The sequence below is a fragment of the Pyxicephalus adspersus genome, chromosome 5 (assembly GCF_032062135.1).
Source record: "Pyxicephalus adspersus chromosome 5, UCB_Pads_2.0, whole genome shotgun sequence".
In the NCBI taxonomy this organism is placed as follows: domain Eukaryota; kingdom Metazoa; phylum Chordata; class Amphibia; order Anura; family Pyxicephalidae; genus Pyxicephalus; species Pyxicephalus adspersus.
Genome location: NC_092862.1, coordinates 44,570,705 through 44,632,015, shown reverse-complemented (window position 1 = coordinate 44,632,015; position 61,311 = coordinate 44,570,705). Strand labels below are relative to the sequence as shown.

Genomic DNA, 61,311 nt, shown 5'->3' with positions numbered 1-61,311 from the left:
GGATGAGGAGAGAGAAGTGAAGAAGTTGGATGAGGAGAGATAAATTGTGGGATTAGGAGAAGTAAAGGAGCTAGGTGAATAAATATAATTGAATGAGCTGGTGAGAAGAGAGAAGTGAAGGAATTGTGTTAGGAGAGGGAAATGAAGGGGTTGGTTGAAGAGGGGGAAGTGAATGAGTGGGGCGATGAGAAATAAGTGAAGGGGTTTATTGAAGAGAGAGAAATGAAGGAGTTGAAAAAAAGAAAGTGAAGGAGTTGGAGGAGGAGAAGAAAGTGAAGGAGCAGGGTGAGGAGAGGGACATGAAGGAGTAGGGTGAAGAGAGGAAAGTGAATGAGTGGAGTGAGGAGAGAGAAGTGAATTAGTTGAATTAAGAAAATAAAGATGAATGAAGAATGAAGGAAAATAAAGAAGTTGGATGAAGAGAGGGAAGTGAATGAGTGGGGTGAGGAGGGAAAGTGAAGGAGTTGGGTGAGGAGAAAGAAGTGAAGGAGTCGGGTGAAGAGAGAGAAGTGAAGGAGTCGAGTGAAGAGAGAGAAGTGAAGGAGTTGGGTGAAGAGAGAGAAGTGAAGGAGTGGAGTGAAGAGAGAGAAGTGAGGGAGTTGGGTTAAGAGGGAGGAGTGAAGGTGTTGGATGAAAAAAGAGAAGTGAAATAGTTGGTTGTGGAGACAGAAGTGAAAGAGTTTGGTGAAGAAAGAGATAAGTGAAGAAGCTGGGTGAGGAGAGGGAGGTGAATGAGTGGGGTGAGAAAAGAGAAGTGAAGGAGTTTGTTGAAGAGAGGAAAGTGAAGGAGTTGGATAAGAAAAGGAAAGCAAAGGAGTTGGATGAGGAGAGGAAAGCAAAGGAGCTTGATGAGGAGAGAGAAGTGAAAGAGTTGGTTGAAGAGAGGAAAGTGAAGAAGTGGGACGAGGAAAGAAAAGTGAAGGAGTTGGATGAGGAGAGGAAACTAAAGGAGTTGGATGAGGAATGGGAAGTGAAGGAGTAAGGTGAGGAGAGAGAAGTGAAGGAGTGAGGGAAATAGGTGAGGAAACATATTTGAATGAGCTGGTGAGAAGGGAGCAGTGAAGAAGTTGGGTGAAGAGAGGGAAGTGAAGGAGTTGGGTGAGGAAAGGTAAGTGAAGTAGTTAGGTGAGGGGAGGAAGGTGAAGAAGTTGGATGAGGTGAGAGAAATGAAGGAGTTGGATGAAGAGAGATAAACTGTGGAATTAAGAGAAGTAAAGGAATTAGGTGAAGAAAGATCATTGAATGAGCTAGTGAGAAGAGAGAAGTGAAGGAATTGTGTTAGGAGAGGAAAATGAAGGAGTTGGGTGAAGAGGGGAAAGTGAATGTGTGAGGTAATGAAAGATAAGTGAAGGGGTTAGTTAAAGAGAGAGAAATGAAGGAGTTGAAAAGAGGAAAGTGAAGGAGTTGGATGAGGAGAGGAAAGTGAATGAGTGAGGTGAGGAGAGAGAAGTGAATGAGTTGGATAAGGAGAAATAAGTGAATGACTTGGATGAAGAGAGAGAAGTGAAGAACTTGGGTGAAGAGAGAGGAGTGAAGGACTTGAGTTAGGAAAGAGATGTGAACGAGTTGGGTAAGGAGAGAGAAGTGAAAGAGTTGGTTGAAGAGACGGACGTGAAGGAGTAAGGTGAGGAGAGGGAAGTGAAGGAATTGTGTGAGGAGAGGGAAATTAAAGAGTTGGATGAAGCGAGTTAAGTTATGGAATTTAGAGAAGTGAAGGAATTAGGTGAGGAAAGATAATTGAATGTGATGGCGAGAAAAGTGAAGGAGTAGGGTGGGGAGAGGAAAGTGAATGAGTTTGATGAAGACAGAGAAGTGAGAAGAGTTAGAAGAGAGAAGTGAAGGAGTTGGGTAAGGTGGGGGAAATGAAGGCGTTTGATGAAGAAAGACAAATTATGGAATTAGAAGTAAAGGAATAAGGTGAAGAAAGATAATTGAATGAGCTGGTGAGAAGAGAGAAGGGTGAGGAGAGGTAAGTGAGGGAGTGGGAAGTGAGGGAGTAGGGTGAGGGGAGGAAAGTGAATGAGTGGGGTGAGGAAAGATATGTGATGGGGTTGGTTTAAAACAGAGAAGTGAATAAGTGGGGTGAGGAGAGAGAAGTGAAGGAGTCGGGTGAAGAGAGACAAGTGAAGGAGTCGGATGAGGAGAGGAAAGTAAAGGAGTAGGGTAGGGAGAGGGAGAGGGAAGTAAATGAGTTTGATGAAGAGAGAGAAGTGAAGGAGTTGGGTGTAGATAAATTATGGAATTGAGATAGTGAGGGAATTAGGTGAGGAAAGATATTTGAATGAGCTGGTGAGAATAAAGCAGTAAAGGAGTTGGTTGAGGAAAGAGAAGTGAAGGAGTTGGATGAAGAGAGATAAATTGTTAATTAGGAGAAGTGAAGGAACTAAGTGAATAAATATAATTAAATGAGCTGGTGAGAAAAGATAAGTGAAGGAACTGTGTTAGGAGAGGGAAATGAGGGAGTTGGGTGAAGAGGGGGAAGTGAATGAGTGGGGCGAGGAGAGTGAAGTGAAGGAGTGTGATGAAGAGAGAGAAGTGAATGAGTGGGGTGAAGTGAGAGAAGTGAATGAGTGGGGTGAGGTGTGAGAGGTGAATGAGTGGGGTGAGGTGAGAGAAGTGAATGAGTGGGGTGGGGTGAGGTGAGAGAAGTGAATGAGTGGGGTGAGGTGAGAGAAGTGAATGAGTTGGATGAGGTGAGAGAAGTGAAGGAGTTGAAGAGAGATAAATTATGGAATTGAGGGAAGTGAGGGAATTAGGTAAAGAAAGATAACTAAATGAGCTGGTGAGAAGAGAGAAGTGAAGGAATTGTGTGAAGAGAAGGAAATGAAGGAGTTGTCCGTAATAAAAGATGGAAGTGGGTGAATTATAGAAGTGAAGGAGTTGGCTGAGGTGTTTCGGTAAGGAGAAATAAGCGGCACTGGAGGAAGTTGCAGCCCATTCTGCAGGGACACCCAGTCCATGGGAGGAAGGATCATGTCATAGTGATCCCGCCCCTCTCCCACCAATAACAAGCGCTGCCTCGCCGCTCGTACGGCTGTGTGTGCACTCGTGTGCTTATGGAGCCGTCCTGACACGCTCCTTACCGGGCACTATGGCCGCAGCAACAAGCAGTAAAAGCAGCGGCAATGGCATCCTGATGATGGCATGCTCCATGCAGTCTCCCGCCCATAGCCTGGACCATGTCAGGAGGCAGCAGCTCATGGACCCCCGCAGAAGACAGGCTGCCCTCTCCTTTCTCACCAATATCTCCCTGGACGGGCGCCCCCTGCCGGTTAGTGGTGAATGTGAGGACGGGAATGCAGGTGCAGCAGGCAGGAAGGTGCAGGCGGCACTGCAGTGTGAGGAGCCCGGCACTCCGGTATCTGCTACCCCAATACCTGGCACTCCGGTGCGCCAGCTGCACAGCAAACCGACCCGGGCCTCCCCACAACTCAGAGCCGGGGTCCTGCGTGTGGACGAGGAACACGAGCTGTATGTGGCCAGGAACCAGCTGGCTGAAGCTGAGGATGCCTTTAGCATGCCGTTCACCCCAGTCAGTGCCATCCCCAGGGGCCGCCTGAACTCCTTCACCTATGGCATCCTGCCAGCTGCTTTCAGCAGGACAAGTGCTGTCCCGAGCTTCTCCAGCCCTGACCCCATGCAGGGGGTGCTGAGCAGCATTGACAACCAGAGATCCAGGTAAGGCAGAAGACTTCCATACAGCCCGGGGAATCCTGGGAGAGCAGCGATGCATTATGTATGACCAAGATTTCTATTCTGAATGCACATACAGCACTGAGATTTACTCATTCTTGCTGGGGTTGGCCATAGACAGTCAGATAAGAGTACCTGTCTATTGTCACATCTGCACCTATGCAGCTTGTACAGTGGACAGATATGGCGTGGACCTTGCATGGTAAATGTGGACCTTGCCTGGTCAGCATATTTTGCAGCCCTTTGTATAGAAGCAATAAGTAGAAATCAGAATAATAAATATAGAAAATCCCTTTATTCCATGGCTTCCGGACACTTCTGTAGATGCTGGTGATGTCACTTTGCCTTGCCGTATTTTGCCGGGAATGCTCCCCATCCCAAATCCCGCAAGAAGATGTTTAAGCCCCAATCAGAAGTTTATACTTTGGGAACCACAGTTTTCCCAGGATAGATCAGGAGGGCTGGCGGATGTCATACTTGTCTAGGTGACCACACCAGAAGACAGGGGTAAGGAAATTATTTTACTTGATTGCTTTCACTTGGGGATTCAAACAGGAACTTTAAGGTAAGGATAAAGGGTCCATTTTAATAAGTTTGTCTTGGAAGTGACATAGATGTGCACTTCCAATGGATGATAATTTTAAGAGGCTTTGAGCACCTGAAAAGAGGAGGAGAGGGAAATCAACACATCATACTGGCATGGAGCTCCAAAGTCAGGCAGGGCTGCTTGCTCTAACCTGGTCACCCTAATCACAGCGTGGTCACCAAACAAAGAAAAAAAAAGTGCCAGAAACATTTTTTTTTTGTTTTTTGGAGACAGATACATTTTACAGGTTTAGATATGTAACCTGGAGTTAAAGGACCAATGAGCCACACTCCCTTAATCCTCTCTGTAGAATACAAATTTCTGATTAGAGGGCAGTTTCGGGCAAGAGGATGCTGTACTGCCTACATTCAGCTCTTTGATGAAATGCTTGTTCTTATTTTGGAGAAGGGAATTGGGGTCGGTGTTGAGGAGCCACAAGAACTGGTGGCCAGTATAGATCTCATCATCGGAAGCCAGCAATCATCTGATCTAAGCTGTGTGTTGTGGTGTACAGGGGTGATGGGGGTGGAAAATGTTAAGGACATTGGTGCATGAATAGGGCATCTGTCCTTAAAATCTCTGATAATACTGATAAAACTATTGTGCATTATTTCATTCTAGAAATGACACAACAGCAAACAAATGCTGTATAATATATTTTTATTATTTATTTACTCTTGCTAGTAGACCTGCGCAATTATCAAACCCATCAGATATAGTAAAAATTACTGAGTGACTTTTCCAGTAGACTAATTGCCTCTCAGGTCAGAGTTTAAAGGGGTGGAACACAGGACATTTCATTCATTGACCGCAGGAAATGAATGATGATCATCTCATTCACTGACAATCAATGCTTTCTTCCTGCTTTTCAGAGTAGTGACCACTTACAGATTTAATGCAGTCAGCACACAGCACTTTAATTTACAATGTGTGTTAGTTTTACATGACTGTGCTCAGGACATTGTTTGCTTCAACAGAGTCAAATGCAGATCATTTGTATAGTACTGCTTATAATGGAAATACATTAAACTTTAAACCCAAATATTTCACATGTGAATAAGCGGTGTTAAGTCACTGAGAACTACAGACTACAAACTGTAGCTTGTGATTGGGTAACTCAGAGCAAAGATTATTAAAAGAATAAATTGTAAACAAATATATATCATTAAGGTTAGATTCGGGTGTGTGGACCAAGGAGAAATATTATGACTTAAATACGCCTTTTCAAAGAAAGCTGTTCTGGACACTGCAACCAATAATGAGCATTGTCCAGAATGTAACCCTTTATTCACATACATAATAAAAGCATAAGAGTAGATTCTCATATCCCTAAAAACTGCAATAATATATAAGTAGTACCACAATTGTATGCCATTCATTGATGTGAGAGCATGTTTTGTAGTAAAATAGTGGACATGGGTTGACAGAGGTCCCGGTACCCAGCGGCTGGAGATTTTGCAGGAATAAGTAGCCTGTGTATGTTTCATCTCCTTCATATGTGCTAACAGATTAAACGCTGGATCTTGGAACATGCCTGCTTCTGATGCTGAAATAGGTACTGCAAGCTGCTTACTTCCATTTGCATACAGAAAGTTCTGTGTAAACATGCCAGTTCTAAAAAATATTTTCACCTCAGTAGATGCATTCTTAAAGTACGATAACCTTAATATTCATAGCAAGGGTTAATTCGCACCATATAGTATGTGCAGAAGATTGCAAAGCCTAATTCTAGGAAGAAAAACTTTCCCTTGCAGTGGCACCCTCCAACAATACAAGGTTTAAATGATTGTTTAGGTATAAGGGTAATAAAAGAAACACTTTTACTTACCTTAGGCTCCTGCTCCCACAGGCTGCTTCTCCATGCAACCCATCCCACATTCTTTGAATAGGCACCAATGTTCTCCCCTACAATGCAGGAGCAAAGGACCTGCACTAAAGATGCCAGAAAGTCTGCCCAAAACCCTGTGCATCAAGGGAATAAAGGATGAGGTACGTAAATCCCACTGCAAGGGAAGTTTTATGTGCATATCCGAGTTTCAGCTAAAAAGAGTCCAGCTGGTATGTCCCTAATATAGGATTCCCAGCAGTGTACAATGCAGGGATTGGTTTTATGTAATGTACGACGCTGCGTAATATGTTGACACTATATAAATCCTGTTTATTAATAATAATAATAATAATGTAATACCCATATTTTCCTCTTTTCCTAGTCAGAAAGACAATGTTCAAGGATTAACAGGAGGGTAAAAAGACAGAAAAAGGTAACATTTAAAAGTGTGGTTAAAGTAAATCTAAATCAAAAACATTTTTTTGTATTTTGGATAGAGTATTGGAGGAACATCTTTGTCCCATCAAGGGGATCTCCCTTTCTTTCTGTATGTGAGATGAAATCTATATGAAATGATCGAAATCCAACTTTTAGACAGTTGTTACCAGAACAGGTATCACCATTATATTATCCTCTCTTTCTGTACCTGTGGTGACTCAAAATTTAGAATTTTCGACCACTTTTTGTCCCGGGTAATAGTTACTGGAATAAATATAGAAGTGAACGACCCCAACAAAGTAAAAAGAGTAAAGTAGGGATCTGACATGGCCCAAACCTTTTGCCATATGCAATACAAAAAAAGATATACATGCTAAGATACAGAACATTTAAATACACAGATTTTTTTCAATCCTTGCATAATTTCTTTTCTAGCATTTCAAAGTGGGGATCCTAAAACAGTTTAGGGACCTAAAAAACAAAAATTGTAAAATGCTTACATATTGTTTGTAAAATATAAAACAGATAATCTATTTCTGAATGTAATTTCTGTACCACTCACCTCACTTCTTTTGCTTGATCATCTTTGCACTCCTAAAACCATTTTCCTTTCAATGTTGGCTTCTACATCCAAACCATAACATTTGATCACCTGCATCTCTCTTCAGCCCTCCCTTTACTGCCAATTACCCCCCCCAACCTTTTACTGATCACCACCTCTGCCCTCTCCCTTCCCCACGTACCACTTCTCACCCTCTTTACTCCATACCCCACCACCATTAATCACCTATGTTACAATGCTAATCACCTATGTCCTTTCCCAACCTATGTTCCTCCACCCACAGTGGTTGGTAAGTTGGCAGGGAGTGAGGAATGCATGGGGTGGAAGAGAGGTAGAAGTTCCTTATTGATTACTGGAATCAAGACATTTTGCCAGTAAGCAAGTTAAACTGGGAATGTGTTCCTATTGGCTGCATATGTGGCTTGGGTTGCTGAGTATCCCAGCATCCTCGGGGCTGCCGGGACTGAATAAACTCCGGCAGGCATTCTTGACTTCTGCCATCCTGGCCTTCTCTGGCCTTTTCTGTGGGTGGATAGAGTCAAATCCACTTTCCACTATGGCTATGTGCATGAATGTTACAAAGTGCAGCATTCAGCAGCCTATTCATTTGAGTGTTGCTGTGTGAGTGCTACTCAGTCCTCACACACAGAACAGCTCCAGGTTGTGCCACTTCCACCTTTGCAACATCTGCAAAATACATCCCTTACTGTCCCCAGGGACTACTAAACTCCTGGTTCATGCTCTTATCATCGCTCTCCTGGACTACTGGAACCATATCATTACCATTTGGACACCAAATGACCAAAAGTTTGAATTGTTTGTTGTAAATCTATCCACAGCTATGATACATGACATGATACACAAATACACCCCTAGCTCTCCCCTTTACTACTCTAATACCCAACTGATTACGTCCTCACTTATAACCTCATTACAGAATTGGCTCAAAGAATTCTCTAGAGCTGACCCTACTCTGTGGAACTTCCTTCCTCAACCTTTTAGCTTACCAGAATGTTAGTGTGGGGTAACGGAAGCCTCTGCATATAGCAACTTATAATATTATTATTATTATTATTAAACAGGATTTATATGGCGCCAACATATTACGCAGTGCTGTACATTAAATAGGGGTTGCAAATGACAAATACAGACAGTGATACAGGAGGAGAGGACCCTCCAAAAGATAGAAGGCTAGGCAAGTTTGAAAAAAATGGGTTTTGAGTGCTCTTTTAAATGAGCAGAAAGTAGGAGCAAGCTGAATAGGACAAGGAAGACCATTCCACAGAGTTGGGGCAGCGCCAGGGAAGTCTTGTATCTGTGCGTCTGATGAGGTTGAGTGAGGAAGTCATTAGTAGGTCATTGGAGGAGCAGAGAGAGCGGCTGGGGAGTATTTTTTTTACCAGGTCAGAAATGTAAGTGGGACAATAACTGTGGAGGGATTTGAAGGCAAAGCACAGGAGCTTGAATTTGATTCTAAGGTGAAATGGTAGCCAGCGTGGAGATGCAGCGGAAGAGGAGCGGTGGGAAGGATGGATGAGTCTGGCTGCAGCATTCATGATAGATTGTAGAGGAGAGAGTCGGGTTAGTGGAATACCACAGAGGAGAAGGTTAAAGTAGTCCAGACGAGAGATGATTAGAGCATGTACAAAGAGTTTGGTGGTCTCGGGGGACAGGTAGGGGCGGATTTTGGAGATGTTGCGTAGGTGAAAGTGACAAGACCTGGAAATGTTCTAAATATGGGGGGTAAATGAGAGGGCTGAGTCAAAGGTGACACCAAAACAACGTGCCTGAGGGGAGGGACGAATAACAGTGTTGTTAAGTTAGAAATATTTCAGAGGGAGATTTGGAATTTGAGGGGGGATGATGATGAGTTCCGTTTTATCCAGTTTGAGTTTCAAAAATCGGTCAGACATCCATGATAAATTGGCCGACAGGCAGCATGGGACCTTATCCAGGACTGAGGGAGACAGGTCAGGGGTGGACAGATAGATTTGAGTGTCATTAGGATACAGATGGTACTGTAAGCCAAAGGGGGATATGAGACTACCGAGAGAGGAGGTGTATAGAGAAAAGAGAACCGGTCCAAGGACTGACCCTTGGGGAACACCAACAGGGAGGGGAGTGGGCGAGAAGGAGTTACCATTGATTACAACTTGAAAGGAGCGGTCAGACAGATAGGAAGCAAACCAAGAGAAAGCAGTGTCACTGATACCAATGAAGCGCATGATTTGTATTAGAAGGGGGTCATCAACAGTGTCAAAAGCAGAGGAAAGATCAAGGAAAAGGAGCAGGGAAAAGTTGCCTTGGGACTTAGCCCTGAGGAGATTATTAGCCACTTTAGTAAGGTCTGTTTCAGTGAAATGGGCAGCTCTAAAACCAGACTGAAGAGGGTCAAGAAGAGAATTGGTACTTAGGTAATCGGTGAGTCTTTTGTAGACAAGGCGTTCAAGAAGTTTGGAGAGATATGGGAGAAGGGAGATAGGACGTTAGTTAGGGGGTAGGGATGGGGTCCAGTGAGGGTTTCTTTAAAATAGGGAGAATTATGGCATGTTTGAAAGTTGAGGGGTATTTACCAGTACAAAGGGAGAGGTTGAATAGTTCGGTTAGGGCAGGGGCCAGGGTGGAGGGATGAGCACGAAGTAGATCAGAGGGAATTGGGTCAAGCGGCCAGGTAGTAGATGGAGATGATGAGAGAAGAGACTTCGTCCACAGTAACAGGGCTGAAGGAGGCCAATGATGATTTACAGATGGAAGGGGTGGATATGGTTGGAGTGGCTCGTGGGCAAGACATCATGTCTGATTTTGTCTATTTTATCCTTAAAGTAGGTGGCAATGTCTTGGGCAGAGAAGGTTGTTGGGGGGGGGGGGGGGAGCAGGTGTGAGGTTTAGGAGGGAGTCAATTGTAGAGAAGAGGTTGCGTGGGTTGAAAGCTTGAGAGGAAATGACTGCAGAGAAATAATTTTGCTTGGTGACTGTGAGCTCACTGTTAAAGTTTTGTAGCTTGGTCTTGTAGTCCATGAAGTCACAACTGAGGCCAGATTTTCTCCACTTACACTCAGCTGCACGAACAGACTTTTGTAGGTGTTTGGCGTGATTGTTGTGCCAGGGTCGGGGGTTGGCAGGGCGGGGGTATCGGAAGGTGGCAGGGGCAACTTTATCTGAAAGCCAAGGAAAAAGAGTGGTTTAACAGGGCAGAGTGGCAGCTTCATGGGGGAAGGTGATTTTGGAGAGGGGGTTAGGGACACAAGGAACCTTTTGAGAAAAGGTTGTGGTCAAGGTTACGGATATCTCTCTGACATTGACCAGGTCTGGGATGTGGCAAGGGGGGCAAGAGTTCAATAGGTTGAAGGTGATGAGGTTGTGATCAGAAAGGAGAAATGGTGAGTTGTCAAGGAGGGTGAAGTTGCAGAGTTTGGAAAATACCGGGTCTAAAGTGTGTCCGGCTATGTGTGTGGGGCCATTGATGTTCTGTGTGAGTCCAAATGAGGAGGGAAGGTTGGGCTCATCCATTGCAACAATAACGTCACCAAGGATGAGGGTGGGCAGGTCATGGGAAAAGAGTGTGTGGGAGCCAGATGCAAAGTTATCTAAAAATTGTGATACTTGGCCAGGGGGGCAGTAGACAACAGCAACAATGAGGGGTAAGAGGCTAAAGAGACGGACAGAGTGGACTTCAAAAGAGGTGAAAATGAGAGAGTGTGGAGTAGGAAGGACTCTGTATTTACAGTTAGGTGAGAGAAGGAGACCCACACCACCCCCTACTTTGTTGCCAGGTCTAGGGGTATGTGTAAAGTGCAGGCCTCCATAGGAGAAAGCAGCAGCAGAGGAAAGCCAAGTTTCAGTTAAAGCCCGAAAGTTCAGAGATTTAGAAAGGAGAAGGTTGTGTATAGAGATGAATTTATTGCCAAAAGATCGGGCATTCCATAGACTGCCAGAGAGAGAGGGTAAGAACTTATGGGTAGGGTGACTGGGGATGAGTTTCGGAGAAGGGAGAGTCTTGCTGAGAGTATATGGAAGGGGGCAGCTGTGTAGGGGACCAGGGTTGGGTGAGATGTCACCAGAAAGTATCAGTAGAGAAAAAAGGTGCAGGAGCACAGACAGAGTAATCAGGAGAGTGAAGAAGCAGAGAGACAATGAGTTATCAGACTGGGGAGGACAGGGAGTAGTGCCAACAAAGAGAGTGCAGGGTGAATAATACATTTCTACCGATAATTGCGAACCATATGCGTACATTAAACAATGTGGCAAACTGAAGTCCTGATCTGTTCAAATTCATGTGTCACTTATATACTTATATAGCCGACAAGGAACCTTCAAATCCCAGGTATTCTATTATGAAAACAGTTCATTCATACATGTTTGTTTTTTAGTTCTATGCCCTCCACCTTCAGAATTGGCCACTTTTAGGCCAAGAGTGAACCACAAATATGGGCAATTATGTTTGCCTAACAGAACAACCTATGTTTTCGGGATCAGTAATCACCTGCAGTAACATATTTGTACAGTTTACTTCCACAAAGCCCAGACTTTAAACATAATCAGTTATGCATATGTAGGTTCTGTCTGTAGTTGGTGGTTTGCACACAACAGCAGAGCCAACTGATTCTCCGTACCACTATGGGGAAAGGAATTGATTGAACTGGATCCCGCTATACTGTAGCAGAACCTGCTTTGAATGCAACGATATAGTCACTTCAAATATAATTACTCATCTATGACAGTCTGTATTAAATAGATGGGCTCATAGATTATTATTATTATTAATATTATTATTATTATATTATTAAACAGGTTTTATATAGTGCCAACATATTACACAGCGCTGTACATTATATAGGGGTAGCAAATGAGTTACGAATAGAGACTGTGACACAGGAGGAGAGGACCCTGCCCAGGAGAGTGTACGATCTAGGAGGTGGGGGAAGTAACACAAAATAAGAGGGGATAGATCACCCTACAAATATTTGCGTGACTCGCCTATCTGCGTTCCATAGCAGGGCACTGTTATCTTGATTGTCCATGCTGGGATGACATAACTCCCGCACAGACCTGGCGGAGTTCATTCATCCCTGGCACATGCTAGAAAAACGGGATTGCTGGGTTTCCCTAGCAACCAAAGATGATGCTCTGCGCATGCACATCTCGGTTTTGGGGCCAGAAACCAAGGGCGATCAGGCAGGTGAGACACATTATTGCAGAAAGAACATCACCTGTCAATAATGATCTCCCTGATCAGGGATTTTTACCTTGTGTAATTCTAATGTGGATCTACAAGTGTTTAAAGCAACCCTTGTGTCCAAAGGCAGATAATAAACTCTGGCCAATATTTATTTTGTGTATTGTTTTCTGTAGCTATATATGATGACAATATGTATTTGCTCCCATGCCACCCCACTCTATGTAAAAATGAGGATATACTCACCTAAATCTGCTCTATTGACTTCACTTCTTTGTGTAGGGGACCGCTGTAGTGTTTACTCCAATTTTTCTGCATATTGTAAGCCTTGCATTGGACTCTGCGCCTACTAAGAGCCTGAGTCATCAAATATTATCTAGCCTTTCCTCCCCGGCCTTACTGTGACTGCCCCAACCCTTTCATTAATTGGATTTCATTTACTCATGGATGCTTAGTATCACATATGGGTATTACAACATTGTCCTGTTTACAGGAAGCTATGTTCAATACTCTGCTAGCCCATCACATAAGCTTTAATCTGTCAAAAGGTTTTATGTAAAATTTTCATTAGTATGTTGTTGAGGAGGGAAAGGTGGAAATAGAAAAAGGCAAAATATAAGCAGATTGCCATTTAAAGGTAACTCTGTTTATATTTGTTTCCAGGTGCATCATAATAAAAAGGTGTTCAGTGTATTACAACCTATAGAAAAGCCTGTGTCCTGCCAGCATCTTCTTCCTTGTGGAGAAAGAGCTCCTATTATTTATTAAAGGTCTGACAGCCCTTCTGATGAGTGAGACTTATAGCTATGCAGTCTTTTAAGCTTATGATATCTTCATTCAGAGCGCTCGGGCTCTAGTTTTATCAGATCTCAATAATCACTAATTCCCCAAAACAAGGAGGGGTTCTACAGTGCAGAATACTTTTGTCTTTATGCACATGAAATGCATTTAGTTTATTTCAGCCTCATACAGAAAAGACTACAATGGGGGAAAAAAGCAGAACACATAATCCAGATTTCTTGTTCTAATGGATCTGGTTAGGATGATGGAACCAAGTTTACTCAGTAAAACATGTATTTACTTTCTGTTAGAGCAAACAAAACAAATGTCAGCACTTCACAATGCTGAATAGAATGTTATTTTACATGTTGTATCTGATGTATCCACGCGGGGGAGCAGTTGGTCTTTGAATTGGCTGCTGTAAGTAAATTGGGGAGATCCATCCCATTATTGCACACGTGCAGCAGGCATAAACAGGGGAAGGGAAGAGAGGAAGCATGTCATCTTGATCCCGCCCAGCACACAGCAATAACAAGCAGTGCTTTGCTGCTACTGCTACTGCTGTGTATGAGCTGCTGTTTGGTGTGTACTCTGTGCTGCTATGAAGCTGTCCTACAGCCTCCACTGATATCTCTCTACTATATATTATGGCTGCTGTCACTAGCAGTAAAAGCAACATCAATGGGATGACAGTGGGATCCATACAGTCTCCAGGTTCTTATAGCCTGGATCATATTAGGAGGCAGCAGCGCATGGATCCTCGCAGGAGACAGGCTGCCCTCTCTTTCCTTACCAACATCTCCTTGGATGGGCGACCCCTGCAGGCTAATGGGGTATCAAGGGAGGGTACTGCCTGTGCAGTAAGCAGGACTCAGCAGACCACTCATCTTGCAGAAAAGGATGCAATGCACAATACACCACTTAATGCAACAATGCCTGCAACTCCTCTACACCATGCACCACTCAGCAAGACAGGACTGACCTCTCCATCAGGACCCTTGCCCATTTCTGTGGGTGGGAGACGGGAGCTGATGGAACAAGAAATGCAGTTAAGGAAACATCAGTTAATTGAGTATAATGAAGAAGAGGAGGAGGATGCTTTCATAAGCAGTGTTCCAGCATCATCAGGAAGTGGAGCTCCTATCCCAGCACCTTGCATAGGTAGCAGAGGTCGTCTTAACTCCCTCACCTCTGCTATTTTACCAGCTGCTTTTTGCAGGACTTCAGCCACCCCAATCTTCAGCTGTAGTGACCAAATACAGAGCGGGACCAGCAGTGCCTTTGAAATCCAGAGGTCACGGTAAGGAAAGAAATCATATCCAACAATCTGTTATCCAGAAAGATGTGCAGACCACAAAGAGGGTAAAATTGTTGCTGCTTTTGTGTAAAATAAAAAAAGAAACAAAACCTGCTCAGTCACAAAGCATCCCTTTCACAGGTGCTGGAAGCAACAGTTCATAAATAATTTTCAGGATGCTATACTAGCAAGTGATGTCCTTTTAGGTATAATGCTTCAAATGATAAAAAGGGACCTCTACAATTCCAGAATCTTCAATATTCCTTAAAATATAGCCTCCAGTGTTACCATAGCAATGCTTTACTGTTTCTATAGCTGATAAAAAGCAAAATCTAGATAAACTCATATTGGTGTGCTTGTTGTTAAACGAATTATTACAAAATATAACATTGTTCTGTGACCATAAAATAATCTGCGACAACTCCACTATAAATTTGGTAATTTATAGTAGGCCCTGTCATGATTTCCTTTTAGTTATAACCGTATTGATAAATATTAAAATATCTATTACAAAAATCTTTTTGGGTCTTCTAAATGCTGTAAAGCTGTTATTTTATGTTATATTGGAAAAAAAAAAGGATTTTGGTAATTGCAGTTTAGTCTGATGCTTTAGAAGCTATAGATTTGTTACTTGCATTCTCAGCCAAGAGCTGTCAGTATACGCTGGCAGTTTGACAGTAACCAGCAATGCCAATATATTTTGGTATACCAAAGTGTTTCTGATGTAACCTGCAATGTATTGCAGCAATCACACCCATGAATTGCTTGCATACATAATAAACGTTCTCTTTTGGAATGTTCTATATACAGGAAGTACACATGCTGCACAATAGCAATTCAACCTTGTACCTGTTCTAATGTGTAAGCATGCAGCCTGTAGCTGAATTGTTTGCTTAGTATTCATGTGACTCTCTGTGTTCTCTTATGAAGCCAGTAATATCCTTTTATGACAGTTCAGAAATGGAATAATCTGCACTTTCTGCATTTTCTAGCCTCATTCTTATGAAAACTATTATGTGTGTAACAATTGTATGTTCTAGAATTGGAGGGAAATAACTGTAAATGTTTACTAATGCAAATAAGGCATTAATGATAATTAAATAAAAACCTGTGGCCAGCTCTCTTTAAGCCAGGTACACAAATGTGATAATTTTTGTTAGAAAACAAACGACTAACAACAGATCAACAATTATGCACGATTATTTTGAATGATCATATTGTGCACAATTCTGTACAATCTGTAACGATACCATCGTTCAAATATAATCCACCAACAATGTACACACGCTACATTCGATCGTTTGAACGATGCAGGAAGTGACATGTAAAGGAGAAAGTGTACTGCAGAACAATCCACAATCACTAAATGACTGTACACACAATAGAATGCGAACAATCTTCGCCCAATCAGATCTGCCCGGGCGGTTGTTCGTTTCCAGTGACATTCTTCGTTCATCGGTGTCGTTGTGCACTTTTTTGTTAACGGTTATTGGACCAACGGTCGTTAGTCGTTCGTTTCCAACAATAATTATTGCATGTGTGTACGCAGCTTTAGAGTTGAACAGGATAAGAAATTCTTCCCATGACACTGACTCTTTGGGCTAAATCCCTAAAAAACTTAATTTTTTTTTTTTAATCATAGTACTGCACATTAAGAATCACAACAGAATAAACATAACCACTGTAATATAATCTTACAAGTTGCATACAGAGTTACTGGGTTAGACCTGGGTCATTTAGAGTTGTCCTTGTTCAGGAACTGTACCAAGTACAATGCTGAGGTGAGTTTTTATGTGTCAAATCAGATGTTCAGTTCCCATTAGGGCACTTAGTGATTTGTGTGTTTCATACTCAAGCCATGTGGATAATAATTGGCTTCTCTGTGCAGTGGTTTGGATTTTGCAATGCAACATTCTTACCACAATCACACAAACTCCAGTGGATGATGTAAATAGCTCTATTATGGGCAGGGTAATTCAGTATTGCTTCATTCCTAAGATGTGTGTTCCATGTAGTTTATCCTCATGCATCTAAAATACCACCCATTACTGTGAACAGTGGTGTACACACTACAATCCTGAGGCATGTTACCATATGTACAAACAACTCTTAAATTCAGTGTTTTTCATTGGCTCCTTGGAAATGATGTCTTGCTCTAAAGAAGTGCTGGTTTTCTGTGCCCTAATGTAAATGGAACATATTTTTAACCCCTCTGACTGTGGATGTTCCTTTTTACTGAGCACTTGTCATTTTACTGTGTGTTTCATGTATAAGGTTATGAGTCTGATCTTGTAAATTGGCTTGCAAATTATTTAGTAATTTGTCTGAATTGGCTGCCAGTTTACTCTTTATTCTTAGACATAGTTACAAATAAACAAAGTTTCTCTGAACAATCAACTTCCTTATTTCAGTGTTTTAAAAATCCAGCACAATCTTCTACAATAAAACTGTGTATTGTATTTATTTATTGTGGCTTGCAGGGCATGCAGATGTAATTTAAGGCAATATGCAGCGGCACATTTAAAATTTTTGAGCTGAACTTTGTGTTATTTTTTTTTCTTTTTTTTTCTAAAATTTAAAAGCCTTAATATAGACAAAGCTCATGAAGCTACAATGTTGCATATTGTTACACAATGCCAAATTTAAATTCTGTATTAAAACTTAAGAAATCTAATGAAAGTCATACAATGTATAAAACATTGTTTTGTTACACTGGTCAAGTCCTGGATCATACTTGCAGTTCTCCGGAAGTGTTGGCATAACTAGATGAACTCTGGCGCTGGCTGTTTGAACACTTTTCAGCCGTACTTCACCTGTCTAGATTGATGAAATGCTTGGACATAGAAGTGTCTAACAGAAGCCAGACCCGTCTGGTGAAGTCATTGTTTTCTGTGAACAAAAAATCTTGTTTTTAGACAAGTTTAATATAGAGGGGCCAAGATTATGCCCAGAGAACGCGTGTAATGGATCACTAAAGTGATCCAGCCAATTGGAAGCTTTATAATAAGTGGTGCAATGTCCAAATTTGTTTGCAACTTTCAGTACAGACTTAACTCCAGCACAAAAGAAAATCTGTTTTTGGGAAGTGTTTACTCCTAAGCTTTTCATGGAAGCCTATTGCAATTGTTTACAAGCCCAGTTTTCTCCCAGTGCCTCTATTTGTTTTCTTTATGTTCAGTTATTTACCGTTTTATTTATGTGACAAAATGGGTTCTTTTTCTGCCTTCTGGAAGTGGGCAGTCCTGAATTCTGCAGAGAAGGGCATTCCCATAGTGACATGAGCATTGTTCTCTGCACCATTCTCCTGTGCACCCTGGTCTGGTGTGGTCCTGGTCATGGTCCTCATTTAACCCCAAAGGAGGCAGTGACAGTTAACAAGGAAGGACGGGGACTTTGGAGGTGGTGAGTGACAGTGCTGGAACATGAGTAAGAACATGGATACTTAATAAGTAAGTATTGCTTGCCCACTTTGTTTTCTTTCTATATAAATACAGGAGGATAGTTAGTAAAAAAAAAAAATAAAATTGGACATAGGCTTTTAGCTTATCAAGAGATATAGGACACAATTCACAGACTTCCTGAGAAAGCTGCCTTCTCAAGGATTCATAGGACTCCCATCCACGGTTCATAGCTAAATTGCATGCCTACATGTACACTGTGTGTGATTGTTCAGCACATAGAAAACCTTTCTGTAATTTCCTGTACTTGTACTTGTGCAGGGTTTGCAGCATGGTCAATTTTTTTAATCTGGGTGGAAAGAAATTGTAGGTGGGTGGCAGCCCCTGTAATGTGACCACCCAAAAACAGTGAAAAGTGCTGGGTGGTATGCCCGGCTAAAAGGGGCTAGGGAGAACACTGATGGTAGACCACCTTCAGTCTCCCCTTCATTGGACAATGCTATCGATTTTAAAGCTAGCTGCTTGCTGAGAGAAATAGCAGTGAGTGTGCAGCCGGGTGGCCTTCTAAAACTTCTTTATTTTTCATTCAGTAGTCTCTTGATGGATTTATTGGTAAACTGTATTGTTAGATTGTTCTGGAGAAAAGTGGCTGTGCAACTTATGCACATATTCAAGCTGAGCTGGTCCTGAGGCTTCGGTTGTGTAACTTTTGTCACTTGAGTTGTTGTTGATTTTTTTTTTTTAATCTTTATTTTTTAAATATTTAAACATACAGAATACCAGTAACAGAAAATTGAGTTGTTGCTGATCTGGAATGTCACCCCGTTGGATCTTCTGTGGGGACCAATATCTCAGCAGTGGTTCCATGTCTTGACATTACCTGGAATTCGCCAGAATGGCCTTTTCTTTATGGAGATAGCATCTCCATCATGTTTTCTTATTTATTTTAGCTTTTTTTTCAACTTACACAGAGTGATCCATTAGATATATTTGTTACTGTGCAACCTAAAATGTAGTGAGCTGCACTTTGAAGTATTCTCTTCTGGTCTGGGTAAGGGATGTAATAGGGGTCTTGAAATAGCAGCAGTTATGTTTGTCAGCCTTTATGATATATATTGAAATGCTCATATTTGAAATGCCTCATGTCCATTTAAAGGGTCCTTGCTGTTACAAATAATTTTGCCCACAAAGTTGAGAAAAAAACACCCTGCTTGGGTATCCACAGTCTGGCTGCAGCCATATTGCAATGTAAGCACAACACCAGAACTGAATGCTGTCAAAATCCTCTCTCTGATGTAGAAAATTTTAAACTTATGTTTTATTTTTTTCCTTTATACATTCTGTGTTTTCCTAGATAAATGTATAATGACAAAGGATTTCCAGAGCACTGTGGGTTAGCTAACAAGACAGCCCAGAAGTAGTTATTTTTACTACTATAGTTATAGTATATAGTTTATTATAGAGTTATAATATTACTCCATAAATGTGACTGTGAAAAGCTCCACTTGGCAAGTTGTATAAAGACTACATAGCGATATAAAAAAAAAAAAAATTACCTAAATTTTTACTACTTGTGATTGTTGATACAAGAATAAGATGCCCCATAACACTTTTTGTGAGCACTCACTGATCCTGTCTTTAGCTGCCATAATTGTGCAAGCACCTCTAACAAGAAATAATTTTTCACTTAACAACTGTGCTCGAATCCCATTATGTTCCACCAATTAGACCTAATTGTGCTATTGCTGGTGCAGAAAACACTGCTTCCCCAGACACGTAGAGAGTGTGTGAAGAATTAACTAATAAGATATTTAGTATTAACCTCCCAACCGCTAACCCCATACTTTTCTGTGCAAAAAATATTTGCAACTATCGATAACCCCGTACTTTTTCGTCTATATTAAAATCTCACTTACCTGGTCCCGCTGTGCTCATCCAGCGCCGGGTCCGTGTTCCAGCGTCGGGTCCGTCCTCCAGCGTCGATCTCCCTCTTCAGCGTCGGATGCCGTCTCCTATACCAGCGGGACCGGTAAGATGCCGGCCAGCATCCTGTGTTCCGCCGGCCGGCTTCTTACCTGGTCCCACTGATCGTCCAGCGTCGGGTGCTTCTAACACAAGAAGCCGGCCGGCGGAGGAAAAAAAAAGCCGACCGGCTTCTTGTGCGTGTGTGATGACGTCGGCGCGTGTGCGGGAAATTCAAATTCAAACTCATTCATTCATTTTGTATTGGATTGAATACAAAGTCCTGTATCCAATCCAATACAAAATAATTAAAAATAAATACAAAGTATGTATTTTGTATTGGATTGGATACAGGAGTTTGTATTCAATCCAATACATAATGAGAGTTTGAATTTTGTTCTCATTTTGTATTGGATTGAATACAAAGTCCTGTATCCAATCCAATCCAAAATAATAGAAAATATATTTATGTGGTTTTGTCTATAGGATAGGTATGTGACGTTGGACGGTTAGACACTAGGGAGGTGATTTAGAAAAATATATTACTATACAGTATACCGAATTATCGCATTTTCAGTATTTTTCATTTATTTATGTATTCTTGTTTAAGCTGATTTTTGTGTTTTTCCTTTAATTTTTTTTTTTTTTTTTTACATGATTGTGTGTTTCAAACATTTTTTATATTCATTATATCTACTAGACCCCTATTCGGATATATTTCTGTAAGTTACAGGTCTACAATTTAAAAAAAAAACCTGTAACGCTTTTGGTACAGAAATCTAGACCTCAGTGTAACGCTCAGGTGGTTAAATATTCAAATAGGGTGGACTCTGAAAACAAATTATTTATGGTGGGAGCTAATTTTTCATATTTGCAGTCCTCCCATCTTTAGGAAGTTTAATTTATAATTAAAGACCTAGATACATCTGCTTACAGAAGCTATAGGAATGTTATGGTTAAATGTGCAATGTGTTCTGAAATAAACCTGGCCTGTCCAGCATTACATGATTCTGGGTGTAATCGTTTTCATACAAAGTGCTGACACTCCTGTTTTTATGCCACACTTGTCACCTTTATATAGATCCTTGAAAAACCAGTCTGCCTAGTTGAGGAAATTGTCAGTCTTTTTAGACTCCTAAAGCTGTCAAAATTTATCATGACTTTTCCTTCCAATATGAACTACGCCACTTGGTAGAAAATTATCTGCTACTGATTTTCTAACCACGTCTGTTTTTATTTTATTTGTATAGATAAATCATCTTGAATCATAGCCGGTATTACAAAAAAAGTTAGTCAGTTCTGTGGTAAGAATTGCAAAAGCAATAGTTAGTATCAAAGAAATGTTTGAACAGTTAGTGGACATATTTCAATGGAAGATATCTGGCCACAATGTTTCTTTATAGAATTAATAGGGAAGTGTTTGAGTTAAGGAAAGTGCAATAATTGGTGTTCAACTGAGATAAATGTCTGCAGTAAGTGATGCAGAAATATGAAAAGTGTTTTGCTGGAAGTACCTTTTTTTTTTTTTTTTGTTTTTTTTTTAATGCACTGTAATGCAATTACATTTTTTACAGATTTCTGATATTGCACCGGCTCCTGTTGGACTACTAGTGGTCATCTCTAAACCAATGCTGCTCACCGTAGGCATTTCTATTTTTATAGCTATTCTGTTCCCTCCCACCTACGCATCCACTTAGAAAGCGAGCACTGTTTACACAAACTGCTAGTATGGCTTAACATATAAAGGGAGATTTCAGGTAGTTACTCTAAGTGAAGTCTAATGTCATTTCAGAATTTTTTGAAGGCCCTCTGTTTCGTATACATGTTCTTTAATCACACAAATAACTTAATTACAGTATGCTTTTTTTTTTTTTTTTGCTTTGACCTGCTTTTTGTCTTAGTTAGACATGATCTTGTGTTACTTGGTCACAAATGTACACCATTTTTTAACCACATATTTCTTTAGCATAGTATAACATTTTGCAAGATCACACAGCTACATTCAAAAGCCAGAGCAAACCAACACAAACCAATTTCATTTTTTAGTGAAGGAAGAGGAAATTATGGTGATTTACCAACGTGTGTTTCACAGCACAAAAATAATCATTATGATGATTTTGATTATGATTAGTTTTCCATTCTTCCACTGACATAGATACTCTACACAAGTTTTGCATACCATATGGGGAGCCCAATACTTATCTTTGGTCCCCCAGTTTAATACCAAAATATGGAAGATATGCTTGTTTCACAAGTTCTGTAATGTTTCTTTTCTGTTTTTGTTGAGAATAATCACCACAAATGTAGCAAAATACATTAGGGTCATTTAAACAACTTCTTCTTGAAGAACTCAAATTTCTGTAAAAAAAAAAAAAAAGTATGAATAAAAAGAAGACAAATGAAAGTTTCATGAAAATAATGCTACATTTAATATATAAAATGCAAAACATCGGTGTAAATAAAGATTGATAATTATATGCTGTATCACAAGAGCTAGAGCCAATTTAATGAAACTGATGCCATTTCTGGATTTAGCAGACCTGAAATACACTAAATATATTAAATCCTTGGCAAGTGAAAATTTTTTTTTTTTTGTTGAGCTGTGTCATAATTCTTATGGTTTAACAAATCTCAAAACAGAGGTCAGTAAAAGTGGGATAGCTTGTTCCTAAACATGGCTCAATGTGTCCCCTGTGTTTTTTTCACAGTTAAAGGTGCCATATAATTATGCACATAGCAGCAAATAAAATGAGGGGGGGGGGGGGCTAAGTGTAGGGACCCCAGCTAAATCAGTAGTATGGGGGGGGGGGGGGGGGGTTATTTATGTATACTAAGAAAGCTTTGTACAAGCAAACACAATTACTGCGTGTGTATATTTTCCAAAAATTCTGCTGTAGATAATCAACCCACTTTACATTGGTAAAGGGAGACCAGTCCCTGCTCTGTGTAAGTGTCAGATTCACTCTGCTAAGAGCCATAGAGAAGGAAAAATGATAACATTCTACTGGTTTGCATTGAGAAATTCATCATTTTTAATAGAACATGGGACTTTATAATGAAAGCAGGATGTAAGCTCCCCTAATGTCTAGTACTGATACTGGTTTATTGTATATAGCTTTTCAGAAAATATCATAGAAATGCACACTGAAAATAAAGGCATTACCTTTACCAGATAGTAGCCCTTTCAGCCTTTGTAAGTAATCATGTAGTTAACTTCTAATGCGAGCAAAATGCAAGGGCCTGGCCAAACTATCTAAATATTTCTTTCATGCCATTTTAAAGTGTGTGTTTGTGAAAACTACAGTCATAACTGTACTTCTTCAGCCATGCTCCACGTTTTACAGTGACCCCTTCCATGTCTTCTTATGTCTCCGTTTCCTTCAGTAATAATGTCACTAGAGATCTTTTTAAAGTCACTGACATGCTTTGTTCTCCAATATTTTGTGCCATTTAGATTTGGCTGTACTTCATGAAACATGGACAAGCACTGGCTATTGGATAAATAAATGTCTTTGTCTAGTTTTGGAAAGGAGACTAAGAGGATGAAGGATGGAATTCAGGACGAAGAATAATACGCTGGTCTGAGGTCTTAATTTCCATTTTTTTCTCCCATAACTCATTTGTGTGTCCAGTAGGTTTCACAGTCAGTTTTAAAACCTTTTTAGCTCCCTAAGGATAAACTTCGCAAATAATTTGTAGCATACAGTTTGACAATACACAAAAATATATATTCTTATATAAACTTAAGTTTCTATTCATTTGTGATGTACTGGAAATGTAAAGCTATGAGGCCATCTATCAGAAGGGCCTTGGCTGGTGCCATATTTGCCCATCCTCCAAGGAACCATACCAGTGTCGGGAACAGCTGTGATTGATTGTTATTATCGTGTCATTCTATAGCGGTAGTAAATGTTTGGTCTGTAGTGTTTACATAGCCTAAATCTGAACCTGGTGAGTGCACTACATAAAATCCGTTCATGCAGCCAGATATTGAAACCGTACCATATCAACCAAACCATGTCAGAGTAAAAATTTGTCTTGACCTAAATTACATTGAGTAAAATAAACTATAGTATGTTTTTTTTTTTTCTGATCCCAAGTGGAAGCCAAGGCATTGGATGAAAGTGCTAAAATAAATTATTTAAAGTAGGTAACTGATCCTTTCTATTTCAAAAGTTGCAGTCTGGTTGGAAGGAGTGCTGGAGACTCAAGTTTGTAATGTGTGATGTAGTCGCATTAAACCAGACTGAGATTTGTACAGCAAAGACAATACCAAGACAAGTGGAGGTACATTTCGGTCAATCAGCTTGTATGAATAGATGAAAATGAGAAAAGGTGCTGATGATGTTGCTGGAGGGTTCCTCCTATTGTATTGTCCTTTTTTACAAAAGTTACAAGTGCTGCCTGTTTGTGATGGAGCATCCATTAGGGGACAACATGTTGGTCCATTAGAATAGATGGTGGATGAAATGAACGGATGTTTTTGTTTTATGATTGCTAGAAATATCCTATTTTAATCCCATATCCAGCTTTAGTATCCCAATTGTGGTATTTTACTTACTATACTACAGATACGTGTACGCGCTGCACTTGGTCCAATTGTGTGGATGTTGGGTAAACAAAAAAAAAACTTGGGGTGAGGATACAAGTGAGGAAATGAATAAAAAGTTAACAGGAGTAGGGTGATGTAAGTAAATATACCTAACTTTTATTCTATCCCTACTATTGGGTGTCAAAAAGGGCTCAATGTTGCTTGTGTTCTTCAGAGTGATCTCTCTTAATCCTGTTATGTATGAATGATCACAACAAGGAATTAGTCTGATTTAAACAATCCTAAATAGCATTTCTGAATTTGAAGAAATTTTTCATTCAATTTTTTCTTCTGTTGGCATTCATTTCATTAACCATCGTTTTTATTGGGGAATAATGGTAGGATTCTAAACTAGTAGAAAAGTTTTGGCAGCCATGACATTTTTACTGCCGCTATCCGGCCTAGCCAGGACAGTGGAAGAGAAGACCAGGCTCGAAACAGGGATTGCAGGGAGCTGAGCAAAGAATGGTAATTGGCGGCATAAAATGTATGGTAGTTGCTAGAAATTTTAATTTCCAAATACATGATTGGGAGGATGACCAGGCAAAGAAAAAAGCAGATCTCAGGTGGCATTATATGCCACTATTTTCTCCATGTTCACCTGCAAACCGGAGAACAAAGAGAAGTGATTTGGAATAAATTGTTATTCTTTTTAAAAATGATGGGTAAAATTTTTGTGAAACAAGTACCAAAAAAATCCCCATACCCTAAATAGTTTGCAAATAAATAGGGGATATGGTACTAGGTTTATTACAACACTCCTTAATCACTGTATTTGTGTGTGTATAAATATATGTATATGTTTGTATTGTTTTGTAAATGGTGCTATGGTTTATAATTTCATGCTTTTGTGAGTAACATCCTTACCAGATTTTTGCAAATAATCAAGTACATACATTTTAAATTGATTTGTTTTGTTCTACAACACAGACTGATGTAAAAGCATATAAAATGAAGCTAAATGTAAAAGTATCAGGAAAACTATTTGTGTTATGTATTACATGTTTCATCTCTCCAGTATTTGTTAAAAAATAAAATATTAAGGGACACAATATTATTGTACAATAATCGTGTGCTAACTTTGCAACTTTTTAAACTTTAAAGGTGTGCATAGGCCAGTAACAAATGTAAGACATCTGACCTATTCATAATCACACTAAACTTTTCTTGTCATGATTTTCAGATTTGCTGAATTTTTGATGAAGTTGATTTTCAGTTGTTCACAACAATTTGTTTAAAGAGGTCAGATGACTAGTATACCCGACACTGCTTACATCATGCAAGCAGATTTTTACTGGTGATGCTTTGATGATTTTTTTTCTGTAAAAAAAAAAGTTGTTGCCTTTACAGAGTTTCTGAAAGCAGAAATACCCTACTCTGTCAGTGCTATCTTCTAGCAGCAAGACTGGTTCACTTTTTTTTTTTTTTTAATGTTTTATTCTTCCATTCTGGAAAGGGAGAGTCTGGCAGGTTGTTGTAGGAAACATAAACTGCAGATAATTTTAGCTTCGGGTTAGTTTTAACTTATGAAAGTCTCTAGGTTTAAAGCTGCTATGTGACCCAGAAACTCACCTTATCTGGGTGTTGCTTGTTTACCATATATTCTGTCACCGCATTCATTTTTCTAGTTGAGTGAGCACTGACTTAATGCATTACAATATATTTAACACTTAGAGTATTTTACTATACACGGATAGACATCAGTAGATTTTTGGTATTGCTACTTCTTCAGGGCTAGCGGTAAACATTTATGTCTATATTATATTTATATTCTATGTTATACAAATATTTATATTAAATTAATATCTTAACTCAAACAATGTAAAAATATTTGCTGCCATTGAAAGTTTTTTGTAATTTCTGTTTGGAAAGGGCAAAAATAAACTGTTGATCTTGCCAGGAAATTCAACACTGTCCTCTGTTCTCTCTACACTTATTATCCTCCTAGGTATAATTCTTTACTACAGAATATGTGGCATTTGTAGAGATTTGGGAGTAATAGTGGTTAGGTAGCTTTAGCAAAAGTCACCAACGCCAACCAGTCTACACAAAAAGCTGTGTGTTCTCAATGAACTTAGGGGATACATTTCTGTTCTGAGCATCCAAAAGCCGTTCTTCTATGTGGTCTTTCACAGGGTTACAGAAACCATGGTTGTGGAGTTGGAAGCTATTCTTTGGTACCTGGAACCCTACCCTGTCAAATCTTAAAATCAACTTGACTTCAAAACTCCAAATACATTTTTCCATTCATGAAAATGCACATTTGTAGTAATTAATTTTTCTAATAGGACTGTTCCTTATTTTAATGTGAAACAATAACCTAAACACATGGTTAAAGTGCATTTATTGATACTTATAACTTGTGTTACTGTTGTTTTTACAAATGGTTTCTATACATGCCGTGTATTTCACATACCACTGTACAGCCTGGTAGTCCATTCTACTTCCTGATTACATCTCTGCTGAAGGTGGAGTAGTGACACAGAACGTTTCATTACTGAAGCAAGAAAAATATGTGGCCTGCTTGTCTGTTTATTGTGACATTTAGTGGTTTGTCTGAAATTCTGAGTATTTTTAATTCCTGAACTAGCATCAAAGCTGTTTGCAAATGATGAGCAAAGATAATGTTTGCAGTTACATATTTTTGGACGTACCTGTGCTTCTGAAACCTGTCTGACAAGAGGATAGGTTGTGTCACATGGCACTGATAGTGTTACTTGGAAAATTAAATAGGTGCTTTATTTAAATGACTCCTAAACTAGGATTCTGTCTCTGCCAGACAGAGGCCATTTCATTCACTACAGGAACCATGGCTGTAATACATGCCATTGTATTGGCACCTATGGACTCCTGCCACTGAGGCCCCATTTTATCTAACAGGGATGCACTGATATTTTGAGACCTGCAGGTATGTGCTGTGACTTTTTTGAGCACATATACCACCAGTAGAAACTGTTCCCTCTTTTTTCTTTATTATGGATTATGAACCTATACTGCAGCTTTATTGGGTCACTTACAACTTTTCAATTTTAAAATTCAGCTTTTAAACTATAAACATTTTTTTTTTTTTTTTGCATTTTCTAAACCATAATTGAGAAGATAGATTACATTATAAACTGAGAATTTAGATGTCAGTCTTACCCAAAAGTGTTCTTTACGGGAAACTCATAGCTTTTAGCTCCAAAACTTCCCCGTAATAGCAGCTATTGTCTTTCATAAGGCTTTGGCAATGTTCACAGCTAGAATTCCCAATTATTCACTCTTCAGTTAAAAGGCTTAAATATGATATTGTGAGGCAATTGTTGAGAGAAAATTGGAATATAATATCTGTGTCCCATACCATAGGTCAGAGAAATTGTAGTCTTTCCAGCTTGGTTTGTACATGCCTTAAGTGGATTGCTTAGGTTATTGCTTTCTCCTGAGATCTCTCATCTCCTAGGATCTATCCTTTAATTTGCATTTCCAGTAGATTTTGAAGGAGGTAGGAAGGGTCTGTTTGAGAGGAAAGGAGGATTTGTTAAGTATATGCCTTTGGCCATATTGTTACTTATTGTCCTTATAACCTTAAACCATTAATGAACACATTGTTCTTTTGACAGAAATTCTATTGACAGAAATCAAACACAAATTGTGCCTGACTTCACAATACAGGTAGTCCCCAGGTTACACGAGATAGGGATTGTAGGTTTGTTCTTAAGTTGAAGTTGTATGAAAGTCTGAACAGCTACATTTTATTAATAAGTGCAATTAGGGCAGATGTTTGTCTACACATATTATTAGGCAGTGTGGTGTCAGTTACTGTAAAAAAAATCCTCACTGTGAGTTAATCACAAACAAAGCAAAAAAAAAGATTTATGGAGTCTAGACATTCATTAACTTCTGGAGCAAGCTGTGCTTTGATATGCAAAAAGAAACAGCTGCAGAGTTTGTCTTGGTCATTAAAGAGTTAGAAGATGCTACAGATCAGCTCAGTTCTTAAGATCACCCACAACCTCAGCTGTGTTTAGCAAAAGATGTTGGATGTTCTTAACCCGGGAACTGCCTGTACTATACCTTGTTAGGATGAATTTTTTTGCTTCTGTATTTCCTCACACCCAGAACTAGAAAACTTGACATGCAGACCTGGCAGGAGATTGTAAATGTTAAGTGCTTTTTTTGATGCAACATCTCTCATTTTGTTATGTAGAAATCTTTGATTAAAGCCTAACCATACCCAAAATTGAAAGGCAAACTCTGCTTTTATAATTGTTTGTATTCACTTATCAACCTGATTGCAATCAAAGTGGTGGGTAGAATAACTGTTTTATGGGCAAAATATGCTTGTACACTCTACTATGATTAATTCCTCTCATCTCTAAAGTCATCCTGTGGGAGGGCATGTGATGTCCAAAATAGGAAAAACATATTGCTAGACTGCATTTCCCACAATTGCAATGTAAGCTTATAGTTACGGGAAGTAGCTGGTGAACAATTGTATGACCTCCATGTTTTACCAAAACCCCAAAAGGCATTAGAGATTTACATGATTGGGCTTTGAAAATAAAACTGATATTATTGTTTAAGTAGTGAAAACAAAAAACATTTGCATACTGGACTTAAGTAGTGATGGTGATAATAGCCCTTTGTATGCTGCTTTCACCTTGATTCTTGTCTATAAGTCCGCCTGCAGGAGCCCTGTATAAAAGCTGTTAGTGGGAGTATTTTGACAATGAAAACTAATCTACTGAATTCTTGCATATTTGTTTTGGGCACTTTGTTTTAGGAGATTTTGTTTGCCGTTTAAAACAAAACACTTTTTATAGCCCCTATATGTATGTAATTACCAGCTTGCAGGTTTGTACCAAGTGAAAATGACTGTTTTCGTGTTAACCTGAAAGTATTTTATATGAAACAGGAAAAAAAAATAATTGGACATTGGTACATGAGGCAGTTTTCAGGTTCAGAAGAGCTTCTTTATTATGCTTTGGAAAACTCTTGTCCAAGACCATAAAGGCCCTCAGATAAATTCTAATCTAGTATGTCTTATGTTTTGGACAGTCCCACCACATTTGCATAGAAGGTGCCTAAGACCTTGCATGACCTCTTGCAGAGAATAGTCTACAAATCGTCACAATGTTGTCTCAACTGCTTCAATTCTTCTCCATCTTCTTCAGTTTGGGATAGTGTGTTTTTTTTTGTAGTATGTCATCAAACCATAGAATGTTCTTCCAATAAATGTCAGAGTCCCCCATGTTCATCCTGGTGAATATGGAAAACATGCCATGTGATGAGTACTGCATTATGTGAAACCTGACCTTTTAAATATCAAGAGGGCCAGTAGAGGACACAATACATCTACAGCTAAAGTAGATAGATGACCTCTAGAGATCCAGCATTCTAAACCTTCTGTCCTGACATCAGATATTGAAACCTACCACACCTGTTACCTGTTTACATATGTTAATCTCTTTGTAGTGTATAATTAGGGGAAATTAGACTTCAGGGATTTTCTTCTTAGGTAAGGACGTATATTTTTCTGTTTTCTGAGCAAATAGTGCAGACTCTTGTGTTTTCTTGGCTGCACTGCTGTTGTACCAGATGCTCAAAACTGTCTAAACAGGTGATACACAATGCTAGTTTACAGAAGGTTTAAGAGAAAAAGAAACAGAATTGGGGCCAAATATTCAGTTGCTTTTTCTGATGTTTTCCTTCTTTTGTCTATTGGTTTAGCCATAATGGTTGCATTTTAAAAAAAAAAACACGTATGTAAGGAGTTTATGGTTAAATAAAAATAATTACTGGTGATATGTGTAATGAATCCCCTCAAATCTTATCTTATTAGACCAGAATTAGAAGTTTGTTACTGCCAGCTGTACTTTTTGATCTTCCTCCCTACAGACAATCCGCAGGGATGAGCTCTAGTTCCCAGTTAAAAGCTTGATTGATTCCTGTAGTTTAGTGGTCCCCAACCATTGCGACAGCAGGGCCTGGTAACACAGAATAAAATTTTGCCATGGCCCGGCAATGTACAGTTTACACTATTCTGCTATTCTCAGCTGGTGTGCTGTCAGGTGGCAGAGCTGCTGGGAATGGCAGAGAAGTGGAAGCCTTACATACATTGCTCTGCCATTCCTAGCAGCCCCTGTATAAGCAGTGCGAGGAGAGCTGCCCGCTGGTTGAGCTCCCTCTATCACACTGTCACTAGCTTTGGAGCAGTGTAAGGAGGGCCAACTGCTGCAGTAGCTTTTGCCACCTGTCATTTGCGGCCCCCAACTCACCAGCCAGGGACTGGCATCGGTCCGCGGCCCGGGGGTTGGGGACCAGTGCTGTAGATGATCTCCTTCTGTCACCTTTAAAGGCTGCTAGACATCTAAAGTTCATCTCATTCAATGCATCACTTATTTTCTTGTTTTTTATTCCTGTTGTTCATACCAGCTCAGACCAAGTACCAGGTTATCAGGAAAAAAAAGTTTTTTGTTTGCTTGGGACACCTTTAAAAACATGGTGGACACTCCACACTATTCAGACCTTTCCATAAAATGTTAGTTCTATCTGAAGTGCTTGATGGGGCCCAGGAGCTCTGACTTTAGTCAAGTTCTCACTTGCTGCTTAGTTGCTCTGTGTCAGTAAATTAGAAAGTACTTAAGCCAAGAACAGCAAACAATTTGTTTTCAGGGGTATTATTTCTTCCTCTCAATACAGATTTCCTTAAAATTTTACCATACACTTTTAACATTTCCTGGAGGAGTGATTTCTCTCTAATACAATAATGGTCTACCAGGGAACTTTCTGGAAGTTTTATGTTCTTTTAGGGGTTTTGAATTAGATATGGTGTGCTCAAGGGTGATTATGGGTTGATCAGATGTAAGTGTCCCAAATTTTTATTCTGCTTTTACAGTGGACCTTCTACAAAAATAGTGTTGACTAAAGCTTGCGGGGCACCCTACTGAAAAGTGAAAAATGTTCCTATAAAGGGTAGAGTCAGAATCATACTCTCATTTAATCATTGGGCATGACCTCAGCGGTGTTTCCAAGTAGTCCTTTGAAACATGGAGCTGGTGAAGTCAGGTGAGACACTCCTCTTTTAAATGCGTCTTCTGGTAAGATTCCTCCTGACTGCATTCCATGGGAGTTTATTCCAGTGAAGTTATCCTTGTCTAGGCACTGCAAGAGCATGACATTTTTCACCTGCATATAGTAGGTGATTTGAGAAGGAGAGGAGGCCCAGTCTGTGTAAAGGGACCATTCACTGAAGTTAAATTTTTAATTTACTGGCCTGTATCTTTTCTTTAAATAATAAAAAAAAAAAATCAAACTTCTTATAAATGTTTTTATTATTTCTGTACTTCTGCTAACCAGTGTTTTATCTGTCAAATGCCCTTGCATGTGGAAGATATAATTGTGCAGGAATTGTACAGTCCTATCCTTTTATTTGTCTGCACTGGAAGACAAGTTAATGTGATTTTTTTATTTGGTTTAGCTTATACACATCTGCCAGGCCTAATGCCCATGCATGTAATTCCCACAGTGCAGCCAACACAGATAACACTCCTCCTCTGCTTACAGGCAGACCCACCTTTTGGCAGGTGTCTATGTTCTGATAAAAGCAGCTGGCGCTTGCTTTGATACATCCCGGATTTCAACAGACTTCCTCTGATTAGCCTGTTGCTAAGTGACAAAAGAGAGTTAGAAGTATCCTCTTAATATAATGTTGTTTTTACCTTCTATTTGTTTTGGGCTTTGAACTGTGTTGTCTTTATTATCACATTTTTATTTTATCAGAGAAGGGAACATAATGATAAAAAGATAAAAAGGTGTTGTATTTATACCTTGAAGGTAGTGCTTACTAAGTGGAAAAATTGTGACAGCTGTGTGGATTTAACTCATGATTCATTATATATCCTAATCCATCCTTCTAGCTTTGTATTTAAATGTTTAAGTCCATCTCCAGACAAAATTGGCCCACCCTACCCTGTTGCCTTCAGCACATTTTCAATTTTCTTACCTTCTAAAGCAGTGGTCCCCGACCTTTTGCAGGTGGCGCACAGACTCCAGACCGCACATGCGTGGGGAGCCGTGTGTCGGTCAAAGAGAGAGAAACTTCCACCCATAGTGACGTTATGATGTCAGAACCCACCAGAACAGAATGATGGGTTGTGTCCAGGGACAGAACCTGCCCTGAGCATGAACTAAATCCCGCCGAAGGTGTTCTTGACTGGGTCCCATGCCATCCTAGACACTCCTTCGTCCCTGTGCGAAGAAAGTGCCAGGTGCCGCCATTTTTTTCGGTTTTCTTCTAGCTACATCACCCGATCCCGCACTGTAGGTGCAAGATCGGGTGATGTAGTCTGCTATAAAGGAGAAAAAAAAACCTGCGCATGCCCAGTGTAGCAAAAAAGCTCCTTCTGCGTTTTCTGTTGCCAAATAAGTATTTGTTTTTATAGCAGAACTGTGTACCCAGCCCTGGACTTAAGAATGCTTTTTTTGTTGAAAGTTTTATTTCCCAAGGTGTTAAACACTTTGCTTATTGTCCTGGAAAGATCAAAGCCTGAAAGGGTTAGATGGTGCTGGAAAGAAATTGTATCAGCCCAAATAAATGTTTTACACAGTGTTCTGGGTTTAGTATTTGTTCATGCAGTTAACACAGTTTAATTCTAGCAATCACAACATATTTTAGGAAATTCTGGAACAGCCCAGAATTTTTAGGGCAATGGACTGTGTTTTTGGAAGGGATTGCTGAGATATTATAGTTTTACGGAGTCCCACCACCATATTAAAGTAAAAATTTACGGATCATGGGTCAAAACTTGTATTTAATGTTTATTATTGTGTTTTTTTTTTTAAATTGTAGAACGAACAAAACAAGTTTAACAACTTGAATGAGGTTGCAGTATGGTCCCCATTTCATGGTACCAATTTTAAAAGTGGAATAGCTGAAGATGCCGATCCCCCAAGAATATAAAACTCTAATAATGGTGATACACCAGCAGTATCTCTGCATTCTGCATAGTGCTAATGTTACTTAAAGGAAAAAAAATATATCATTGAGCACTTTTCTGTGGTGCTCATTAAATGTTCCTAGACGCTGGGTATTGTGTCTGCATTTTGTGATTTTATTTATTTTCAATTGCATTTATATGTTATCTCTTTAAAGAAAATTAAACATTTTTTAACATTAGTAGAATGCCTTGTATTTTGCCTATTTATTATAACCGGTAGAGCTCTACTTTCTCTGTTTGACCTTGTCTTTCCGCAATCTACCAAATAGCGAGGCAAATAGCCAGAAACCGTGACATAAAACAGGCATGTTGCAAACTTTGTGAAGTTGTTGAACTCAGCAGTACGAAATCATAGACCCTCATCCGGAGAAAAGCTAAATTTATCCCAAACACAAAATGTTACCCATGCTAACCGAGTGTTAATTATGTTTGAATATGTGCTGTCTCTGCCTTGGTTTCCTGTCTTGTGTACCCTGGTCAAGCAAAGCACTGATAAGCCTCTGATAATAAATAACATGTTGGTATCCTGGCTGGATGTGTTGAGGAGGAGAGGCATTATTGTTTTAGGAAAACATTACTGATCAGGATAAAAACAACTTAAAGACTTCTTCCCTTGACTTCTTTCTGTCTCACTCTTGTGTTTTGAATATTTCCCAAGGTAGCCTAATTCCAATCCTATCTATACTTCTGCTTCCTTTTATAGCAGGCAAAATAAATGTATAGCTTCCTAGATCCGGTTATACAGATAAGAAAAGTAAGGAATTGGACTTGGGTTCAACTCATTTCTAAAGGATCTGTGGACCCAACGCTTTTTTCCTGTGCCTTGTCTATTACTGCCGAAGAAAGTGGGGTCTCACTTGTCCTGCATCATCTCTATAAAAGAAAGCCATCAGGGGGACATATACTTCCTTGTAATAGCTGCTGGGGTTCATTGAGATTTCATGATTAAAGAGTGTTTTAATGTGTTATTATTTTTTTTTTTTTTTTTTTTTTTTTTTTTTTTTTTTTTGCACCTACCTATAATTCAAATATTGTTTATGTGCATCCAAAATGACCACGTTGCTGTTTTAGTACATGTGGCCATTGTGCAACTGAGTTTTCCATCCTGTTCAAAATCTAAACAAATAACTGCAGAAGCTTGTTAACCCAACATGGTGCTTGTTGTATGTTCATCTTTGCAGTCCTGGAGCATGCTCCTTAGAATATATATATATATATATATATATATAGAATATATATACACCTAAATCTTTTTAATTTTAATCTGCAGGCTGCTTTTTACAGCTACTACAACACTTTCCCAATCTTTCCCACTTTCCCAATCACGGCAATAATTCTGCATTTTAGACAGGATTTCCCATGATCTTTATTTCATTGCCTTTGACTCGCAGTGTGTTTAAATACAAAGCAAAGTTTTTAAGCAATACACAAGCTCTAATATAAACTTTTCCATTTGGAACAGATTTTAGAAGGTTTGAACAAGTGCTGTGGTATTGCCTATCTTGGCATCTGCAGATCGTAAGGGTGTAGAAAAAATACTTAAAACCTTTTCCAGTATGTATTGCTAATATGAAAAGGATATTTTACAACTAAACCCTAAAGCTCTCTTCGCAACTGTGTGTTGCAGTTTTTTTTGGTAAAATGATCATTTTATAGGGCTTTACTATAAACAAAGTAAGATGGATTGCAGTGCTATTCAATAAGTCTAACCAGCAGCATGCATATGTTTTAGTGTACCAAATACACAAGAACTGTGTATTGTGGTATGATGCACTGGGAAATCTACCCTATAAAAGTGCTGTTACACGCGGCCTTCGTACTTTTGATACATCTGCAGAGCAAGGTGGGATATAGGTGAGGTAGCACTGTCTGAATTACCTCTAAGGCTGCATACACACTTGCAATGGTTCTCGTCCAATAATCATCTCGGGGCTGTTATCGAACGAGAATCTGGCATGTGTACAGCGCCCATCGTCCGAACGACTGTCCTGGCGGATCCACAATCGATGGATGATGAACGATCGTAATGGAAGTGAAGGGAAGAGAGCGCAGCGGGGTGCTGCTCCATCGTTCTCCTCTCCCTATAGAGCAGAACTGTGCTGTATGTACAGCACTCGCTCATGCATTGTGTAGTCATTGGAAAGGATTGTGAAAGATCCTTTCCAACGACAATTATTGCGTGTGTGTATGCAGCCTAACTGAGAATCGATAGATGATTTCGTAGATTTCATGTCCAGTTGATGATTTTGTGTCCAGAATTAGATTAGATAATGAAGGGAAATTACACAAAATACCAGCATGTCAGCGTTTACACAGAGCTCCATAAATCCAAAGATTTTAAATAGAAGATTTGGCCAGAAGTACTTTTGGACTACCTATCACCAGCTGGTCTGGCTGTAAAGATATTTCATTTTACCTAATTAACATTTGCCACTATAAGCAATGGAAATCAATTATGTAAACTTTCAGCATTTTCTTACATCAACTCAGAATATCCATACCAATGAGCATATCATGCCCTTTGCATTGTGTTATTAGGCTGAACTCCAGGATAAGCAAATAGCGTCTAAATACAAGAGGCTTGTATGGTATTACTTGACTATTGGCGTGCTTCTTCCCGACCTGTTCAGTAATCTAGTATTGAACTTTTCCTCAGTGCAGGAGTTGAAAGGGTTAGAACCCCTGTCACTTGTCCTTTAGATATACACACATAAATAAACCTTAATGCATGTGTTACTGTGAAGACTGTAATACACAAGTGCAGTGTTCTCCCCGGCCCTTTTAGCCAGGTGCACCACCTGGCACTTTTCAGTAAACACCCGGCTGTTTTTGGGTGGTTACAGAAGAGTTGGGTCACAATACAGGGGCTGCCACCCGCCTACAGTTTCTTCCCACCCGGCTTAAAAAAATGTCTGGGCTAAACACTGAAGTGTGTCTTACCTGAAAGCTCTTTCTAAAGAGGCATTGTGTGCAAAGTGAGTGCAGTAATGTTATTACATTGTGTTTATATTGCATCACCCTGAAGTTCATAGATGTGCTTTTTTCACCTACCTATTTATAAAACCCTTTTCCTTTCCAGCATATTTTTCTTTGTAACCTTATTTAAGATGAGCTGGAGCTTTCCTGTGAAAAGGTTGCATGTGTGTCGCTTGAATAAAAACAAACAGTAGCGGCCTTAGTAGTAAAGCCAATCATTGTCAGTCTGTTAATTGTAGTCCGTGTACACAGGCGCTCTGAAAGCATTTGTTGACAGGACAATACAGGGGAGGACAAAATAGAGACCGGTGCTGGAAGAGTTGGCAATATATCAACTTTACACAAGTACAGCACACACTTTTTCCAACACTTTACAGAGGAAAATATAATCCAGTAACATACTCCTACATAATAACAGGCTTTCAAAATGTCATAATTGTTATGCAGCTGAAATAAGGCAGAAAGATAGGCCTGTGCAATACAGGGGATCTCTTCATTGTACTGCTAAGATTGCTAAGAATCACCTTACGGCCATTACAGAATTTTGTGAGGTGCAGGATAGGGCATAATAAAGAAAGCCCATGCAATGGTGCAGCATTACTGCAGGTCCCTCTGTGACTTATGTTACAGCACTTGTTCCTGTTAATCAGTTGCAAAACCCGTGATTACTTACAATTAGCATGACTGAGATATCCGCTCTCAAGCACAGCTATTAAGGTCCATTCAGCCACATTTATGTTGTAAAACACATGGCTTGTATGAAAGCATACCACAAGTAAAGGACAAATTATTTTTTGACTTCTTCACATCCTTTGCAACACAGAGGATTGCCTAAAAACTGGAGCTAAAACATGAATTTCATTTTTTTTAGCTTTTTGCACTGGAGCAACTGTCAGCCATTATAGAGGGCTTGAACTGTAAAAACTGTGCCAAAAAAAGCAAGCAGAGGTCAAAGGAGTAGTAAGAGTTATGCTAAGTACACATTCACAAATACTGCTGCTTAAAAACAATCATTTATAATCCTTTCAGGGGACAATTTAGAAGAACAGTTCTGGAACGATGACTGTACAGACAACAGCCAAGCAGTTTGTTTTTTTTCTCCTTTTTTTGGAAAAAGAAGGGAGGACAATAGTGTAACAATACCATTTGTGTGTGATTCAATACAGCGGAATATTAACATGGGGGGGAGGAGACAGCTGTACACACTTTTGCCCAGGACGATCATTAATGATTACGAGAAGTGATGAAAATGTAGTGTGAACACAGCATCCATAAAGCTTAAATTGGCTGAATGACCACAAATTCCTCCAGGCAGACTCCAAAATCTGGTGTCTCTTAGTTAAATGACAGAATTCAGGTCTATCCAGCAAAATAACATGCATACCATGCATTTCCCCATGCCATGTATATGATACATGGTCTTCAATAGAAAATGCAGAAAAAATCCTTAAAAGCACCACTGTTATGAACAAATCCAAAGGGAGATTTGACAAGGCTAGATAAACTAATGCAATATTTCAGGTTTTCCTACTACATTTCATCTGTATGAATATAGCTTTAATGTTTTTGGTATGATATACTTTATACATTGTGTGCATTATGAAGGGTTTTATTATTTTAAAGATCTTAAAAATCACCAAGCCAGTTAATTACAAGTTCTATCTGGCTGTTCTGGTACGAATTGGCATATGTATCCCGCTTTTTTTGCTCTCCATTTCCATGATCATTATTGTTTTGTTTTTTGCTGTTTCAGCACTCTATGGAAAGTGACCTTTATATATTTATACCTGTAATAAATTTAAACAGATTAAAATGAGAGCTGGCAATAAATTCAGATATCGCCCCAAAGCTAGAGACCTACTAATATAGAAATGCCAGCTTCTCATAGCTCACTAAAGCCCACCATCACTGTAATGGAGCATTATTGGGGTGTCCAAATGAAACTCATTTATTGAAATTAGAATTTGCCTCATACAGCTCCTGGGTTACTCTAGAAGAATAGTAAAGCTGTTGTGTATTTCCCTAGTACAATTTAGCTTTACCCTGTTACTATGTCAGTTAATGTTTTATTTTTTTTATTTTACCTCTTTCAGGAGACGTCTGATCTCTCAGCGGTCTTCACTGGAAACACTTGAAGACATTGAAGAAAATGCTCCCTTGCGGAGGTAATGTTTTTTTTACATCTATTACCTTGGGGATGAAAGTTAACTTGTGTTGTGTGGTTGCTGGAAGATTGAATTCACATGATGAGTCCTTTTTAGCTTTTTGTGACTCCAGTGGCCAAGGGCTGGCCTTTAAGTGGTTTTTATTTTGTCTGGTGTATTTAACTGAATTTGTATTAAATTAATCTATTTTTATTACATTTACCTTATTGGAAAGCAGTGGTTCTTTTCAACTCGTATAACTTTTGCTTTTGTCAGACCTTGTGAACTGACAACAGCACGGAGGCTGAATGAAATTTGTCTCCTTATGGCCTTCTTTGAAAAATTGAATTACACACTGTTTGGCACCACTTCAGCAGGAAATATCTCCAGTTTTTCTCACAAAGCTTGCCGGCCTGTATTGTCAGTGGCTGGCAACATCACCGTAATATGACATAACATTACTCTATTACTTTCCCCAGGAATGGTGCTAATCAGACTTTTAGAGAATGGCAACAAACTCCAGGTACAAAAAATAGTATTAAAGCTGTGTAATTATTTACAAAAAAATATATAATATAGTACAACTCCAGGAGATACTTTTTTTTCTTACCCAATGTTCAATGCTCATGTATAATTGTTCCCACCTGTCAATACTTGATTTCCATGCACTTTCCTGCTGCTCCGGTAAAACCCCAAAATCCTGGGTTTAGAGGATCATACAACCTTCTGGCAGGATGCAGTGCTTGGGTCTGAACTACCAGTGACCAGGCACTTCGTCACCAGGAAGAAGATGATATTCTCTGTAAGTCCTGTGTCAGAGCTTACACAGGGTGTAGGACACAGCACTCTGGCAGAGGGGGGTGGGAAAGTGTAAGAAAAGTATTGGTGGTTGAGATTTTCTTTTTAGGTATATTGAAATAAAGCAGATCCTGGTTTGGGAATATGAATAAGCAAATACTGATACTATGACAATCAAAGAAAAAAAGTCAGATTTACTACTCAATGAAGAAATGTGGTTTGATGCTCCAAAAACTTAAAGTGAAACTAAACTCAAAATAAAAAAAAAAAACACTTGCCTTTAATTGCACAAATCTGTCAGGAGGTTTCTTGGGTCCCGCGTTGTCCTAGTATCTGTCTTTGGCAGAGAGGGAGCACCGGGCACCGACATCTTCTTCTGGGTTCTTCTTCCTACATCACATGATCTTGCACTGCGCAGGTGTGATATCAGGTGACGTAGATGGGGGGGGAAAAAGATTGCTAATCTCACTGCGCATGTGTGAGATCCACAATTTTTTCTTTTATTAAAGAAAGTGCTCCTTATGCGCATGCCTGAGATAAGGGCATGTGCAGAAGGACCAGGATAGAGCCTCCCAGGATGCGGGACTTGGGTATCTCGGGAGGCTATGTGCTCCATTCTGTCCTTATCACCACAGTGACCAAGAAAAAAAAGGGGAAGTCTACCCTTTTCTGTAAAGTAAACCCTTTTTTGAATTTGGGTCCGCTTTAAAGTAAAACTAAATCTTTCTTGTAGCAACCAATTAGATTTGAGTTTTCACATGAAACGCCTAGCTGGAGCAAAAGCAGATCTTAGCATTTCTGTGCTCCATTTCTCCTAAATCGGAGCCATAGTTTCCATGGAGGTCCATCTGTGATGTGTTTCATTGGCTGTTAATTTAGGTGAAAATGGAATTGAAAAGGCTGATGTGTTGTGATGTATTTATTTTTTTAACAAATGCATTAAATGAGGGGAAAAAACTGTGCCATGAGAAACGATTACATTGTTGGGGAAATACCTCCTAATCTTTCCTTCCTGTCTTTGTGTACACATGCCAAGAAAAGTCTCACTTTGGGCTTTAATTGCCTTATTTTTCAGATGTCGGACACTGTCAGGTTCACCCAGACCAAAGAACTTCAAGAAGGTCCATTTTATTAAGAGCATGAGGCAACATGACACAAGGAGTGGCAGGTAACACTACAAACAAGAGTTTCCTTTGTTCATCAAGACAAGAAACTACAAGTTCATTTTGTAAGCTTTGAACTGAGATGGGAAGAGTCAGACCTTCTGCCAAGCTTTTGTTGTTTTCTGGGTTTCTTTTGAATAGTTTCATCCCTATATTTGTTCTGTTGACCATTATCACAAGAAGAGGAGGTGATGAGACATCACCTTTAAAGAGACCCGGACAGCAATGGTTTTAAGAGTTCTTACTCTGACCGAACCTATACTATAACTCTAAAAAAAGAATAGACTTGTGTTTAGGTATATTTTGTACTTTATAGTAAGCTTAATATTGGGCTGTAATTGCAGACCTCTTCTGAATATTCTAGCTACCTGGTTGACTGTGCCAAGTCAAAGGGAAGCCTGACTGCTTATCTGCTGTACAGTGAGACCGTACTAAAGTTATCAAACTCATCGTCAAAACTATGTGAGCTCAAACTTCATTCTCTATATTGTGTAAACCATAGTCCCATCAATGCAGATACATGATTGAGTTCCAGCCTGTATGACAACCATGACTGCTTTCATAAATACATGAAAAAATCACTTGTACAATCCTGGGGGCACTTTAACATTTTAACATTACTGTTTACTGGGCCATCTTTCTTGCTTAATTCATCTTGTGATCACTGGGTAAGCAGTAATTATGTTGCTTAATTTTCCAGTTAGAAAGGATGGGTTGCTGAACCAGGAAGATCAATTACTAAATTAGGAATTATGTTTATGGACTGGCAATACAGTGTGTAAAATGTATGGAAACGATAAGACAGTGAGGCTATATTCAGACTTGCTTCTGGAACTGTGGTTCCTGTGAAGCTGTTTGACTGCTCACACTGCTGCTCTGGTTCTTAATGCAGAAGTAAAGTTGCACTTTAGAAATCTGTGATCAGACAGGGCTTTATTGCAGAAGGGGACAGGCAATGTCTCTTCTACAATAGGAGTTCTTGCCTAACTGATCGCTGCCCAGCTGTCAAAATCGCTTAGCTGCACATGCTAGGATACCTGACACATCTTGGCTGAGTTTCTGCAGAGACTCAATGAATTCCTACGCACAGGAGTTACATCAGCCCAGCTTTGTCAATCGAGATGGCCAAAGATCGCAACAAGGAAGAGCGAAAAGAAGATGATAGCAGTGTCCTTTGATAAAATGGGGACAGGTGAGTATAATGGGGTTAAGTTCAGCTTTAAAGAAGCAACAATTGCACATTTTAGTGGGAGTTACTGGAGTGGTTCAGGGGTATGAGGTTGCAGCAACCACACTGCAACCTCACCGCCAATCTGAACTTGGCTCAAGAGTGCAAGCAATTGTACAATCTTTGACAATTATAACCATAATTGTGTATATCTTTTAACTTTATTTAGCGGTTTGTTTGGAGTTTCACTTCTGTATAGCATTGTTAAGTTGTAGGCTAGAGTTGACATTGATAGGGTTTTTATTTTGTAGTTTTGCTTTTAAAGCCCCTTGCTGAGATTTACCACATAGAGCTCCATGTTAAGGTGCTGGCATAGGAGAACTTCTTACAGAGATAGGATGGGATGTTTTGCAGAATGGTCATCTAGCTGGAGTTCTTAAGAGACCATAGAAGAAAGTGGTTTAGACCACCAGCCTCCACTCCTAGGTAAACTTTCACTGTCAACATTAGTGTTTTAACTGCAAGACCTTTTTACTTTCTTTAAATAGCACTTTATTCATTACTGAACACCCTTAAAACAGTCTAGTGACCTATGGATAGTAGAGATGCACAGCAGACTTTATACCGATTGCATTCTGATATGAATGAAATGTCTTGATTTCCCTTACAGAATAGTCCTCATAAGTGGGAGAAGATCATTCTGTAGCATATTTTCAGTGCTGCCGTATCGAGACTGTGCCCATGTTGGGTAAGTGCTAGAATAGCGTCTTACAATACCTTTAGTATACATACATATATATATATATATATATATATATATATATATATATATATATATATATATATATATATAGAAGTTTTAATTATATGTACTGATAATAAAAAAAAGGGGTAAGTTGGATGGCTATTTTTAATTATGGAAAATCTATAACGAATTCTGTAAAACTGTAATGTGTTAAATTAAAACCTTAAACTGCCTGCAAAAAAAAGTTTTGATGCCTCTTGGGATCATTTATAATTTTCATCTTGACATGATAAAGTAAACTTTGTCCCCACAATAAATTTTTTAGGAGATTTTGATGTAGCTTGATATAGACATATGCCTGTCCTAGCCTGCACACACTATTCATACAGCTCATGTATAGTGACCCCTTTCCTTTTCACATCATTGGCTTACATAAATTTTCTACAGGACCTCCGACTATTCCTTAATAAAGCCCATCATGTCTGATCTTCCTTTAGTTTTCACAAGTAGTATTGGAATACTGCCTGCTATGATCGGGTCATTTTTGGCCATCCTGATAGTTGTGTGGTCGGTGTGTTTGCTGAATTGTTATTTCATGTCTAGTATTGTATCTTTCCTCCTAATCTGCAAAAAGATTTGAAAGAAAAATATTAACGTGCTAAAAGACTGATAAATCTATGCAGAAGCAGACACAACAGTGGTCATATTTGTGAAAGCACATGATATTGCTGTCATGCTATTTGTTTCTGACACATTTTTGTGGCATATTTTTGTTTCATTTTAAAAATCTGTAAATCAGCCTTATACTTTTATATTTATCAAAGCCCAATTTAAAACTATAACTCTGGATACAATGTACAGGGTTTAGGGCCTGCCAGATTTGTATTGCTGTATCTCTGTTGGGTAGGGAGAGGACCACTGTTTTACTGCTGGGTGACAGAAGCGAGTAGAAATCTCTTTAACAGGGACATATTTCTCAATTAAACCCTGACAGGGCTCAAAAGCCTTTCACACAAATTATAAAAAAAATGGCTGGAGTTCATATTGTGTAGGTTGTTCTGTTATGTCTGTACAGGCGTTTAGTGTGTGTTTTACCTATGTAATGTAGACATAATAGAATGTTGTGTGTTTAATATTCTGCTGAAGGCAGAACACCATGGCAGGGTTCTGTTCGTTTGCACGCATTGCTTGTTTGCACTGGTATAATGAATCAAAATCCATGGTTTATATCCTTAATGTGACATTCCACCATTTTTCTGCCATGTGCTTAAGGTGCGTGGTAATCCATTCCAACGCTTTGGTTTAGTGCACACAGGGGCTGGTAGTTGTGTGAGGACAGTCTGAGGCTTTTGTCCCAAAGGCAACCTCACTGTAATGATCAGTACCAATAAAAGGCCACAGATGCTGCGGTCTACATTGATTTAAACACTGCGCAAACGGTAAGACATTTCACTTAGTATCCATCTAGCTCAAAGCAAGCCTGGCTAACTGCAATGAGCAGAGTGCTTTATTTTTGGTGTGCAAGTGTATCTGGTCTTAGCATTGTCTATAGAACCTCTCTGTTCTCATGGACAGTACAGTGCCAAAGGGTACAATGGTGCCATTTTTTATGTTTGTTTAGGTAGCTGTCAAATCTCTACATTACTGTCCTTTCATACTAAGCTTTAGTCTGTTAGCAAACATTTATGCAGTGTACTTAAACATTCACTGCCATGTACATATTGCTATCATTAAGCAGACATGTATGTGCTTCTGTATATTTGCATATACACAAAAAAGCCAACTTAAAGCTAAACTCCAGTCAACCAAACTATAAATACACAGTTTAAATGCATATGTAGGAGCTGCTTTGCTTGCCAAATTATCTCAATTTTTATCTTTTTAGTTAGATTTACACAGCTCTGTCATACAACATAGACAAATTTTCTCTACTCATTGTCTTGTCTGTTCTCTAACCTGTTGCTGGACAGTAAAAGGAGAAGCAGACTGATGTACTCATGTGCCTCTTGGTCCCTTTGCTGTACTCCTAGCAGAATGCTCCTTGCTGATAAAAACTGCACATGCTCCATGCTGATTGTACATCTGTAGCTGTGATTCAGCAAGTCACATGTATGGCTGTAGAGAAGATTGCAGCTCACACAGAGGTAGCAGTGGCCATTTCAGAAGCTCACCACTGAAATTTGTCATTTTATGCTGCTGTTGCTGGTGAAAATGAATATAAAAGAAGTGTAACACATTTACCAATATGGCTTCCACATCCTTCATTTATCTATGGCATGACAGGTAAGCCCTTCATTAGAATTTAGGGGCTTGTTTTGGAACTTGGTGTGGTTTCATATGCTCTTAGCATATATCTAACAGATAGGAAAAGGTTGAGGTGCTATGATCTAGATACACTAGTCTACAGTTCAGTAGGGTCAGCCATGATAATAAAAGTACAGTACAGTACTTTCCATTGCCTGTAAAGCTTCAGGGACACAGTTTTTCCTGTGTCTTTTTAATGTTACCAGACTAAAGCTAGCCACACAGTGCAATTTTCAACAATTTCTACAAGTTTTTATGTAGAAAATGAGATATGGCTCAAGACAACCTACCACCATTTTTTTGGATCAAATTGCGGTGTTGGGAAACTTTAACAAAATGATCAGTCCGTAAAGCATAAGAAATGTAAACCACAAACCTGCTTTAGCAAGACACCAAATCCTTGCCTATTTAGGGACTGCACATTTATGCTTGTCTTGCCAGAGCTGCCTAAATGCTCCTTTCTCCAATACAGGTATTATTAAAATCCCTAGCATTGGCTAGTGTTGAATGCTTGGTGAAATAGTAACAATACTTGCTCTGTCATACTCAGGCTTATTGATTGGCAGCTGGACACAAGTACTGCTGCATGGTACTCCATTATACCTGTAAGCACTGAGTATTGTTTTGTCTGCTAACTAAGAAAGCACCAGCAGGCATGGGGCTGTGCTGGTAAGTAGGTCAGGAATGTTCCTTTCAGCAGTGTCTTTATTTTTTCTTTTTTTTCTTGTAGTTTTTTTTTTTTTTTGCTGCCAGTTTTGCACAGATGTACTGGTTCTTCACCTGCACTGAAATGGCTAACACTGATTTCACTGTACACAGTAAGCTCCTTACAGTGAACACTAAAAGCTTCAGTAAGTCAGAAAGGGCCCACCTTACCTGCTTGTCAGGGAGACCTCCAGCATTCTCCAGCTTTTCCATCACAGCCTTTCCTTCACAGAATTTTTACCCCCGGCCCATCTGCTGAAAAATTCATATTTTACTCATTACCCGCCAGCAGATTTGCATAAAAACTGCATAAGAGAAAGCCACTACTTACATCAAGGCTAAGGCTTTGAAGTACTGAAGCAGAAATGTTCTAGAAAGTTATGTTCAGCACCCTGCTGTCCCCTCCCATCAAACTGGATCTGCTTGTATTGCATAGAGAAGTTCAGAACCCCAGGTATGACATCACATCCTGATGGGTCGGAAATAGGCGATGTGATGAAAAAGGAACGTTTTTATTTGAACATGTAACCAGCATATTGATTGGGGGAAAGACCAGAAAAACAATGTAAAGACATTCAATTTTAGATTCAACCAAGATAAAGCTAAATTAAACTACGGAAGTGAAAGCAAGTGTGAGTGCAATTTCCTCCAGATCTGTCCGAGTCTTACCTGCTGTGATTTTGCACTAGCATTTATTTTTAGCAGCTTTATGTGGGTTGCAGAAAAAAAAGATATCTGTCTCAATAAGCTGTCAATTTTCCTCGATAAACAAACTGCTTCTGACTCACAGACCATCAGAGCGCAGGCGCAGCCTTTACAATGTAAAGTTCCCATGACAACCAGAAGATATTCACATCCTATGTAAGGAAAAGATTGCAAATTTTGTTGGCCCTTTCAGAGGGAGTACGCTTCCAACCTGACAGCTTCAAAATAGCAATTGAATCCTCTAAAATAAATCTGTCCCCAAGCAAGGATCCTGTGGACCTGGAGCAGCCAAACACATTTATAAAGCAACCTGTTTCTGCTAGACCTGTCCAGTGTCCTTAGTAATATTACAGTATAAAGAAATACATTGGTTTGTGGATTTTGAAAATTATTTTTGCCAAGGTCTTTATCTGCAGTCACCTCACTCCCTTACACATGGATTGGCCTGAAATTCAAACCGAACAGCAAACGCTATTTGATGATGACGGTGTTTTCTTACATCGCAAACATGCTAACTGCTCTATGTAAACATGCTAACTGCGCCACTGTCATGCTGATTTTATAACTTCAGTGCTTTAAATCACTGGAACTAGCATGCAGATGAGGAATTCTGTCCACTTGTTGCAAATCAATGACTTCCAATGTATTATAACTGAGCCAGGAAACTATTTAAGGGTATCATCAACAACAGCCTCCATATTTTTTTTTTCTCAGCACCTTAGTTTGGTGGGATTCCACAATATAAAATGACTAGGAGTGCATTGGGGGTGACATGCAAAGTCTAGTATGCTTATAAACATTTTAATTTGGCTCCCAGCATGTGCAGTGCATAGTCCCTGTTCATTCCCAACATCCGTGGGATGCTAAAAATGTAGCTGGTTTCTTTAAAAAACGATAATTGTGTTCAAACATAGACTGTATATACTCAAATATGTATTAAGATTAGTTTCTAGCAAACCCCTGGGTAGCATCACTAGGGGAAGAAATCGCAGCATTCTGAGCTATTGAGAGCTATTGTCAGGGCATGGAGAAAAGAAGAGTCATTATTGACCCTTTTCATGTCCATTTTCTTGATGGAGGAGCTCTTAATCAGAATTAATTGCTTTATTATGGTGTAGTATGCAAGGGTTCTGGCTGTGCTGTCTGGCATAGACCCAGTATGATAACACTGGCTGAGCGATAATTACAGATTGCCTAACGGTTAAAATAGTTTACATACGGTATATTTATTTCTGCTGAGTATTAAACCATTGGACTTTGGCCTTCATTTTGCCAAAACAATGTTTATTGCGCAATAGAAAATCCCATCTTGGATGGTCACAATTCAAGAAAGGAACTTATTACTACCATACATGCATATGTAGCATGTTTAACCTATCCTGTGAAAATGGGAAATGACCATTTACATATGTTCTCTCGGTCTAGCCAAAATGATCATTTGGTTATGCATGCCGCTCTACTGTTTTTGGCATCCACTAATACTTCAAGTGATAAAGGCTTTCTCAGTTCAACATCTGCAGCCTCTACTCCACCTCAATTCCTAACCCTGATGTCCCCAGCATTGCTGCCCTCAGAAGTGAGTCTGACTCAACAGCCATGCAGTAGCTGTACGATAAATATCCTATGACTTTTCAGTTATGCTTATATGTCTTCTGCAATCCTTTTTATAAATGTCCATGGTGGAAGACCTGTTACATTCATATAGGGAGCTAAATATATTCTGCTTATTGTGTCCTGCAGCCTCCCACCTGGTGTTTACTACCTTCTTTAATTTCAAGAGTCCAGTTATTATGGTGGCTAGAGGAAGCCAATTGAAGACCACATATTGTATGCTTATTCAGCATAAGAACTCCAGACAATGGCTGGAACATCTGACCTTCTTTTATTGCTGTGCATCAATGTCCAGTGGCTGCCACATATCTCACTTTTTTTTATAGATATGTAATGATTGGAGACAAGCTGCCAAGACGTTTTTAACATATTGTGTTTTTTTTTGTGATATCCAGTCTTGTTCTTTTTAGCTGTAGCTGTAAGCTGTAGCAAAATGATCAGTTTTGTTCAGTTTGCTAAATATTTAATATTACTTCTTAAATTATTCATAACTGTTTGCCGGATGTTTTAACTTTAACAGCGAGTGTCTGCCAAGCCTGCTGTGCTTCAGATTTTTCCTGGCTGTCTGAAAATGTGAGCAAATAATATTTTTCTTGCATATTGCTAACAATGCAATCACAGACAATTTTGCAGGCTTACGTTCCTAAACATGAAAGTATTACAATCTAGCAAAGCATATTCAAGGTCATATGAATTCATGGAGTCTGTTTTCATTCAAAGGCAGTGTTTGCACATCAGATACCCCATAACAGCAATATTAATGGCAGGGAATATTTTTGCGAATCCCCATACATTCATGATCCCAGAGCCCAGTTATCATCGCATGTGCTGTCCTGTTCATGCTGTACTGACACCTATTTGCACTTAGCTGTCCCTATATACTAAAACGTAAGCTAAATTAGTGTCTTGTTCTACACGTTATCAATTCACTTTCATTGGTGTGAAAGGATAACTTTAACTGGTTAATTCCAAGGATGTTTATCATTAACAGCATCACAACAATACCTAATTCCTCTGGTTCTTTTCCATTCTTTAACAGTTATTTAAGTAACAAATACCATTTTTAAATAATGTAACATCCAAAACACCTGATAAATTGCTAAAAAAAATGGTAGGTGGCATTTTCACAAGGGATCTCAGCCACAAAGCAAATTGCCTATAAGTTTTGAGCCATTCTATGTCTCAGGTGGTATCTTCTGGTTCCAGTCCAGAGACTAGGCACTTGCATACACCATAATCAGTATGAAGCATTCAAGTCAGACAAAAAGTCTTCTTCCATAAGTCTAGTCACAAAGGTGTTCTGCTCTGTAAAACTTTTCATAAATACCTCTTCCTAAAAGCTCCCTCTGTATGCAAACCAACAACAAAAATATCAGTATGAGCTTGTAAAAACACCAGTCACATAAAAATGTAGTATGTATAATCAATATTCTTTAAAGTTTTGGATAAAGTAGGGTAAACTCCTAGTAAATTATTTTTTGCTTTCTGTGCCCTGTTCATACATATCCCTAGAGTCATAAAGTGAAGACAACCAAAAAAAATCTATTCAAAGTGAAGAGTATACCCATCCTAGACAGTTCAGTCTACAGTCACCAGAACATGTGTCCTCATTGGATGATTTCTCCTGAACTCTTTTTCCGGTGACATCTCTAACATTTGTCATTTGATGGTCACCAGGACAAAAAAAAGGGGTACATCCCCTAAGCTGGGACACAGATAATAAAAACTTGACAGGGTTTTAACCCATGAACACTTCATCCAAATCTAAAAAATAGTTTGCTTTTACATACATTTTAAAATAAAAAATGTGTTTATAGATTTAATAAAAAAAGGAAATTGTCACAGGTATGACTATCTCAGTGGAGTTTTAAGCTGCCTGACCAACTCAGATTATCTTTGTTTATGGTTTACCATCATTTTCTGCAGCTCTTTATGACTTTAATTGGTGTGAAAGGATAACTTTAATTAACGCTGATTGCCTTCAACTCCCTATAGTACACCCCAAGCATGGGAACTTCATTGGATTTTTTGGCTGTTGCATGGTGAATAGACACTTAAAACTAGTTACTTTATGTTCTTGTCTTGTGTAACACACAGGGACACAAAACTGGAAGGAACAAGGCAGCGCCATTCCTCCGGTGGCATGAATACACGGGAAATGCTACTTGGCCTTGAAGGCGTTGAACTTGGTGCTGATGGGAAGGTGAGAATGTAAGCACTGTTTGTAAGAACATTAGATAGTGGTTAGGCCTCAACTTACAGCTGTGTAATATGTTTTCCCACCAACTTTATAACTACCATAATACTTCTATAAGAAAATATTACATACTAGTAAGAAAAAAAAAAATCAGTTCTTGTATGGTTTGCAGTCTTAATAGTTACTAATATGATCCTAAAACAGCAATCAACATGCATCCATTAACCGTGTTATATGACAATAGGAAGTATGTGAAAGGATGTCTAGTTGACATATGAATATTATTTTTTGGGCATTTTAAATGCTGCCTATTAAAATGTACCTAAAAGGGCTTAAGAACATGAACCAAAAGCAACTTTATCTAGCATGGAGAAAAAAATTGAGGGTACAGATAATCAGATTTAAAAGCCAGGGACAAATATTCAAACTCTGAAAGAGGGGAGATCTAAATTAATGTAGTTAATTAATTTTCGATTCTATATTATTCACAGAAGGCTTTGAGTTGTGAGAACCCAATACCTGTCCATCTGAGTTAAGAATGTTAAAATTAGTAGAATAATGCAAGTTGATTTATATTAAATCACCCCTATTGCCTAATACATTGATTAGCTGTTCACTCTTTAATATATTTTATATATTAAAGCTAGTGGAATGAATGACCACAGCTGTTCTTAAATGTTTAATGTCTACTGATAATCTTCTCTTTCCCACAGACTGTATCATATACACAGTTTTTGTACCCCACAAATGCCTTTGGAGCTCGCAGGAATACAATAGACTCCACTTGCTCCTTTTCTCAGTTTCGTAATGCAAGTCACCGCAACCTGACCCTGGGAAGAGCCAACAGTGTACAGGGGAGCATCGATACAGGTGATCATTTTACAGATGTTGCTTACACAACTGTAGTGTTTTACCGTAATGAGATGGGGGATACTGTTTCAGTGCCCATGCATGTATATGTAAGGTATCCTCATACCATAGTGATGCACTGCAGGCTATATTCAATCTCCTGGTGCAAAGTGCATTACCCAAGGCAAACCAAACTGAATTGAACAGTTTTCGTGTCACCTGACTAGTGGAAGCTAATGACTGATTTCATTTGGACATTCATGGCATTCTAGGTATAAAAAAAAATCTGTTGCTGGTTGTTGACCCCAGTAAAAGAATTTTATTTTAACACTTTTTAATAGAAAATGCCTGGTATGAATTTGAGTGTCAAATAATATTTATTAAGAATGAGAGATGCTTTTTTAAACACTTCATTGACTAACAGAATACTTTTATTGTTTTCCATATAAAGGTAGTGAAATAGGAGACTTTATCGAGTATGATCCAAATCTCCTTGATGATCCTCAGTGGCCATGTGGCAAACACAAACGAGTTCTAACATTCCCTTCTTACATGGTAAGTCTTGTCCCTTATCTGCTCTGTTTGCTGTTACAAGAATTTGATTAATACGTTTCTGAAGTTTTGCTATGGAAACTGTGAAAAGTGTTCAATAATATGAGAAGTAGCCATTTGTTAATGTAAAAGTGACATACAGTTGCTTGGAAGCATCAGGTGGGCCAAAAGGTAAACCCTAATGTCTTGGGATCATCTGTGTGAATTAGACATTGCTATGATTCTATTTAGGAAATTAAGGCTTTTGTTATACAAGGCATTGTAGGACATTTCATAATATTAAACTCAATCTAGTGACTTCAGTGTTTGAAACAGCCCCAAGGCTTTGCTGCTTCTTGACTTGAGATGAATGCTACCAAATGACAGTCATACATATTTTTATTAAAGCAATGTAACTACAGCTAGAGATAACCAGTTACACTCTTGTATAAGTAAAATTGTGCAGGCTTTCCTTTTTATTAATGCCCATCTGTTTCCTTTCTGCAGAGTCAGAATCAGGTAAACTTACCAATGATTTTATGGGACAGTATGTCTGCACATTTAATATTCCTCCCTAGTTTATAGTTTAGGGAAAAATATTCAAATTGTTCCAGCTGTGACGGTGTCTCTTTACAGGAAACCTGCAGTGAAATAGAAAGCCTGGAAGCTGCCATTAACATTTTCGTTTAGAAAATGCTAGTTCCCTGTTTTTGCAGTTCTTTGAGACCCTGCCCTAAAACAAGAATGAGATTCTCAAAATCAGGATAAAGTCAGAACTCTCTTCTGATTTCCATATTATAATAAACCGTTTGTTAGATAAATCTGGTGGCTGCTTTTGCATACTTCTCCTGAAAATGCTAGTTGTCGGTTTGATGCTTTGGCTACAAATCACTGGCATGGAGCAAGCTTAGAGATGGGGATTTTTTGTAGTAATATGCTTCTAGGTATGTTCCTGGTCTGTTACAACCAGACAAATCCGAAAAACAGCATTTTTTAAAACAATGACAGCCTCCACCTTTTTATTCCAGAAGAAAGTCAGCTAAAATAGGTCTGTTGTGAATGTCTGTGGAGGTCTGCTATTGCTCGAGGATATAGGAATCCATTCTTTATTCTAGTTTAGGAAAGGTAGATCAAACCATGATCATCTATCTTTAGTCTGTGTTTTTTATTAGGAATGCCTTAATTAACTTAAGCTGTATTGAAATATCCTTTATCTTCCAGACCACGGTAATAGAATATGTGAAACCATCTGACCTCAAGAGAGATATGAATGAGACCTTTAAAGAGAAGTTTCCTCATATCAAGCTTACTCTTAGCAAAATAAGAAGGTATGTCACAGTTTTATTTAAAAAGGAATCCAATTGCACATTAGGTCCAATTCACAAAAGGAAAATGCAGAGATAAAAAAATATATATTTTCAAATACAAGATTTGAGAATTAGTCATATGGCTGAAAAGAAAAATCTTTATCCTTGAGTAAAGTTTTGCAAACTCTGCCTTTTTGAAGTTTAGCAGCTTGAGGACCCAAAAGGCTCTTGTAAATATTTTAGTGAAATTTTTCCCTACAGATATTTTTCTAATAAACACAATTTAAAAATTAATGCAACATGGAATGAGTTTTGTATCAATCCTGCATTAGGCACACTGCAGGCTTTGTCCTAGTACAATTTTTCAGTGTAATATTTCCATTACAAGCACCTGCTACCACTTTGTCAATTTGCTCTTAAATCCGCTTTACCCTGTAACATTGTTATACATTACATTGTTCTCATACATATACAGTAGGTGACATTTTGTGTTTTATCATACATTTATTTATGATGGTAGGAAGCTACAGATAAAATTAATAAAAGGGGATGTATAAAGCGGTTTGTTTTCTATATCTAAGTATGCGCAACTTACCGGTTTAAAAGAACAAATATCTTCACAAAGGCTACGTACACATGTGCAATGGTTCTCGTCCGTTAATTGGCTCAGGACCGATATTGGACGAGAATCTGGCGTGTGTACAGTGCTCGTCATCCATCATCTAAACGACCGTCCTGGTGGATCCATGGACGATGGACGACGAACAATCGTAATGCAAGTGAAGGGAGAGGAAGCGCAGCCGGGTCCCGCTCCATCGTTCTCCCCCTTCCCTCTGCATAGAGTAGAACAGTGCTGTACGTACAACACTTGATCATGCGTCGTGCAGTCGCTTGTTGTTGGAAAGGATTGTGAAAGTTCCTTTCCAACGACAATTATTGCACGTGTGTAGGTAGCCAAAGTGACCTTCCTTCTCTGACAGCTTAATGTATATCAGCAGGGACCGATCCTCAGGAACCAGAAGCCAATGGGAGTGCATGCTGTCTACAATAACACAACTGTTTTTTTTATAAAAAATGGCAGGTAAAGTTTCTTTTGGCTGCTGGTTGCTAGTATTGTACTGCACTGATTGACATAAACCTGTCTGAATGGGCAGAGTGGAGTGGCATGTGTTTTGGATGGTCAATGGGTGTTTGGTGATTATGGCAAGTAAACAATAATACAAGGGATATATTGATCAATTACCTAGTCTGCAACAATCAACTCGGGTAGGGCCCTCATTACTGTACAGTATACCTAGCCTTTCTGTGCAGATAGGATTTGGTATGAAAAATCAGGCTTGTTTGGGCTAAAACTAATCTTTGGATGGTTGAATAATGAAACCAATGATAATGATAACCTTACTTTAACGGTTGCTGTTGGCCTTGGTTGCTGCAGACTTTAATAGAAGGGACCATAGAAAGGCCATATACAATACGGACATGGTCATTTAAAGTTGGATTATTATATTTTCTTTTTATATTAAAATTTTGTGATTCAGGTATTGGATGTCCAGAGGCATCATTTTCAGATCATGTGTGCATGTAGTTTGCAATCTTTTTCAGATAGGTGAGTCAGAATCACCAGTCAAAAATCTGTAAATAATCTTATACTGCTTGAATAACCCTTGGATGAGTTTTCTTTAGTTGGTCCCCTAAATAGATCAGTAATTTCAATCACTGCAAATTCATTAACAATGACATATCAGCAGTTCACTGAGCAATATGCTTATCTGTTGTGTTTGTAGCCTGAAGCGGGATATTCGTAAGCTGGCACAGGAGGATTGCGGCTATGAAGAGCCTACTGTGGCCATGGCATTTGTATATTTTGAGAAGCTGGCATTGAAGGGGAAGTTGAACAAACAAAACAGAAAACTTTGTGCTGGAGCCTGCATCCTATTAGCAGCCAAAATTGGGAGCGATCTCAGAAAACATGAAGTCAAACACCTCATTGATGTAAGTACAAGAATCTTATTGCTGCAAAGCCACATAAATACAATGACCTAGATAAAGCCAGTTTGTGCAAAAGCAAATAAATACATTCTACACAGGAAGGCAGGTATATATTCTAAATATTTATTTTATTTTTCCTTTGATATCAGGAAGATGTATATATTTAATGATATGTGTAGAAAATGATTTTTTAAATTGCAAAAAAGTAAAAATAATTCATAAATATATTTGCAAAAAATATGGTAGGGAAAAGATAGAAGCTCTTGTGTATAATGGGTGTATATAATGGGTGATCATTATTAATGATGATTTACCCTAAGAAAGTGAGAAGGAATTCATAATTTTACAGCGGTCATTGGAACATAGGGAAAATATTCCAGTGGGAACATCAATTACAGTAAAAAAGGTTGGGGTGGGATTACATTTATTTCCTGTTATGTGTTTGGCTACAATATATGTGGATTTAGGCTTCAAGTCATACGGAGGTTCCCATCTTTCCCAACAGTTTGGTTGTAGTTACACTTTAAAGAACTCCAGTGTAAATACAGAACTTTCAATATCTACATAATGTATATTGGGTAAATGATTGTTTGCATGCCCTACCCATCATTCCTCGGCCAAGCCTGTTGGGATTGAGCAAGGCTGGAATGTTTTTTTCTTAGACAATTGCTATTGTTTTTCCCCCTGAAATAAGCCAACAACTGGCCAAAAACATGCACTTTTGCCAAATACAATTTCTAAGGTGTAAACTTCTGGACCATTTAGCAATTAGGTCATGCGTGTCAAGCACCATCAAAAATCAACATGCAGTATTTTTTTATTATTATTAAACAGGATTTATATAGCACCGACATATTACGCAGCTCTTTACATTAAATACGGGTTGCAAACAGTTACAGACAGTATATGATTTCCCCAGCAGGTAGAGTTTTCTGTAAGAACCTACTCAAGTTAACTTATACTAGTATGGCCTGCAATTTTGCTTTTTCCACCAAGCACTGAAACTACACTAAGCTTGCACCAATGAAGGAAAGGCACCACCTTATTACCAGTTGCTTATGATTTATTATTATTTATTATTATTCTGCAGGTATAGAAAAGGATGGTTTATGTTTGCATTTTCTTAACACTCCCACTGGAAGTAACAAAACAAGCATTATGTAACCTCAACGCCAAAGTTTTACACAGGCCTTAGAACCCTACCTCAACTCTTATGTAACAAAATGTATGCCTGAGCAACAAAATCATGTCAGTTTAGCGTATGCTACCAATTGCTGAATGCATACAAATACTGACTGGAGGCGCCTCTGTCATGCTTTATGCGCACTTGTAATATGTGTTAACCCTTTCATTACCATTACATAGATGTGTGAATGCTCGGACTTGTTATAACCACTTGCTAAATAATTTTATTTTTCCAGTCCTTTGTACATATTGGGAACATAGATCAGAATGGGGCATCATGCTATATTTATTAACAAATTTAGCAGAGGTGGTTTTTGCAACTTTACAATTTAGGGTCAAATATGGTTGTTTTTTCAGGATTATGGTTCTGGCCCCCACCCTAATACCCTCATTCTACCTTTTTGTCTTTTGTTTCTTTTATATATCATTACATGTCTTTAATATACAATAACCACTGTCTGATTTTCTTTTTCCTAGAAACTGGAAGAGAAGTTTCGTTTGAACAGACGTGAATTGATGGCATTTGAATTCCCTGTCCTGGTTGCCTTGGAGTTTGCTCTTCACCTGCCAGAGCATGAAGTTATGCCCCATTACAGACGTTTGGTCCAAAGCTCCTAGCACAGGCTTCATATCTTCTTCTAGGACAGTGGAGGAGCTCACGGAGCCACAGCTGCTACTGGACATGTATACAAATGAATGCACCATTACCTACACATGTTGGAGACAGTCATATTTTGAACTGACACAGTACTCGGCTTAGAAGGCAGAAGATGCGCTGCATATCCCGTGTATGTGACACTCTGTCCCATTATACTGTTCCTCTGAACACTTCTTACTCCTGTTTTATAAATTTCTATTGTGGACATTTCTTGCAGTGGTGATAGTAACTTTATAGCATAAATCACTTACCTAATAGATTGGCAAAGTGAACCATGCATACATCACACCAATGTGAGCAGCAGGTAGTGTGCCAATCTTTGGCTACTTTAACCTAAATAGGAGGAACTGTTGGGGAGCTTTACTGGCAAAATCTTCGATTGGGAACCTGGAAAATGGCTATTGCCTCAGTTCACAAAATGGCTGTCTACACTTTGGGAAGGTGCCATGTATACTTAACACCAATGTTTTTATTTGAATAACATTTTTTTTAATGAAAACTCTATTTCAAATAACTATTGAGAGGAAACATGATGTGTTGACCACAAAGGTAAAACACCCAGCACGTTATTCCTCCAAGAATATTTTTACTTTATACTCACAAGTGGACTTTATCATCTCTTTACCTTTAATTCTAACATGTTTTGTGAAGGACATTTCATAAAGGTGCCATGTCAGGTGTTAACATTCACTGTGTTAAAAAACATATGTGCCAACATATTTCTTACAAAAAAGAACCCGGCTTAACTGGAAAAACTCAAGAGACTGTCTTGAACCTGGATGGATAAACTGTGTGAAACAAATTTTTATTAACCTCAACTGGCACATGCCATGACACACACGGATTAACACTACAAGCAGTTTCATTCCACCAGTACATTCTCTAAAGCTAGAATATTTGGATCTTATTTCTTCAGTGACAGCTTTGCTATAAATCCATAACATTTTAATTGATTGCACTTTTCTACTGTGGAGGAAACACATTGAGTTGCACAACTTAGTGTTGAGAATCTTCTGTGCTCTATGTTAGAGTGCATTTTAAGCACGTTTTCTTGTGCTACTTGTTATAAAGCAGTGTTCCAAGAAAGTAACTGCCCATTATAATTTCTATCATTAATACATTCATCTCCAATACTGACTGATGTGTGATTCTATATAAATCAATGTAGCCTATCTAGCATCAGAAGAAAATGAATACAAAATGTAATATGCTGTATTGTTTTTTACGGTCTCATATTGCAGCATCATTTCTATTCTTTTGTTTGTTTGTTTTTTAGGTAATACAACTCCCATTGTGCACACTGCTGTGAATGTGAGCTTAGTTTATTAAAGTAGTGATTTACAGAGCAACCATTTTTAGAGTGTTAAGCTACGTACACACGTCAGATTTTTATCGCCCGATAATCGGCATCGGCCAATTATCAGGCGAAAATCTGCCGTGTGTACAGTCGGTGTCGTCCACCGTCCGGACGACCGACCTGCCGGATCCACGGACGATGGACGACAGCCGATCCTAATGAAAGGGAAGGGGGAGAGCGCGCAGCAGGGTGCCGCTCCGTCGCTCTCCCCCTCCCCTCTCCATAGAGCATGAACGGTGCTGTATGTACAGCACCGTTCATGCATCGTGCACTCCCTTGTCGTTGGAAAGGATCGTGAAAGATCCTTTCCAACGACAAAAATTGCAAGTGTGTACGCAGCTTTAGAGTGGTTCAAACAATGAAAGATAACTAATTGTTCTGGCTTACTGTACTTTGCTCTTTGCCTTATCCAGAAAGTTTAACTTTTGTTTATATATTACAAGTCACATAGGCTTTTCATATTATGGTTGACTGTAGGCATTCGGTACATAATAATGCCACACTACCAAAACTATACTCCCTACTATCATTTTAGAATGAACACATCACTGGGACCACATGACCAGTGCATGAGTTTTATGGTGGCGTCTAATTTGGATGTTTGTTTTAACTGAGCTCAATGGAAATTCCAGTTGATATTAATTTTTTTTTTCTGGTAGTTTCCATAAATCCTTGTTCATCTGAAGGGCTAACTGTAGGTAAATTCAGTGTTTGGGGAATGTGGGCCCCATTTTTCACTCCTGTTGGGTAGTTTAAAACTGATCATAAAAAAATGGTGAATTTAGCTCTAGAAGTATGGAAATCTAACAGTGCCTTCAACTGGTAGCTTTTTAGGCTGAAGTCTGTTTCATTTATTGACTGTTTTCATTCACATTCAGATATTTCATTTTTAAATAAAAGAAATGTATAGAAAATGTTGAGTTGGATTAATTAAGTGAAATTATCATAGGAAAATGTATGTGATTTTTTTCCACAGGCCATAACAGCTGCTAAATGCAATGTTAAAAAAAAAAAAAAAATTTAGCTGTAGATGTGTCTAGTGTATTCTCAATCATTAAAAAGGAAATAACCTAATTTTCTGCAATCTCCTATAAAATTTAACATGTTCTTCTAGTTCAAAAAGTTGTTTTCATTCTTTTAAATTGACTTTGTTGCTCAAGTGTATACCTTACAGTGGAGACTCAATACTCTTCTGTCACCAGCCCTCCTTATACTAAATAGATGTCTGAAAAATCTTCCAACAATTCAGAAATGTTGGGTTTGTGGTTTATCCTGTTGGCCTATATATCACTACAGGACACAAAGGTAAGATAAGGGCTAGTAGATTGAAGCCCTGAGTGCAATGAGGACTAGAAATAGGATACTACTCCAAGTGTAAATACTGAAGATTCCCTAGATTTCTAATGCAAAGGCAGTGGGAGTGGTAAGTATTATCTTTCTTAAGCTGCGTACACACTTCCAATTTTTATCGTTGGTAAACGAACGACGAACGATCCTGCACGATATCTGCGAACGATCGTATGGCACCGATCTTGTACATACAGATAACGACACGATCGTTCAAAGATATTGTACACACGATAGATGCGATCGTTTGAACGATACAGGAAGTGACGTGCACCACAGGAAGTGATCGAACGTTCGTTCACCGCGCATGCTCGGACCATGGACGATCACTGAACGTCCGTACACACGATAGATGGTCAACGATCATCGTCCAATCCGATCCGCCGGTCCCGTCGTTCATTTCCAACGACTATCCTCGTTCGTCGGCGTCGTTGGTTACTTTTTTTACGAACGATTTTTGGCCAATCGGTCGTTCGTCGTTCATTTCCAACGATAAAAACTGGAAGTGTGTACGCAGCTTTAAGTGCTGGGGAGAAATTTTAATTCTAGCCATCAAATATACACATGCAGATTTTGGTATAGGAAGCCAGTCCCAAGTAATGAGGTGGAATTTCCTGTGGAGCTAATGTAATACCAGGACAAGTGGCTAAAAGAGCCAAAAGATCAGTAAAACTAAGAAAAGGGGGGGGGGTAAAATGAATAGTGATTGCTTTTGATACACAGTTGTTATTACTACTAATATTATTACACAGTATTTATTTAATACCGACATATTACGCAGCACTTTTTTAATGTCCATATTCATGTCACTAGCTGTTCCTCAAAGGGGTTCATAATCTAATGTCCCTACCCTAGTCATAAGTCTTTAATACAGTCTAAGGTCAATTTTTGGGGGGAAGCCAATTAACCTGCATGTTTTTGGAATGTGGAATGTACTGCATGTTTTTGGAATGTGGGAGCAAACCAGAGTACCCGAAGGAAACCCACACAAACACAGTAGAACCTACAATCTCCATGCAGATACTGGCCACCTTGCTGCCCATAGGTTATCCAGAGGCCATCTGCAGTTTTATTTAAACAAGGAGTTCTGTCCATAACATTCACAGGCTAGTAAAAAGCTGGTGGCAGACCAAGATAGTTGTTGTTTGTTTGTTTTTTTTGTTTGTTTTTTGTGAAGAAACATTATACTTTTTGATAATACTTATATATACAAAGATAATTGTGGCCATTGTTTTAAGGTACTTTACCACCTTCAGAAACTACATATTCTGAAGGCATGATGATCTGGCCACAGGTTCACTAAAATACACAAATGTGAACTTCCTTACCAGCTAAAACATTGCTATTGCATAGCGTACTATGCGACCACGCTTCAAATCCAGGCAACACTGCCATTTACCATGCCTGCACCAGTGACCTTGTCTATCTTTAATGCATTAAGGCAGTATTGCCTGATCACCAGTTCACACCAGTCTGCCATTTGGACGATAATTTGGTATAAATTTAGGCCACGTTCACACTTGTTTTGTGGTACAATGCTCAATACATATTGTCATTCCTAATGACACTTCAAAACACCTCTCCCAATGCACCTGTATTGAAATGCCCTTCCATATGCTGTAATGTTGTTGCATTGTTATAAAAAAAATGGGTCCAATTTACTGCAGTGCATAGCTGTGAACTCTTTCCATAGGATTTCTGGTATAGAATTTCTACTTGAAAACATTTTGTGCAGCAGAATTCTTGAGTTTTGTTGCATGAAAATAGACCAGGGTGATTCTCATCATATAGAGGCTCAGCAATAGTAAAGAAAGGGTTAACCAGTATTCATTAGAATGACCAACATTGTGCTAGTTTGACATTTTGGGACTTGGATTTTCGCTGTCACATGATTGATTGAAGGCCTCTTCAGTTGGAAGCTCACTATCACAAAGGCAAAAGCTTTTGCGTCCTGTTTACAGACCTGCCCTAGTAATGATTTATTAATTGGGTTTAATGATTGAATAACTGGGTCTAATAAAGCAAATGATTGAAAACCAGTTTTATTTATTTGCATGTTAATGAGAAGGGGAGAGGCATCCAAGAAAAGTAAAATGTAAGCAGGTTCAGTTCAGCTTATACACTGGTTTTACATATGAAACAGAGCCTTGCTTCTGTCAAGAATCATACGCCATATTGGTTGATTTTGTACTGACTTCAACAATAAATTCTTTATAATCCATACTGTCATTTAATAATCCTGACATCCTAGGTAAGACTATTTAATGGAGCAACATCATGCTG

At 38.9% G+C, this 61,311-nt stretch overlaps 1 protein-coding gene across 2 annotated transcripts; it reads left to right on the top strand.

The window, feature by feature from the left end:
* The first annotated feature begins 3,003 nt into the window (after positions 1-3,003).
* Positions 3,004-61,067, top strand: CABLES1 (Cdk5 and Abl enzyme substrate 1). Of its 2 annotated transcripts, none has more exons than XM_072411322.1 (10): positions 3,004-3,678; positions 38,359-38,430; positions 40,283-40,375; positions 42,209-42,286; positions 49,706-49,811; positions 50,519-50,675; positions 51,106-51,209; positions 52,407-52,513; positions 54,277-54,484; positions 56,144-61,067. In XM_072411322.1, the coding sequence occupies exons 1-10, from the start codon at positions 3,092-3,094 to the stop codon at positions 56,282-56,284; spliced, it is 1,653 nt and encodes a 550-aa protein (XP_072267423.1). In that variant the 5' UTR covers positions 3,004-3,091; the 3' UTR covers positions 56,285-61,067. The 2 variants fall into 2 exon arrangements, with proteins under 2 accessions (XP_072267423.1, XP_072267421.1); XM_072411320.1 differs by lacking the exon at positions 3,004-3,678 and adding an exon at positions 13,571-14,363.
* The last annotated feature ends 244 nt before the right edge of the window (positions 61,068-61,311 follow it).

Bases quoted from the DNA above. Each gene is read 5' to 3' on its own strand.
- CABLES1 (XM_072411320.1), top strand. From the start codon at position 13,711: ATGGCTGCTGTCACTAGCAGTAAAAGCAACATCAATGGGATGACAGTG. The intron at 14,364-38,358 runs GTAAGGAAAGAA...TACCTCTTTCAG, and splicing joins TTTGAAATCCAGAGGTCACG to GAGACGTCTGATCTCTCAGC. The intron at 38,431-40,282 runs GTAATGTTTTTT...CTTATTTTTCAG, and splicing joins GAAAATGCTCCCTTGCGGAG to ATGTCGGACACTGTCAGGTT.